The sequence below is a fragment of the Rattus rattus genome, chromosome 2 (assembly GCF_011064425.1).
Source record: "Rattus rattus isolate New Zealand chromosome 2, Rrattus_CSIRO_v1, whole genome shotgun sequence".
In the NCBI taxonomy this organism is placed as follows: domain Eukaryota; kingdom Metazoa; phylum Chordata; class Mammalia; order Rodentia; family Muridae; genus Rattus; species Rattus rattus.
The window spans coordinates 34,536,592-34,608,680 of record NC_046155.1 but is presented as its reverse complement, the minus strand read 5'-3'; the positions used below and the strand labels follow the sequence as shown (position 1 = coordinate 34,608,680).

The following is a 72,089-nucleotide window of genomic DNA, read 5'->3' as shown; positions in this document are numbered from 1 at the left end:
CCAAGAGAAGGAAAGAAAAAAAATAGAGTGGAGGAAGGCAGAGCTAAGTGAAAAGGCATGACAGGAACGGAGATGGGGAAAGAATGAGATTAAAGCTGTACCTCAACCATGACTTTTTATGGTGTCTTCATGGCTATTCACTGTCAAATGACTTCATCAATGGTAACCAATGGACAAGACTTCCAACATAAATCATAAAATGAAGTGACAACCCAGAGTCTTGTTATATAATTTTCATCCTCCTAGTGGGATGCTGGCCTATCTGCCCTATCATTTTACAAGATTAGCAATCACCAATCATATTGCCAAACTGGCACAGAAATTAAATACATGAATTTAAATTCCATGTAGAACTTAATCACACTGAGTCTGCACTATAAAAAATATCATTTATTTTACATAGGTCTATATTTTTAATATACATAGAAGTTATGACCAAAAAATGTAAATGTGCTTTAGAATTAAATTAAATTTAGCCAGATGTAATGGTGCATGCCTTTATCCCAGCATGAAGGGGGCAAAGACAGGTAGATCTCTGTAAATTGGGGGACAGCCTGGTCTACATAGTGAGCAAGGACTATGTAGAGAGACACAACTGTCAAAACAAACAAACAGAGAGAGAGAGAACCAAATAAAAAGACTATAGTTGAAAAGCAATCCATTTACTGATCATACAATTTTATTGTACACACAAAATTTGGCTATTTTAGCTCAGCCATGGGTGGAGATGGATAGGAAAAAAAACAGTCTTTAATACCTATTGCTAAGAAAGGGATATTGGTGGGGATGGTGGAGATAAGGGGACCCCCCCCTTTGTGGGAACCCTAAAACCAGAAACGGTTTTATTAATTGCCCTTAAGTCTTGTAGCAGTCTCCATCACCCTGAGTTCTTCTTTATAGCAAACTCATGGGTATTCCATAGACTACAGAAAGGGCAAATATGGTAAAGCTGGAGTTGTTCTTTTACTGTGTGAGCTCTTGAAGTTTCTCTGTTGATAGAGGCCATTGTTCAACCCAGTTATGTCCTGGTTTAGCTTGTATACTATCTGAAAACCATTCTCTCTCTCTCTCTCTCTCTCTCTCTCTCTCTCTCTCTCTCTCTCTCTCTCTGAATATATACATTCTCATGCTAAATAGATTGGGTTAGCTAAGAGACTACAGTTAGTCTTCAATCTGGTCAGAATTCCCATAGCAACATAAAATTTACCTGAAAATATAGGAAGCACCAATATAGCTTCCAAAACTGAAACAAAATGTAGAGACAGCTGCCTACCTACATAGTCTCCTATTTCTCAGCACATTGGAGCATCAATCTGTGGCCTTCTAGCCCAGGATCATCTGACAGACCTTTTAATGCAGGATTATGAAGGACTGATTACCCTGTTTTGGCAGAGATTATCAGTCAACTATTCCAAATCGTTTGTCCTTTTTCTGGACAGTATTTTTGTCTGTAGAAGAATAGGCAATTTCTGCCCAGTGCCTACATTGTCACAACGTACAACCTCACCTGGAAGTATAGATGCTCAGTTTCTTCTTTAAATCCAAGAACAGGGTGATGTCAGGAGCAGATATGTCTCAACATAAGATTAAACTCAAGATTAAAAAACTTTAAACATTACATTGTGTGGATTTCTGACAGTTTTGAAAACTATCTATGTAATCTGAACTGTTGTCCTTTAACTACTCTCAGCTATTTCTAATTAAAATATCTTGAAAACACCCTTAAAATTAAGTCAGAACCATGATTTTGCCATCTGACCCTTAACTCATATGCTTACTCACCTAAAATCAGTTTGTAATGGCAGTTATAGAAGGACTGGGTCTAAGCTTTGTATACTTAAATTTTTATATCAATAGAAGAAATTCATACCAATGAAAACCTTAAATCTGTTATAAAATAAATTCTGTACCAATGTAAGAAATTATAACTTCAACTTAGTAAAAATTAGGAAGATTTCTACCAAATGAGATTATGGCTACATAACTAATTCTAGCTGTTCCCTCCATGTTTAATGACCATTTCTAAATTCCCTAAAAAGACAACCTAGAAAAACCACCCCCCCAGAACCCCCAAGCCCAGAGAACCAGGACGAAGACACTTCATAACTTCTTCCTGCTGAATATGGGCATTGATATATCTTTTGAGGGGTAGGGAAAATGGGGGAGTTGGTTAGGCCTTAAGAAGGTCATGCCAACAATTGTTTTAAGTCTCTGATGTCTAAGTTCTGACTGGATCTATCTAAAAGGTTGACTAAGGCAAGACGACCTAGAATCCAGGACATCAGGAGTTTGAGCAGTTCACCATGTCTGACGAGCTGTACACTCTGCAATATACAAATCTCAAAACAAAATTTAAGTACCATCAAGATATCTGTATGGATTGTGTTAGTCTGTGTAGGGTGTACAGCCTAGTCAAGATGAAATTCAGCTTTGTTCGAGCATGTGAAAGACGGTCTTTTTTATGAGTCAATTTTAATAATAACCAATCATGTCTTCATTTGTGCCATGTGAAGGATGGAACAAAGAATCTTTGCCTTCTTTGTTTGATTCTCTTGAATCTAGTTCTTCAGGGGGTCTCCCTCTGTCATATCTGATCCATTTAACTCTATAAGGTGTCCAGAGTCTAATCACCTTTTCTAAAACCACAACCACAAAGCCTTTCTCCCAAATTAATATGCCCTTTAGCCAGAACCAGGAAAACATTTAGCTCGACCTCTCTCCCTAAGAATAATAAAATAACCACAGAACTCAGAATCATACCCATGGTGATAATTAAACAATTATCAATTGATAATTGTTGATAATTAAACAATTAAATAATTTAAAACAAGAAAATTAAACAAATACTATTTAAGCCCATCTTAGGCCTTTTCTAACCCATCAAGCCAGGATTTTTAACCCAAAATGCACTCTTTAGAAAGAATATGAGTATCCTGTAAGACTTTATTACAGCTTTTTATCTTCATACCATCTTTCTCTTATCTTTCTTGGAGACCACAGCTTTCCTGACAGCTCTACCTGTCCTTGCAGTACTTCCTAACCTGAGGGCAGAATTCCCCACGTGACTCGGGCAACATCTGTATCTTATACTATCTTCAGATAACAGCCAACGTGGTAGACAAGAATCGTCTAGGAACTTAAGATTCTTGGCCTGAAAGTGGGAGAATTAGTTCTTAGCAAGTGGAGAGGAGTCACATGACTCCAGCGAGCCCTGGGGATTCTAAACAAAGAAACACAGGGATAGACCCAGTTCGGGCTCTGAGTTCACCTGCTATAAATCGAAACAGTATAAAGTAAAGGCTTCCTGCTTCCTATAAGCAGGTATTAATAGAAGTTTGATTTAATTGTTGTTAAAGATAGAATAAGGTCACATGAAGAATTCTGCCTATGGTTCAGAACTAGTGCAGGAAAATAATATAATGGCTTCAGGCAGAGAGCAAAGGTAAAAGCTGCCTGCTTCCTATAAGCAGGTATTAATAGAAGTTTGATTTGTTTTAAAGTTAGAAGGAGAGGATGAAGAGCCAAAACCACATGGTCCTAGGAGCCATAAGTAACTGGGGATTTCACAGATAAATTATTGAGTAATATAGGTAGGGCACATTTGTCCAATCTGGGTATGCAGCTTGTATCTGCATCAGTTGAATTTTGAGTTCTTTGTGAGGGCATTTTGGGGTTTTAGGAATTACTGTTACACATCTGGCTGGTAAATTACAAGCCTCTGGAGTTTTCATTTTACAGGGCTATAGGATTGGAGCCAGCAGTAGCCAGTTTCCATAGGCTAGCCACAGGGGTGGATGGCTTGGGAAGTACAGGCCCTAATCTTGGTTATGACTTAAGAGGTTAGGCAACAGCTAACCTTGGGAACCTGAGCAGACCACTGCTTGGGGATCCCCATGGGGGTGGAGAGACCACTGTAGCTGGTGCCCAGTTGGCCATAGCATGGATTGGTTTTGCTTTTTTGTTTTGTTTTGTTTCATTTTCTTTCTTTCTTCCTTTCTTTCTTTCTTTCTTTCTTTCTTTCTTTTTTATAACTACATGCTACATCTTTGGGTCAGTTTCATGCCTCAAGTTTTGAGTAATGCTAGTAGCCCCATGATCTGGGATTCCTTTAGATAAGATGAAGGGTTTCCCATGATAAGGAAGGTTTGGAAATGCCAAGGTCAGAATGAACCAGGGCCAGTGACACCATGGGATATTCTTCAAAGTCCTAGATTCAAGCCTCCCTGAAAATTCAGAGAAACCAGTGACCACTCTAAGACTTTTAACTGGCCATTGAGTTACTGAATTTTTTTTAAGGAGAGAAAAAGATAGGTGTTATGGCCAACACCTAAGGGGTTTGGGGGCCCAGGCAGAGGCTGAGGTACCCCTTGTACAAAAGCCTAGGAGTCACTGTGGTCAGAAGATGTCAGTTGTCCCTTTACTGTACCCAGTCCCTTGAGATGGGATGAACCTAAACGGAAAAACAGACTGCCAGCCTTTCTCATGGGGAGGCAAAACGTGGGTGGGGATTGATGTCCCTGGGTGGGGGATTGTCCACTTTCCTTCTGTGCATACTGGCAGTCTCTGTGCCCCACATTGTGGCACCAGCTGCTTTTCAGGCTCTGCTTCCCTGCCTGTCATGGCTCAAATGGCCAGAGATCAAGACTAGCAGATCCAGAGGAAGTTAGGTAGGGACAGCCAGGAAAAGAAGAGACCTCAGGTTGCTGAGAGGATGGTAAGAATTTTTATTGGAAATAGATTCTTCTTTCATACAATCCCAACCACAGTCTCCCCCACTCTCCACTCCTCCCACCTAGCCCCCACCTCACTCTCTCCTAGATCCACTCCTCTTCCATTTTCCTTCAGAAAAAAGCAGGCCCCCAAGGGACAACCAAATATGACAAAACAAGATACAAGGCAAACACCCTCATGTCAAGGCTGGAGGAGGCAGCCCAATAGCATGAACAGTCCCAAGAGCAGGCAAAGGAATCAGAGACACATCTGCCCCCACTGTTAGGAATTCCACAAAAGCACCAAGTTAACAGCCATAGCATACACAGAGGACCTGGGACAGACCCTTGCAGACGCCCTGCTTAACGCTCCAGTCTCTGTTAGTCCATGTGAACCCTACTTAGTTGCTTTGGTGGGCCATGCTCTCCTGGTATCCTCCTTCCTTTCTGGTTTCTATAATCTTTCCAATCCTTCTCTTCTGCAGGGTTCCCCTAGCTCCAGGGGAAGGGGCCCAATGGAATGTTTTTAAAATAGCAGCTCTATTTTTTTTCCTACCATTTTATGTGTAATTTTTTTCTCTTGTACTTTAAAACAGTGCTAACTTCCGGGTATGGTAGCCCACCTGTAATCTTAGGAGACTTGCCAAGTTCAAGGTCAGCCTGCCTATATAGCAACTTCTAGGCCAGTCTGGGCTACATGACAAGAGAATCTTAGAAGAAAAAAAGTTTTTGAGAAGTCTTATATTTTGAGGCTAAAATTGTTTACTAATGTTATGTCATAACACACCAGTGTAACTTTCTTTTAAGACTGCCCATAGAATTCCACTACTGTTATTATTTCTTTTTGAGACAGGGTCTCAAGCACTGACTGACTTATAACTCACTGTTGACCAAGTTGGCCTCTGACTCACAGAGCTCCTCTTGCCTCCCAACACTGGAACTAAAGGGTGAGTTTTAACTGGGTATGGCAGAGGCTACTCAGAAGACTGAGGTAGAAACATCATACCATACAAGTCCAGGAACTCAAGACCAATATGGGCAATGTACAAATAATAAACAATTCATGCTCATTATAAAAATAAAGTAGGAAGGAGACTAGAAAGATGGTTCAATTGTTTAGAGCACTGGCTGCTCTTCCAGGACCTCCATGGAGGCTTACGACTGTTAATATTGGTGACAGGAGATAAGATGCCCTTCTGGCCCCCTTGAGCACCAGCAACACATGTGGTGACCAGATATACTTACAGGTAAAACCCACATACACATAAAATAATAAAACAAAAATATAATGAAGCAATTTAAACAAATGCTTCTTCACATTCTGTTGTATTCAGTGTACCTTACAAGAACATTGAAAGATGCTTCCCAAAATGTGTCTTCTGTAAATCGCATCACACACAGCTCCAAGCAGAAAGAAGCAGTTCCTCTGAAACATGAAGAGCCGCATGGAATCACCATTTCCTTTCCAAGTATGGGGTTGAAACGCGCACTCTAAAATCTGTTTTACACGGTTCCCTCACTACTGAGTGTCAGCAGCTTCCAAAGAATAGAAGGGGAAGAGTAGGTGTTACCAGTGACGGTGGAGAAGTGCTGTAAACACTACCATGACCATGGCATAGCTTAGAACACATAATACCGTAATGCAATGGGAAGACAACATTACAATGTTTTCTTTATAGACTATAATCCAAACCACAGGAAAAGCATTGACAAACCCCCCAAAAAAGACGTCTTTTAGACTGCCTTCCTGACACCCACACAAAGTCGTCAACAGCTTGAGAAATAAAAGAAATCTGAGAAACTGTCATAAACTGGAGAAAACCAAAGCAACAGGTGACTAGTTATGACAGGCTGTCCTGTGTAAGATCGTGACTCAGAGAAAGAACACACATGGAAACAGTCATGAAATCCCAGTATGACGACACCTGACTCAGGTGTCTCAGATGGACTTCAGTAGTACAAGATGTTGCAAGAAGGGAAGCAGAGAGCTAAAGAGGCATTGTTTCCAACCTATCTGAAAATTGAAAAGGAACCTTTAAAACTTAAGTTTTCATTTAATTACATTTTAAATGTTAACCAAAAGATACCTCCATTTTTGTTCAGAAAATGTTATAATCGAGTAGGTACACTTAGATGTATAGTAAGAAAAAAATGTGTTAATGGGCACTGTGATAGCTTGTATGTGTTTGGCCCAGGGAGGGGCACTATTAGGAGATGTGGCCTTGTTGGAGTGGATATGGCACTGTGGGCGTGGTCTTTAAGGCCCTCATCCTACCTTCCTGGAAGCCAGTCTTCTCCTGGTAGCCTTCAGATGAAGATTTAGAACTTTCAGCTCCTCCTGTACCATGCCTGTCTGGACATATTTCCTTCCTTGGTGATAATGGACTGAACCTCTGAACCTCTAAGCCAGCCCCTATTAATGTTGTCCTTTTAAGAGTTGCCTTGGGAGGCAAAGTTTAGAACAGAGGCAGAAGGAACGCCCATTCAGAGCCTGCTCCACATGTGGCCCATACATATACAGCCACCCAATTAGATAAGATGGATGAAGCAAAGAAGTGCAGGCCAACAGGAACCGGATGTAGATCTCTCCTGAGAGACACAGCCAGAATACAGCAAATACATAGGCGAATGCCAGCAGCAAACCACTGAACTGAGAACGGGACCCCCGTTGAAGGAATCAGAGAAAGAACTGGAAGAGCTTGAAGGGGCTTGAGACCCCATATGAACAACAATGCCAAGCAATCAGAGCTTCCAGGGACTAAGCCACTACCCAAAGACTATACATGAACTGACCCTGGGCTCTAACCTCATAGGTAGCAATGAATAGCCTAGTAAGAGCACCAGTGGAAGGGGAAGCCCTTGGTCCTGCCAAGACTGAACCCCCAGTGAACGTGATTGTTGGGGGGAGGGTGGTAATGGGGGGAGTATGTAGAGGGGAACACCCATACAGAAGGAGAGGGGGAGGGGTTGGGGTATGTTGGCCCGGAAATCGGGAAGGGGAATAACAATCAAAATGTAAATAAGAAATACTCAAGTTAATACAGATGAAAAAAAAAAAACATTAAAAAAAAAAAAGAGTTGCCTTGGTCATGGTGTCTGTTTACAGCAGTACAACCCTAACTAAGACAGGTGCTATATACTACCATTTTGCCTGGGTTTGTCAGGCTTTGTAGTTTTGGTGTTCTAATCTCATGATCTGCTTGTGTGCGTGTACTTTTTCCAGCCTTCTAAGATAAAAATCATAGAATTGAAGTTGACAATTTCTTTCCAATTGCATACAGAATATACAACAACCAGGATAGGGAACATGGCTTCCTATTTTCTTCATGTCCATTAATCCCATTTTAACCCCCACCCTCTCGCTCTCCAGCATTTTCAACCGACGGTTTGCAACCTGTAGCAAGAACAGCAAGGCTGCCTCTGTGTAAACGCTGGGGGCCATGCAGACACAAAAGCATCTCCTGCAGGAGGACCAAATTGAGGACTGCCTGAGAGACTAAGGATTGCTGGTGCAGACAATGCCAACCAATCAGGAAGTGCCGTTTAGAAGTGAGGCTTTCTTGGGATCAATGGGGTGCAGGTGGAAGGCATTAAAGGAGCTTACAGCAGTGCTCGGATGAGCTCCTGAAGTCTGCTCCTGGAATCTGTGTCATTGACTCCGTGCCATCTCACCTCCAACCCCCAAGGGCAGGTAGGGTCAGGCAAGGAGTAATCCAGGACACAGGCAACAGCAACCCTTTGGGGGTTGTATAGCAGACATCCTGTGTATCCGATATTTACATTACTATTCAGAACAGCAGCAAAATTATAGTTATGAAGCAGCAACAAAAGTAATATTATGGTTCTGGGGGCTCCACAATATGAACTATACTAAAGGGCCTCAGCATTAGGAAGGTTGTGAATCACAGCTCTAGACATTCAGTATTTTCCTTCTGACATTAGTTTTACCCGGTCCTGAAGTGCTTTCCCTGATAATGACCTCGATCATCTTCTCAAACAATCTTACCATTGCCTGTGCACCTCCTGATAAACATTGCGTTCCTCTGAATGGATTCAATTAAAGGACACATCATGACTTACAAGTCCTTTGTCTAATTAATGCATTCTAATTAAGTCCTTCCAGTCAGTAGCTTGTATGCAATGCCTATTTTTTTTTCTCCTGCTGTTAAATGTATCTAAATCCTTTCTCATTTATCTTACCTTTTTCTATTTTCAAATTCACAAGAGGACTGACTTATTCAACCTCAGCTTCAAGCATGGGGTAGCTTTCGGGCCACTCTGCTCCTTTCCGCAAATGACAACTGTGCACTCTTTGTTTGGGATATACAAATAACGCCTTACCAAGTAAGCAGATTTGCAAGCTCTGGGCCTGTGGACAATGCAGAGCAACCATCTTTCTGGAACTCACAATGAACACACTTTAATGCTCATAGCACTTGGGTTCTGAATACAACTGCTTTGCTGGAAATAAACCCTGAAGATAATATTTCTCCCAAGTAAAGCACTGAAAATGTTTTTTCTTACTGGCATGGTTCTAACAATCAATTAAAAACAAAAAAACTTTAAGGTTTTCGATGTTTAAATGTGTTTACATTTTAAAAGCCTCAATGGCAGTGATTTTGAGGTTTCTGTGCATTCATGAGCTATTAGCTGAGTGTACATTAGCTGTGTGTTTGTGTGGCCGTCAGCTCAGTACGAATTACAACTGAAGGAAGCTTGACGGGTTTTGATCTTCACATTTGTAAAAGGAAGAAAATGTTATTTCTAAGGTCCAAGCTTAAAAAAGATTTTTTTAGGAAAGCAACTTGGACTCTCTCTCTCTCTCTCTCTCTCTCTCTCTCTCTCTCTCTCTCTCTCTCTCTCTCTCTCTCTCTCTCCCCCCAAATATTTTCTAGTCAAGAAAAAAGCGAGATCCAATTCTTACGCTTTAAGAAATATAGAGCTATTCTAATTAAAGTCCAAGGATCCTTTCTAAACAGCATGCACACCTGCTTCAGCAAATAAGGCACTGTGCATGCCACTCCCCAAGTCCTAGCTACACGTAAAGCAGACTTTTAAAATTAGTAATACCTCACAACACAGTAAAAACCGAAAAACGCCAGGGCTGGAGAGATAGCTCAGAGGTTGAGAGCACTCGCCTGGGTTCAATTCCTAGCACCTGCATGGTGGCACATATCTTCAACTCCAGTTCCAGAAACTCTGACAACACTCTAAAGGCACCAGCTAAACATGGGTACAGACGTGTGCGGTCACCTGAGTTTTTGACCTTAGCCATTCTGATTGGTGTAAGTTGGACTCTCAGGGCTGTTTTGATGTGCACTTCCCTGATGACTCAGGGCTTTGGACATTTCTTTAAGTGCTTCTGAGCCATTTGAGATTCCTCTGTTGTGAATTCTCGATTTAGTTCTATAGCCCATTTTTTGATTGGGTTGTTTGGTTTCTTGGTGGTTAGCTCCTTGAGTTCTTGATATATTTTGGATCTTAGCCCTCTATCGGATGTGGGGTTAGTGAAGACTTTTTGCCAATCTGTAGGGACCTGGGAGGAAAAAGAGACAGGGAGGGGAAGAGGGGAACATGATCAGATATTGGGTGTTGGAGTGGGGGAACAGGAATGAAGTCCAGAGGGCCAGCAGAAAGAATGGAATAAGACAATCTCAAGATGTAGGAGGTGGGGGACCCTCTAGAATGTACTGGAGACCTGGGAGGTGAGAGACTCTCGGGACTCAAAGGGAGGACCTTAGATGAAATGCCCTACAGTGGGGAGAGGGAACTTGCAGAGTCCACCTCCAGTAGAAAGACAGGGCATCAAGTGAGGGATGGGGTTGCCATTTCACAGTCAAAAAATCTGACCCAGAATTGTTCCTGAGTGAAAGAACTGCAAGGACAAAAAAAAATGGAGAAGAGCCTGAGGAAAAAGGAGGTCCAATGACAGGCTTACATTGGGATCCAGATCAGAGGGAGGCACCAAGGCCTGACACTATTACTGATGCTACAATGTGCCCTGTCCTGCAGGGCAGTCAGTGTTGTGCAGAGGGTACCTGGAAGAGAAGGACACCAAGACAAGAGTCTGATCAAGGCGACAATTTTATTTTTTCCCAAGGCTGAATTTATACCATAACAGGTATAGCAGAGAGAGGGGGGAACTGGGAAACATTTACGCAGGCCAAAGACACAGCTCTCTTGTGGTCAGCTGATGTCAACAGGATGTTGGTTTTTCAGAAAGGTCACAGGTTTGTCATATAATTAGTCAGCAGGATGTTGGTTTCTCAGAAAGGTGACAGGTCATCACATTGGGCACCCTGACGTCAGATGTATTTCTCAGCAAGGTCACAACTTTGTCATATCATTATCCATCCTGACCACCAGATTTGTATTAGGCTTCTGCAGCTGGCTGGGGATTTTCCATGAACCCAGTCATATTTAACTCTAACTATACTATTAACATCAATAAGGGCATCACTCCCAACAATAATGTACTTACAGACCTAGCATGCCTGCCCTCTGAAAGGCCCAACAAGCAGGAAGAGTCAGATGTAGGTATTTACACCAAACCAATGGACAGAAGCTGGTGACCCCTGTGGTTGAATTAGGGAAAGGCTGGAAGAAGCTGAGGAGGAGGGCAACCCCATAGGAAGACCAGCAGTCTCAACTAACCTGGACCCCCTAGGATCTCTCACAAACTGTGCCACCAACCAGACAGCATACACCAACTGATATGAGGACCCCAACACACATACAGCAGAGGACTGCAGGATCTAGACTCAGTCAGAGAAGATACACCTAACCCTCGAGAGACTTGAGGCCCCAGGGAGTGGGGAGGTCTGGTGAGGTGACGGTGGGGTATGTGGGTGCGGAGGAGGTGTGGGGTGTGGAACAATTTGAGGGAGGAGCAGGAGGGAAATATATTCTGGACTAAAAAATAAAATAAAATAGATAAATAAATAAAAATGAACAATTTTTAAAATCATTCATTTTATATCCTAATATTCATACCCCCTCTGCTCGAAGTCCCCATCTTACAGCTCCTCCTCCCAAGCTCCCCTCCCCTTCTCTAAGGGGGAACCCCCTGGGTATCCCCCCTACACACACACACACACACACAGAGACACACACATGCACACACACACACACACACACGCACGCACGCACGCACGCACGCACGCACACACAGAGCACATTAAGTCACTGCAGGACTAGGTGCATCTAGTTCACTGAGACCAGACATGATGGCCCAGTTAGTGGAATGGGATCCACAGGCAGGCAACAGATTCAAGGACAGTCCACCCTCCAGTTGTTGGGGGACCCACTTAGAAGACCAAGCTTCACATGAGTGAGGGACGTAGGTCCAACCCATGCTTGCTCTTTGGCTGCTGGTTTGGTCTCTGGGAGTCCCCAAGGATAGAAGTTAGGACTCTTGGTCTTCCTGTGGAGTCCATATCCTCTCCCAGTCCTTTAGTTCTCCCCCAACTCTTCCACAAGACTCTCTGAGTTCTACCTAATGTTTGACTATGGGTCTCCACATCTGTTTTGGTCAGCTGTAGAGTAGAGCCTGTAAGGAGACAGGTATGCTAAGATACTGTCTGGAAGCATAACAGACTACCATTAATAGTGCCAGGGACTGGATCTTACCCATGGGATGGGTCTCATTGGGTCAGTCATTGGTCATTCCTTCCCTGTCTGTTTTACCTTTGTCCCTGAACATTTTGTAGGCAGAATACACTTTGGGCACCCTCGAGTCTCCCTCACTCCCTGATCCCAGGTGAAAGAAAATTTTTTAAGTCACAATATTAAGTAACCATCTTTCTACCTACCAAATTAAAAAGAAAACCAGTAAGACAAAAAATATCAAAACAAAGTAGGTGCTTACATGGACCAAAAACAAAACAAAAAACAACAACAACAAAAAATGCAATTCAGATTTTTCATAGGGCCTGACATGGAGTGTAAAAATATCCAGTGTCATTGCTTTGGAGATAAACAATTCTCCTATCCCAGCAAGTACCACTTTCAATTATCTTGTAGGTAGCTTCATGGCCCTCTCAGAGGAGTTTCTGTGGTTTGAACCTATGAAGGTCTTATGCATGCTGTCAATCCTATTGAGTCTGAAAGTGACTTAATTTTTTAATTTTATTTTTCTTGGATATTTTATTTATTTACATTTTTCTTTTTTGTTTTTTGGGGGTGGTTATTGGATTTTTTTTATTTACGTTTCAAATATTATTCCCTTTCCCCATTTCCTTTCCATAAGCTCCCTAGTCCATTCTCCCACCCCCTTCTTCTATAAGGATATTCCCATTCCCCAAACATCCACCACTTCTAGCTTCCCCACCCTGACATTCCCCTACACTGGGAGGGGGTCCAGTGTTGGCAGAACCAAGGACTTCTCCCCACATTGGTGCCCAATAAAGCCATCCTCTACTACATATACAGTTGGAGCCAGGGGTCTGTCCATGTGTAGTCTTTGGGTACTGGTTTAGTCCCTGGAACCTCCAGGTGGTTGGTATTATTGTTCTTATTGGGTTACAAATTCTTTCAGCTCCTTCAATCCTTTCTCTAACTCCTCCAATGGGGACCCCGTTCTCAGTTCAATGGTTTGGTGCTAGCATTCGCCTCTGTATTTCTCATGCTCTGGCTGAGCCTCTCAGGACACAACTATATCAGGCTCCTGTCAGCATGTACTTCTTAGCACCAGCAATATTGTTTGGCTTTACTGGCTGTATGTATATGGGCTGGAACCCAGATGGGGCAGGCTCTGAACGGCCATTTCTTCAGTTTCTGTTCCAAACTTTGTCTCCATATCTCCTCCTATGAATATTTTTGTTCCTCCTTTTAAGGACTGAAGCATCTGCACTTTAGTCATCCTTCTTGAGCTTCATGTGGTCTGTGGGTTGAATCTTGGGTAATTCGAGCTTTTGGCTAATGTCCACTTATCAGTGAGTGCATAACATGAGTGTTTTGTTGTGATTGCGTTACCTCACTCAAGATGATATTTTCTAGTTTCATCCATTTGCCTATGAATTTCATGAAGTTATTGTTTTTAATAGCTGAGTAGTATTCCATTGTGTAGATGTACCACATTTTCTGTATCCATTCCTCTGTTGAAGGGCATCTGGCTTCTTCCCAGATTCTGGCTATTATTAATAAGGCTGCTATGAACAGAGTGGAGCATGTGTTCTTGTTATATGTTGGAACATCATTTGGGTATATGCCCAGGAGGGTTATAGCTGGATCCTCAGGTAGTTCAATGTCCAATTTGCTGAGGAACCTCCAGACTGATTTCCACAGTGGTTGTACCAGCCTCCAATTCCACCAACAATGGAGGAACAATTGTTCCTCTTTCCCAGCATCCTTGCCAGCATCTGTTGTCTCCTGAGATTTTGATCTTAGCAATTCTGACTGGTGTAAGGTAGTATCTCAGGGTTGTTTTGATTTGCATTTCCCTGATGACTAATGATGCTAAAAAAAATTTTAGGTGCTTCTCAGCCATTTGATATCCCTCAGCTGATAATTCTTTGTTTAGCTCTGTATCCCATTTTTTAATAGGGCTATTTGACTCTCTGCCGTCTAACTTTTTGAGTTCTTTGTATATTTTGGATATAAGCCCTCTATTGAAAGTAGAATTGGTAAAGATCTTTTCCCAATCTGATGGTTGCCATTTTGTCCTAATGACAGTGTCCTTTGCCTTACAGAAGCTTTGAAATTTTATGAAGTCCCACTTGTTGATTCTTGATCTTGAATCATAAGCCATTGGTGTTCTCTTCAGGAAATTTTACCCAGTGCCCATGTGTTCGAGTCTCTTCCCCACTTTTTTTTTTTTTTTTTTTTTTTTTTTAGCTGGTTACTTAACCCAGCCCACTTTTTTTTCTTTTATTTTGAGTGTATCTAGTTTTTTGGGGCGGTCCTTGATCCACTTGGACTTAAGCATTTTACAGGATGATAAGTGGATTGATTTGCATTCTTCTATATGAGGACCTCCAGTTGAACTAGCACCATTTGATGAAAATGCTACCTTTTTCCCCACTGGATGGTTTTAGCTCCTTTGTCAAAGATCAAGTGACCATAGGTATGTGGGTTCATTCCTGGGTCTTCGATTCTATTCTATTAATCTACCTGCCTGTCCCTGTACCAATACCATAGTTTTTATCATTATTGCTCTGTAATACTGCTTGAGTTCAGGGATGGTGATTCCCCAAGAAGTGCTTTTATTGTTGAGGATCATTTTCACTATCCTGGGTTTTTTGTTATTCCAAATGAATTTGCAAATTGCTCTTTCTAACTCTATGAAGAATTGAGTTGGAATTTTTATGGGGGATTACATTGAACCTGCAGATTGCTTTTGGCAAAATGGCCATTTTTTACAATATTAATCCTGCCAATCCATGAGCATGGGAGATCTTTTCCTCCTGAGATCTGCTTCAATTTCTTCAGAGACTTGAAGTTCTTGTCATACAGATCTTTCACTTGCTTGGTTAGAGTCACATTGAGGAATTTTATGTTATTTGTGACTATTGTGAAAGGTGCCATTTCCATAATTCCTTTCTCAGCCTATTTATCCTTTGAGTAGAGGAAGGCTCCTGATTTCTTTGAGATAATTTTATACCGAAGTTGCTGAAGTTGTTTATCAGGTTTAGTATTTCTCTGGTGAACTTTTTGGGGTCACTAAAGTACACTATCATACCATCTGCAAATAGTGATAGTTTGACTTCTTCCTTTCCAATTTGTATCCCTTTGACTTTTTGTTTTCTAATTGTCTGGCTAGGACTTTGAGTAATATATTGAATAAGTAGGGAGAGAGTGGGAAGCCATGTCTAGTCCTTGATTTTAGTGGGATTGCTTCAAGTTTCATTCACTCCATTTAGTTTGACATTGGCTAATGATTTGCTGTATATTGCTTTTACTATGTTTAGATATGGGCCTTGAATTCTTGATCTTTCCAAGACTTTTAAATATGAAGGGGTGTTAAATTTGTCAAATGCTTTTCTCAGCATCTAATGAGATAATCATGTGGTTATTTTTCTTTCAGTCTGTTTACATAGTGGATTGCATTGATGGATTTCCACATATTGAACCATCCCTGCATCCTAGGATGAAGCCTACTTGATCATGATGAATGATCTTCTGGCTTTCAGTCTCTAGTGAGAAGTCTGGTATAATTCTGATAGGTCTGCCTTTATGTTACTTGAACTTTTTCCCTTACTGCTTTCAATATTCTTTCTTTGTGCCTTTGGTGTTTTGACTATTATGTGACTGATGGAATTTCCTTTCTGGTCCAATTTATTTGGAGTCCTGTAGGCTTCTTGTATGTTTATGGGCATCTCTTTCTTTAGGTTAGGGAAGTCTTTTTTTCTATAATTTTGTTGAAGATATTTACTGGCCCTTTAAGTTGGGAGTCTCTCTTTTATACCTATAATCCTTAGGTTTGATCTTTTCATTGTGTCCTGGATTTCTTGGATGTTTTGGGTTAGGAGCTTTTTGCATTTTACATTTTGACTGTTGTGTCAACGTTTTCTATGGTATCTTCTGCCCCTGAGATTCTCTCTTCTATCTCTTGTATTATATCGGTGATACTTGCGTCTATGACTCCTGATCTCCTTAGGTTTTCTATCTCCAGGGTTGTTTCCCTTTGTGCTTTCTTTATTGTTTCTATTTCCATTTTTTAAATCCTGGTTTTGTTCAATTCCTTCACCTGTTTGGTTGTGTTTTCCTGTAATTCTTTAAAAGATTTTTGTTTCCTCTTTAAGGGCTTCTACTTGCTTGCCTGTGTTCTCCTGTATTTCTTTGAGTTTATATCCTTCTTAAAGTCCTCTATCATCATCATGAAATGCGATTTTAAATCCAAATCTTGCATTTCTGGTGTTTTGGATATCCAGTATTTGCTTTGGTAAGAGAACTGGGCTCCAATGATGCCAAGTAGTCATGGTTTCTGTTGCTTAGGTTCCTGTGCTTGCCTCTCAGCTTGTCTGTGGTGTTAGCTTGTCTTACTATCTCTGACAGTGGCTTGACCCTCCTGTAAGCCTGTGTGTTAGGACTCCTGTAGACCTGTTTTCTTTCAGCCGGATCTGAGTTCAGTGAGTTGTGGGACCAAGTCAGCTCTGGGCGCAAGCAGAAACCAGAAGGGTCCTGACTGCTCCTAGTTTCCTATGCCCAGAGGGCACTAGACAGGTTCCTCTTGGGCCAGGAATGTGAAGAAAACTAGTGAGTTTTCTCCCCTGAGTTCTCAGGACTGTCTGAACTTGGATTTGGGTACAGATAACTGTCTGTGGGACCAGTCAGCTCTGGGCACAGGCAGACTGGAAGGCTCCTGCCCCTGACTGCTCCTAGGGTTCCTCTTGGGCCAGGAATGTATTTACATTTCAAATGTTATTCCCTCCCCCCCTCCCACATTCCTTCCTGCTTCTGTGAAGATGCTCCCGCTCCCACCTCAACGCCCTGGCATTCCCTTACATTGGGCAAACAAGCTTTCACAGGACCAAGGGCTTTTCCTTCTATTGATGCTGGACAACGCCATCCTCTGCTACATATGTGGAACCAACAGATTGGGAAAAGATCTTTTCAATCAATCCTATATCAGATAGAGGGTCAATATCCAATATATACAAAGAACTCAAAAAGTTAAGACTCCAGAGAATCAAATAATCCTATTAAAAACTGGGGTACAAAGATAAACAAAGAATTCTCAACTGAGGAAACCGAATGGTTGAGAAGCACCCAAAGAAAATGATGGTTTCTTTGGAGTCATCCACCTCCTCTTACCTGTGGATCCCTGAGCCTTGAGGGAGAGGTTTCATAGAGACATGCCATGAAGATGGAGTCTGGGTGTTCCAAAGTTTCTCATTGTGGACCTCTACTGATGCCCATCTTCAAGAAAAGACTTCTCTGCCTAATTATGACTTTCCTCGTGTGAACTACATGTAACTTTTAAGTTTAGTTCACTTGGAATGACATTTTTAATCACTTTGGTCTTGAATCTAACAATATCCTTTCTTGGGATTTTTGTTGTTGTTGTTGTTGTTCTGTGTATGTTTTCAGTATTCTAAATTTCTTTATGTTAGTCTACAACTTTATGTCAAATGGCATCCACAATGTGCTCCCACCCTCGGCTCCAGCTCTCTGTATTCTGCTTGTGGGTCAGGATGTAAATTCTCAGCTACTGCTCCAGTGCCATGCGTGCCTGCCTGCTGTCACACTCCCCACTGTGGTGGTCATGGACTCAACCTCTGAAACTGAAAGCCAGCCCCCACGTAAATGCTTTCATTTATAAGTTTCCGTCGCCACACCTCTTCCAACAATAGAAAAGTAACTAAGACATGTAAAAATGACTTACTCTCTTCCCATTTCAAATTTGCAGTCAGCTGGGACTAGCCTCAGCTCTGATTCCATTTCTGTACCCCAGTTCATTGTCCCTCCACTCTTTTCTCTATTGGGTCCTCTACTGCTAACAGACAGCAAGTCTTTGCAAACTGCTAAGCTTGAATTTAAAGGGCAAAGCTACTTCTGTTTGCTTCAGAATGTTATTTTCTTGAATCAAAAAGTATAATCTTCTGGGGAGTGATGGTGCATGCCTTTTATCTTAGGACTTAGGAGGCAAAGGCAGGTAGATCTCTGAGTTTGAGGTCAGCCTGTTCTATAGATTGAGTACCAGGACAGCCAAGGCTACACAGAGAAGCCTGTCTTAAAAAAAAAAAAAAGTCAACAAAACAAACAAAGTGTAATCTAGTTTCCTCCCAATACCAAGTGGTTGCTATGCTTCTTACTGGGCCCCTCCAGGTCCCACTTCCGCTGCCATGCCTGGAATCTAATCACAGGTATAACAGAGGGGTCAGTTGTGATTGCTGCCTTCAGTGGAAGAAGTTCAGAGCCTGCCTGGCCTGTTGTCGGCCCTACCTCACAACCCTGACAGATGGGGCCCTACTCATATGAGATCAAACAGTTCGTGAACGATTCTACCACCCAGAGTAACCTATTCTGGTACAAGGATTTCAATGAGGCCCAGGGCAGGCCTTCTGGCCCTGAAGACAGGCCCTAGGACATGCCATTGCTCTTTCCCCATTCCCTTACTAATTGGACATGATCAGAGTTCCTGCAACAGAAAGTAAGAGGAAGACTTCTCACCCCACCTCACAAACTAACAAGACATAAAGTCCAATGAAAAGGCCTACTTTAGACCAATATGTATATTCCAGTGCCACCAAGTGTGACTACCTGAGTTCAATCTCCAGGACTAAAGTGGCAGAAGGAGAATATCGATTTCTATCTAGATTCCTACCAGTTCCCCTCTGATCTCTACATGTGCTGTGGCACACAAGCAAGCAAACACACATACAATAAAGAAAAAATTTAAGAGCTGTATAAAGTACACAGGTTTATTATTGATATATTTATTGAATTAAAATTATATATATGACACCAATCTATACAGAGGCATTTAATACATCATAATATATATAAGTAAACTTTAGAACGTACAATTTACAATGACTGTGGATATAAACTTTACAGTGAAACAGTCTACCAAAGCAATTTATTTGGCTGTTCGTGTTCGAAGCCGTCGTTTGAGAATCTGATGATCAGTTTCTTTTGCTTTCTGTTCCATTAAAATCTGAAATAAACAATTTCAGTTTTTCAAATATAGGTAAAAATATTTGCTTATGAGTGATGTACTTATGTGCTTAATCACTCACTATAATTAATATATTAGATTTCATTTTTTCTAAACAAATACGTGTAAAAGAAAACAGACTTTGTAAAAGAATCACTCAACCTAATACAAGAATTAAAAAAACCTATAGTCTGTACTAAATCCAAGGCAGAGCTAAGATTGAAATATGTACTAAAATATTTAGACACATATACCTCAGACCAGTTTTAGGTGATCACCTTTCACAGCAATAAAGGTCGTCTCATGTTAAGAGGAGAGCACACTATACTCTAACATAGCAAAACCACTCTGTAGACATAGGAATCTTCCTTTAATTAAGGGGAGAAATTGTGCACTGCTCAGATGGGAAATATGACTAGTAGAACAGTACATGAAATAGCAAATGGTAACTGACACTAAATTTTTTCTAGGTGTCTTTTGGTGCCAGCCCACTATAGCAAAATCAATACTTCCTAGTTTTTCCTGGTCACTACCTGTTGAAACCCCTTAATTATTTTTCTTTCACTTTTATTCACTAAGCAAATGAGAATTTTTCCTGTTACAGTTCTCATGGGAACAATGAATCAGAGGGACTACAACCTTCTTTTCTTAAAAAGGCCTACAGGAAGCCGGGCATGTGGGAACACAACAAGGATCCCAGCAACAGGGAGGTTGAAGCAGAAGGAACCTTACAAGCTTCAGGCCATCCTGGACTACATAGTGAAACCCTATCTCAAAAACACAAACAAGACTAGAGAGCTGGCTCAGTGGTGGTTCCATTTCTACCACCCACATGGCAGCCCAATACCCTCCATAACTCCTTTTCAACACTCCCTTCTGGCCTCAAAAGGTACTGCTCATATGGTGTACATCATATGTGCATATATGCAAAATACTCATACACATAAAATACAAGTATAATTTAAACAAGAAAAAAAACCAAACCAAAAACATAAAAGGCTTAAAGATGATGAGAGAAAATGATGAAATATCAATTTAGTGTTTCTAATAGATATATGAACTCAGACTTACACAACTCTTGTAATAATGATAGCACAAGGAAGAATAGACTTTAGAAGTAAATAAATTATTAGTTGGAATATAGATGGAAATATTACTCTGGTAAAATTTCAAATGTCAGTGCATGATGCATGTTTGTGTGTGTATGTATGCATACATGTTTGTATGTGTACATACTATACATTATTGTGGTATTTATATTTAAGTACTATAAGCTAATATACCTGAGACCAAAAGTATGACACCTGTCTTAAGAGCGCTAAGGAAAACATTTGGGAAGATGACTCAGAGGTTAGACGCACTGGGGCTCTTTCACAAGAGCATTCACATGGCAGCTCACAAATGTCTGTGATGCCATTTTCACAAGATCCAACACACTCTTATGACTTCTACAGGCACCAGGCACGTATATGGTCTGTATATATACAGCATCCCAAACGCCCATACATATTAAAAATGATTTTTAAAAAGAAATTAAAAAATCCTAAAATTCAAATTGTTACAAATACTTTGGAATTAAAAAGAAAATGTATAGTTTTATACTGTTGAAAAATAAAATAGTAGCTTACCACTTGGCCAGATATGTTGATGGGAGATGATATTTCATTTCTGTACAATTTCCGTTTGGCTTTTTTAGGCTGGGACACATTTTCTTTACTTACTTCTACAGTTGATAACTTTGGGGAACTCATTGTTTCAATTATCTTTTTTGCTATAAGTAAAAAAGTTAATTCTTGTGTTAATTTTCTAACTGCAAAGGTCTGAAATTCTTAATGAAAAATACATAGAAATCAAGAAGAAAATGGTGACAAGAAATGACTAGAACATTGATGAAGAAACACATCCAATAATTGTGGGGCGGGGCGTGCACAACAAAGTATCACTGAGGCTCTAGCACCTTCACTCACCGGGAGGTGTGTCCACCATGTAAATTAAGATGAGGCAGAAGAGTTTGAGTTTTAGGCTAGCCTGTGCTATATACAGAAGACCTTGTCTCAAAAACTCAAACACTAAATAAACCAAATAAATGAATAAAGAAATAATATGGTAGATGTGCTTTGATACCCATATTTCAAGATGCCCATAATGACAATATAATCACCAACTCTTTACATGCATGCACGCCCACCCCATACCCACTTCACAGTAGATAGATTCTAGGAAATAGACTAAAAAGTTTTTAATTTTCTGAAGCGCTAAAGGCACTGAATCAAGAAAGTTTAGCACCCTCATTAGTTTTCACAAAGTACTTTCTGTCTTGTTTCAACTGTGGTTCCAGTCTTTCCTTCCCCATCTTCCCTACTTTTGGTCGCCAATTTATCTTAATGCTCTCACTCAGGCAATTACACAAAACCCTGTACACACTCTCCCTACCTGGAATTTCATGTACACGTTATACTGTTCTGCAGAGGAATTTCCCTGATAAAGAGGACACATAGCCAACCACTAGGTGAAAATGAGGAGGCAGGTTTTCCAGGCAAGACAGGAAGGGGGAGTGGTGGTGGGAGGAGGAGGAAGAGGAGGGGGAAGATAGGGGGAGAGAAGTAGGAAGGAAGTTGGAGCAGAAGTGCAGAGCCTAGAGAAACTGCAAGTAACAGCGACTTCATAGCTGAGGAAGAAAGTGGTGTAGAGCCAATGTAGGTGTGCATTTTTCAAACATACGCCTGAGTTACATTCTCCTTGCTTGGGCTTATTGAGGTTGGAGATTTACTGCAAGGTTGTTCAAATATTCTATATTCTACCATCATTAAAACTATTCCCTATAATAAATATGCACTATGTATATAAATATACATAGTACATATTTTAACAAAGACATACTATATAGCATTGTTCCTTCATGGTCTCTGTATCAGTGTCACAGTTCAATAATGGACTATGGTATGAAATTCTAAGCCAATATATCTTTCCTGCCCCAAGCTGGTATGGTATGTATATGTATATGAATAGTTAATCTTTACATATATGGAAGATCAAAACAAAACCACTGTAAAGGTACATAATACTAACAGGCATTCCCTCCAAAAGGTGGAAGGGTACACAGCCCTACATTTCTCTACCCACATTCCATTCCCTTCCTAAAAAAGCTTTTTCAAAGTTCCCTCATCATTCTGATTGGCTTTCTCTCTCTTTCAATACTGTCTAACCATTTTATTTTACCTCTGCTATATATTATAATATATAATAAATATATTACCTCTGTTCTATCTAGATCTACTTAAATGTTAGCCTTTCTAATCCAATACATAGTGAACATGGAGGAACATCTTGTTTTAATCCAGTTCTTTCCACAGTATCCAGAATAAGACAATGCCTGCCTGCTTTAAGCATTAGACTTAACTACACTGTTAAGTGTATGTACAACTGGACATTTGAAAGCACTCTGCATACATTAAAAATGGTCATCTAACTATTCCACCAACCTTTTGATTGAAGGATTGTTGGAGAATGTTGTAAGAAGTCTCCAAATTTCTGTAGTGTTCCCTCTTTTTTTTTAGAGGCTACGTTCGCACCAACCGTAGATGCTTGGCTCCGTAAGGAGTACGTCTTCTTAGATGATGGACATAAGAAAACCTAAAAAACAAACACTCTGTCACTGATAATGAAAAGAGTTACATGGAAACACTTATGGCCATTCTTAAAGGAATTTGGAATTAAATTCGTATATTAAGATCAAAGGTCTAAACAATGGCAGAACCAGTCTGACAGCTCGTGTGAGTGAAGGGAACACCTGAAGAAATGACTGCTAATGGGTAAATGCTAAAGTTACATCCTAGTGTAAATTACATGTGTAAAAACTTTCAACTGAGCTGTAATTGCACACTACTGTAATTAGACATAAGAAAGTTACTGCTCAGTATTTGACATCATAAATCTAAGCTCCTGCTTTATCATATAAACCACAGAAATGGTCAACTGAAGGGAGGGCAAACCTTTTGTTCCTTTTTGAAAGAGGAATTTCTATGCTCTGAAACGGGAAACTTCACATTACTTCTGGGTGTGGAATTCTTCTTATTTTCACATTTCACCAAGTCCTACGAGTAATGAGTGTAGTAAGAGTGCTGGTTACTTTAGACTCGAGAACAATGTCTGTAAGTGCTACATTACTAATTAGGATAGTTTTTCTTAAATAGGGGCAGCTACTGTTCAAAAACCAGCAGCAATGCTGGAAGATATCTGGTTGTTTTTGCTAGAGAGAAAGAACATATTATTGGCAATTAGTGGTAAAAGTCCAAAATAAAAATCACAAAGCCCTACAAAAAAAAAGAGAGGCCTCTAGCTTAGAACCCTGAGTTGTGCTGAGGCTGAGAAACCATGGGTCAAAGTGTGAGCTTAGCAATGGGACTGCCTGAAGTCAACGGGAACCTCCAAGAACATGTTTCTGTTTCACCTGAACTTTACATGCAGCTCTATATAATCATGTCCTATCTCCAAAAACATACACACCTAAGATTTCTCAGTGAAATCTGACAGGATCAAAAGGCAAATAAATCAAAATACAAGTACACATGAAGTAAGGAAAGCACAAGCAGAGAAGCAGAGGGATCTCAACCAAACATCAGAATCCAAGTTCCAAAATAGAAGGCACAAGGCCATGGGCAGACTACATGAAGGATTCAACAGTATTCATGGGAAGTGAACAAGGAAAGACACAGTCCCAAAATGGGACAGTCCCATTTGGAGTGCTCAATAAAGAGCTTCTGGGAACATTTAATGGAATAAAATGCAGGACAGTTGAACAGATTTTCACAGGGGCCCAAGAGCTGATTTTATTACAACAGTGAGGATGTAACAAAGTCAGATAAAATGTTCATATTTCAGCATAATTAAACTTGCAACATCCAGAAAATCTTTTCTGAGATACAGATGAAACATATACAGGGGAGGGGGGGTGTTACTGCATTTTAACTTCTTAATAGTAGAGAGAAAAGATGTACCAGTGAAACAATGGAGTATAAATGATAAAATTTAAATATTTTAATCATATTTAAAATGTGCTTGCCATTGGGGGGAAAACATTAAATTCTAAGTACTCAAGGCACTCTATGTACCGCAGGAAAGTTCTCTCTGCTCAACAATGTCCACTTGGGAATGGATTGCCTGACAGGCAGCCTCAGGAGTATGACAACTACTAGTTTTGTTCTTCCACCAGCTTGAAAATATACTACTATTTAAAGAAGTAAAAGAAAATTGGGGAAAGGTTTTTTTCCCCAGGCATGTTAAGCTTAAAACAAATAACTTTAGAAGTAAATATAATCATTTATTATATACCTCCCACAGAAAGTGAGAAAAAGAAGCATTTTTAAAAATATTAATCCACTGCTTCAGAGAACTAAGGATCATGTGACTCTCCACATTAATGGCTACGATGCAATACCAAGTCCAGCAGCCCCACCACGACACTGCACCAACAAGCTGTACAAGCTTTTACCCACCACAGAAAGGTCCCTATCCTAATACCGTCTGATGGAAAAGGATTCATTTTCCAAATGACCACAAAGACTTAAGATTTTTGTTAAATGACAAAATACTGATCAAGCAAGCTCATCCTCTTAGTCTACTTTCTGCATCAGACATTTCCCACCACAGTGGAAACGACATAACTGGTTTGGAACACGCTATATACTGACACAATAGCACCATGTGACTACTGCAGATGAAGTGTGTGAGGAACAAGCAGATGCACACAGCTTTCTCAGGACCATGAAGCTCCGGATCTAGAGTAAGAGCAGAACTGGGCAGCAGGTATAACTAACTACCCAGATGACTACTGACCTCCTCCACCTCGCCACTCTTCCTCTTCCGTGCCTTGGGGATCTTAATTGTGACTGGTGTGGCACAACCAGGGTGCTTCACTGCCACTTTGTTTGGCTGCAGAGGTGTAAACTGAATCTCCAATTCAGGCTTTGGAAATCGAGTACTTTGTACATTTTCTGTTGACACTTCACAAGAGTCAAGAACTACAGATCCGTCCTACGACAATATAAAAATGGGAGAAGGTGTCATTTACTTTTGTTATGTGAATCAATACATCACAAAAAATCAATTTTCTCAAATGCTATTCAAGACAATGACTTGAGAAAGATAAAGAATTATACAGGACAACAGCAGGGACAGAAGACTGACATATATCTACACTCTCTGGGTTACACATGGCATATTAAAATAGGAGAAAATAGGGTCAGTGTTCCTGCCTAATACCAACAAGTAAGTTGGAAGCAACTTAAGAGACTGGCATTACTCAAATTCTTATGAACCTAAGAGAGATATAGGTAAAAGTTTACTGGACCTCACTACGAAGCCCACTAAGAGAGAAAGATCTAGGAAAAAAAGTGGTATTTTAAACATGCACCCCAATTATAATATACGTAACTCCAGAAACAAATTCTTTGTGACTTTTTTCATTTGGAAGAGTCTTTCACTCTCCTTCCTTTAAGTGCTTTCTGTGGCCACTGGAGATTACAGGAGAGCATGGCTCTAAAGAGCACAATTGCAGGAGCACTCCCACGTCCATCCTGCCCCTTGTTCCCCTGGCAAGCTTTCAAGGACACCTCACCCATTTCATTCCTGAAATGCTTGAAACCTAAATCCAGCCACTAGCCTGTGAGCGAGTGGCTAAGGTCACAGCAGAAGGCATAGACACAGACAGCTTTTCAGCGTCAACTATGCAAAAACAAGTCACTTGGCCTTTCAGCCTCATTGATCAGACCAATCTCACAAAGACAGTAAAGAGACACAGAAGAGAATGCCAAACTTGATTCTTCCAAAACCACAAAATAGACAATAACAGCTGGAATTCTTTTCTTTTTTTTTTTTTCAGAGCTGAGGACCGAACCCAGGGCCTTCCACTGAGCTAAATCCCCAATCCCAACAGCTGGAATTCTTAATAGGAAACTGGAACCAAGGGATTTTAGGGCAAAGTATATAAGTGTATAAATTTATGGGGAAAGTAATGTTCCATCATATATAATCAGCAACAGAGCAAGAGTGTAATCATGATACCATGTTCTCTAATCCAGCCCACAACATCCCAAGCGAGGGGTTCCTTCTATCCTTCTAATAGTAACACTACTCTACAAAAGGAGCTTCTCGCCAATATTCCTGACTCCATGCAAATGACAATCATGTCTCATTTATGTCTGTGTCCTTAAGTATTTTTCAAAATCCCCAATGCTGGATAAGCTCAATACATTTGTAAAATTGAAATATTTTAGATAATATAGAATATTATTTATGTATTTCATAATCCAAAGTGAGGAATTCTGCTTAAACACAAAACCCTAAACCCAATCGGTTCATTACCAGAGCTTGGTGGTAGTTATTACAACGAGTACAATTTTAAAACAAAGTATAATGAGAACAAATATTGACCTTTATTTTACCTTTCATGGAATCTATTTCTGACTATCAAGTTTATTTTTATCAACAGTTCAAGGAAGAGGAAGCAAAAGTCCAAAAGATGACCTGGGCTTCATCACTCCAGGCTACATAAAGGTGGAAAACAGAATCAACTCCCAAGTTGCTCTCCGGCCTCCACATATGCCATGTGGCATACACTCTACCTACCCGAAAAACAACGAAGAAGCCAAAATAAAAATAAGTAAATAAAAGACGTGTGTAATTCTACAATACTCGATGACATTATACTTGTAGTTTTACTTGTCAATGATTTACAGCAGGTAAAGAGAGCAAAGAACCAGTTGTATTATTGAGTACCAACCTCTGCTGTATTCCTAGAAATTTCAAAACTTGTTGACTGAAGTTCAGTTTCAACTCCACCAAGATCAACTGAATCATTACATTCAGACTTGAGATTCATGGTCTGGTTTTCCTAAAACAAGAAAGCAGTAAGTAAGAAGATCATTTTTAATCTGAAAAAAACAGTATCATATAGAATTTTAAAAATGAAGCCATGCACAGACTGAATATTAGAAGTGCAGACTCCCATAAACTTTTCATTCCCTCAGCATCCTCATCTTTAGACTCAGGAAAGGCTGGCTGGGCAACTTTCCAGCCTCTTGTCAGTCAGTCGGAGACAAAATCTGAGACAGTGAACCCACCTGCCATTTTACTTTTGTTAACTGTCTAGTTAAGACTCACTGTGGGCTGGGCATGGTGGTGAATTGTTGCAATCAGCATTCAGGAGGATGCACAAGAGAATCATGAGTTCTCGAGGTCACAGTAAGACCCTGCCTCTAAAAGCAAACAGCATAGTACAGGACAGTGGTTCAGCAGGTAGAAGATACTGAATTTCGGGTATCACAACCTGAATTCAAACTGTGGAACCCATAGTGGAAAGAAAGAACTGAGTCCTAAATGTTTTTTGAAAAACCAGAGGTGGGTTAGAAGGATAGCTTAGCAAGTGAAGACGCATGCCGCCAAGCAAGGCATGTCAGAATGACCCTAAGTTGGATCCTACACAGTAGAGGACAAAACCCAATTCCCTATAATTCTGCTGACTTCCAGAAGCATTCTGCAGTCTATATGTGCACACACACATACAAAATAAATATATGTAAAAAAATCAAACTAAAGTAAGAAACCTAGATAGAGGCTGCTTAGTAAAGCAACCACAACATTATGAATAGAAAAAGAGAAAATAGTAAATCTTTTCTTACAAGCCAGTCTTCATGCCATTTTATGATAGGGTCTATTCCAAAACTACTTATGTGACTCATTAAAGAAACCTGACATGTTTTAACTTAGTAAACTCCAATATTCATCACAGCACAGCCACCCAAAGGGACCCATGTCGCCTTAACATTGGCCAGCAGCAGAGCTGCTACCGTGTTCATCTGGAGAGAGCAGCTCCCACGCACGGGCTTCCCTTGTAACACAACTGCAAATTACTAACTTTACGATTAGACAGTGTTCCCTATTTTATTGGTTGGTTTTATTTATTTTTGCGACAATCTCATTATGCAGCCCTGCCAGGCCTGAAACTTGCTATGTAGACCAGGCTAGCCTCAAATTCAGAGATCTACTTGTGTCTCCCAAGCTTCAAATGTGCCTTGACTGTTTAAGGATGTGCTACCTGTACAAGACAAGCTCCCCACTTAGGATTTCCAACCCCGATTTAAAAAGCAGCTGCTTTGACAACTCATGATGCCTCTCCATCACTACACTTACTTTAGAAATGCTTTGTGTCGTCAGAAAGTAAAACTGAGGCTGGGCTAGAATGGGTGATTGGTGGTAATGCCTTTAATCCTAGCAGAGGCGGGAACATCTACCTCTACAAGTTCCCTCACAGCTAGAGCTACCGAAGACAGAACACCTCGATTTTTAAATTAAATAAATAAATACATAAATAAATAAATTTAATTAAGGGTGGGCCTAATTATAATTATATAAGACTCACCAAAACTTCATGCTGAACCACCTTTCTACATTTTCAAAAAGATTAATAAACTCTAAAAATTCAAAAACCATGAAAAATATCCAAAATGCTAAAGTGTTTGGTTCCTTTCTGATGCATATACAGCTGAGAAGCAATTTTGAGGATGACTTATGTTCAACCAGAAGGTACATACAAGTACGCGTCCACTCACTGTCCCCGTGCTCTCTGCCACGGCCTTTCTCAGTTGCTGGATCTCTTCGTCCTTCTGCTTGCTGCTGGAGAGCAGAGCCTGCATCTGTGTCTCCACAGCTGTGACCAGCTGGTCCCGCTCTTCTCTCCACCTCTGAAGCTCACCAGTTTTCTCTGCCAGCTGTGCTGTCAGTGTTTCCTAGCCAACAAGCACAAAGATACTGAAGTGCAGTGACATAGGTATGAAAATGTCAAAATGGAACCCAGCACCTTGTTCCCCAACTTAAAAATCTAGCTGAAAAATTACACAAATCTTTATAATCTAAGAATGTATTAAGATTTTATTAAATATAACACATGACTAAAATATATATTATGCATTCATGTGTGAATGAAATGCTTATAAAATACAAACCATCACTTTATCTTTTAAGTATATATCACAGGAGCAGTGGCCTATACCTTTACTCCTAACACATGGTAGTCAGGCAAGTCGATCTCTGGGTTCCAGGCTAACCTAGTCTACGTGAATTCTAGGTTTGCTAATTAGTGAGAGCCTGACTCAAAATAAATACATTCTATAAATCATATTTGTCCTTATACCATCTACAAAAAAATCAGTTTACTGGAAATTTTTCAATAAATAATTATATCATTTTACAATATTATTTCCAATATTTGAACCAAAAATAAAACTACAGTAAAACAAATGGCACACCTTATAGTAACTAACAATAGGAAAATGAAATAAGGAACTGAAGAGACAGTTCAGCAGTTACGCACACTGGCTGCTTTTCTAGGCCCGGGTTCGATCCCCAGCACCCACAGCAGCTCGGGACCTGTTACTGTAGTTCCAGGGGGTCCGACACCCTCTGGCCTCTGAAGGCACCGCACACACTACACAGTCGCACGTGTAGAACACCCATATCCATAAAAGAAAAGTAACAAAACAAGTAATTCAAAGAAAAATGAACATTAAAAAAATTATCTGTACCGGGTTCAAACAAATGTGAAATACTGTGTCAGAGTAAAGGAAGCATATAGAAAATCTGTGGAAACTGCCAGCATCTCCTGGGGAGGACCTGGAAAGAGCTGGTGCAGCTATTATTACGAGGTGAGTTAACACTCAGAGTTTTTAGTTTCAATCACAGAGTAAAGTAGGCATCTCTGCAGACAGAAAGACAAAGTCCAGAGCCCAGTACAAGGTCTTTCCTTCCAGTGAGAGGAAAGGTAGGCAAAGGATCAGAGCCACAGCTTAAAATAACCTCAGAAATCCTTGCACTGTACTTTCTGTAAGCGGCACTTTAAAGAAGAGAAAAGGGAGTCAAAAGTCCTGTCAAGTGCACTGACAGCCATCAGCAGAGCAGCAGAGGAAGGAAGCAGTAGTCTCCCTTTTCCTCTTGACACACCACCAGAACAGTAACAAACAAAGCCCTGTGTAGTCCACAGCTTGGCCATTCTAGGCCCCCTATGAACCACACTGTGGGACACCAGAGCAAGTGTTACAAGCTACTCACTGAAACAGGGCCTACAGGACACCTTTAGCCAGAGGGAAGGAACTGAATCAGAAACACAAGATTCAACGAGGCAGAAATGTAGTCTGAGCCATCATCTGCAGTGAATACAGATGGGGTCAGGGACTTCATCGGTCAGCGAATGCCCAAGGGTGGGACCACTATCAACCCAAGCTACCAGAGAAGGACTTATCCAGAGGTGTGAGGAGATTAAACTTGGCCAGTAAATCATTAGGAGGCCAACAAAAGAACACCTAAAGGCATGAACAGATCTACCACACAGCTTGGGAAAGGGAGCTCAGCAATAAAGCTGTCATCTCCAAGCTGGGGAAGGAAAACACCTAGAGTTCAGACTAAAATCTGTTATCAGGCACGATCATGGCACTTGAGGAAATACAAACTAAAACTACTTTGAGATTTCATATTACCCTAGGTCAGAATGGCATGTGTAAGGCCCAGCACAGAAATGAATGAATGAATGAATGAATGAACGAATGAATGAGAGAAATCTCAAAACTCAATGACACCCCTTGAGGCCTTAGAAAAACTAAGGCCATGAGATGCTCAGCGGGTCTGGCAAGCCTGCAGCCTGAGTTCAAACCCCAGTGTCCACACACTGGAGGTAGAGCTGATGCCCTCAAGATGTCCTCTGACCTCCAGCGTGAGCTGCAGCATGTCACGCAAACACATATGCAAGAGCACATAGACACTAAATAGAATGTAATTAAAAAAATGGGTCATTTGCTAGTTGGAAAAAGAGGTAGAGGCAGGGAGGAAGGGAAAGGAGAGGTGAAGAAGGGAGAAAGGGAGAAGGGGTGCCAAATGCAACCTGAGTAGATAACACAAACAAGATTTGACAAACCCTTAGCTAACTAAAAAAAGTAGAGGGGAAAAACACAAATTTAAGAGAAATTTTTAAAATAAAAAGGTAGATAATACAACAAACATCAATGAAATAGGATTATTAAGGCATACCTCAAAAAACTATATTCTAAATTAGAAAATACATAATCAGAGACAATTCTAGGCATATAGGAAGAGATATACACAATTTAAATAAAATAAACATAAGAAATATATAGTAAGTAATTGAAGTTAGGCAATAATAAAATGTTTCCCAACTAAAAATTCCTGAGCCCAGATAAATTCAAACTTGAATTCCACCAGGTCTTTAAATTAGAACTTGCACTAGGGGGCTGTGCTGCGGTTAAGACACTCACTGATCTTACTGAGGCCCCAGATTCCAATTCCCAGACTGACAGTGGCTCACTACTGTCTCTAAGTGTAGTTACAGGGGATCTGATGCCCTCTTCTGACTTCACAGCCACCTGACACAAATGGTACACATACAGACACACAAGCAATATACATACACATAAAACAAAAACATATATACCGTTTGCTGTATTTATGTATGTGTTCATGAGCACAAGTACCTGTGGTGCCCTGTCTATAAGTCAGAGCATCTGATACCCCTGGACTAGAGTGAGGGAAGAAGCTCTGAGATGCCATGAGGATGCTGGGACTTGACTCACATCCTCTGCAAGAACAGTGTGTGCTCTAAACACTAAGCCATCTCTCCAACCCTCATAAATCTAGAAAAAAGCCAGAGAGAGAGAGAGAGAGACAAGCAGACAGAAAGGAAGGCAGGCAGGCAGAACGCATGTGTATACCAATGTTCATTAAATTATCATTAAACCAGAAAGAGGAAAAAGGTTGTCAAATTCATTTTACAAAGCCAGTATCACACTTATACCAAAGCCAAACAAGAACATGAAAAAATATATTATGCAATCTCATAGTGAATATAGATACAGAATTTCTAAGTAAAATATTTATAAAAACAATGGCGCCCGTTTTCTCCACTCTTATTCTGTAAGACTAGAGGTCTTAGTTCAATAATCCTAGAGAATTAAGATATGAAGCAGAAAAGAAATAAGTCAAACTATCCCTACAAGCAAACGGTATGATTCTGTACAGAGACTATACAGAAAAGTCATAGAACTCATCAACATCTTGAACAAAGTAAGAGCAGCGCACCAGTGAGCAAAACCCAGTAGCTTTTGCTCATATCAATGATAAACACAGTGAAAAGGGAAACTGGAAAAACAATCCTATTTGAATGGCTTTAAAGGAAAATAAAAACTAAAAATAAACCTAGCCAAGGAAGTGAAAGCCCTCTTCAATGAAAATGTTCAAACACAAAGAAAGAAACGAAGACACTAGAACACAGAAAGACCCCCATATTCAAGTATCAGCAGAATAAATATTGTAAGATACCATGCATGTCACCAAACATACTCTACAGTTTTAATCCAAAAATTCCAATGACACTCTTTACGAATGGAAAAAAAGAAAAAAAAAAAATCAATCCTAAAATTCACATAGAACTACAAAAGGCAGCAGAAAACCAAAGCAATCCTGAGACAAAGGAACAACACTGGAAACATCACACAAAGCCGTGACTAAAACAGCACCATCCTTGCACAGCAACACATGGACATGGGTTCCACAGGGAATAGAAAAGCAGGTGCAGACTTAAACTCACATAGCTATAAACACCTATGGAGATACTCGGCCACTTTAGCACTAGGAAATGTGGACAACCAAGTGCAGAATAAAAATGATTAAGACTATTTCTTTCATCCTGCACAAAATTAATTCAAAGTGAATCAAAAGGCCTGAAGCTCTGAAACACTATAAAATATAGCCATAGACTTTCTCCATTAGCACATGAAATAACCTCAAGAGCTGACTAATAATGTTACAAAAAAAGTAAAAAAGCCTCTGTATAGTAAAGCGAAAAATCAAGTAGAGAGAGAGTATACAGAATCTTAGCCAGCTACTCGTCCCACAAAATCATTACTATCTAGACATAAAGAACTCAAAATGTTAAAGACATATGCAAAAAAATTAAAAATCAAACAAACCCCATTTGGGCTCATGAGAAAGAAGAGTTTCCCAATGATGGACAGCCAGCCAGTAAACATGGAGACAGCAAGCATCCTAACAGTCAGAGGAATACAGTCAGGCATTTTCCAAGCAGCTAAATGAAGTGAAAAGGGTAGGAAAGTACAAGAACAAAGGTCAGATCAAATCAGGGAGAGGGTAACTCACAAAAATAGAGTAATTTTAGCAAACCAAGGGGAAAAGATGAACTACACCCAGGAGTCATTGTACCAACCACTTCATTCTGCAGCTTCAGACAACGCTCCCTGTCCTCAGCATATTTTTTCATCTCCCTGTTTCGTAGAGTCTCTGCTTCTTTCGCTTGAGTCGTAAGAACCGCTTTTTCTTCTAACCACTTCTTTCTATCAGCTTTATGTTTCTCTTCAGATTCCTAGGTAAAGATAATAAAAGCTATTTCCACATGGCAAAGGAGTAGAGTTTTAATAATACCTGCACGTAACCCATTCAGTTCACCTTTTTAAAAACCATCAAGCAAGTGGATTTTTTGTTAATGACGATGTGACAATGACAATATGAATTTACTTCAGATTTTAAAAAGAAACATTAACTGACTTGCTTTCACTTATAAACAGTATTTTCCTATGTAGTCCCTTCACCAAAGAGCTTAAGACAAACTTGAACAATTAACATTTCTGTAATAGTTTAGTGACTCAAATATTCCTAAACCCCCTCCTCCCCCGCCCCCTGTGGGTTTTGGTCTGTGATGGTCACTTCCATCGCATAGCTCCAAAAAGAAAACATGAAATGACCTATAACTTGTATAATTTTTTAAAGGAACATTCAGAGCAGATGCTCAGAGATTTTCAAACTGAATTCAATAGATCTAAGAATGTTCTCATGTCACTCTAATTTCAGCCAATGAAAACCCAAAGAAAACTCTAAAAGCATAGGAGATTACATTATCTCAGGAAGATGCAAATGCAGCAATGCATGACAACCTTAATATGGCTGATGTACTCCTGCTTGTCACAGTAAATGGGTAATTTGTTCCAGTTGCTTTTGGATTTTCACAATAGGAAGGATATACTCTAAAGTATATAATTAATCATTACAAAGAAAAGGTAATTTTTCCTGTTATATTTAGTAACTCAGGGCATACTCCTTTAATTACAGCACTTGGGAGGCAGAAGCAGAGGCAGAGGCAGAGGCAGGTGGATCTCTGTGAGTTCCAAGAATGCCAGAGCTCCACAGAGAGACCCTATTTCAAAAGGAAAAAAAAAGAAAAGAAAAAGCAAAAAAAACTCAGATGCAGAACTAAGCATGAGGCCACACTCTCATAATTCCAGCATTTTGGGTGCAAAGACAGGAGGATCAAAGTCTAAGGTCATCTGTCAGGAGCCATAATTGGGACAAGTTAGTAACTAGGGGGTGATCTTCCTAATATGACCTGCTTCGGATTATTATATAATCTAACACAGATTCGCTCTTATTAGGCAAGGCCTTAGGAGAATTCATTTTAGGGAAGATTTCTGCTATTAAAATGCGTTTCCTGTTATCACTAAACATATATAACAATCATTAAGTAATAGCACACCATTGTGAGCAGATCTCTGCATATTTATGTCTTGCAGTGATGTTGTATAGATAAATAGATGACTTAAGTTTTAATGATGATCCTATAAAAATTCCTAAATTATATCAGTGATTATTAAGCTCTTTTATAGTGGGACTGCTATTAGGTCCCTTTCTGATAGTCAAAACTGCAATTTGAGAACTCTGCCAGTCTCCCAAGTGTCACCAGCTAATTGCTCTTAGATAGTAACTAGCCTTTCTCCTACTCTGAGCACATTCCAAGAGGTTGTAAAACAATTAACCAAAGGTCATAAAAGGGAGCTAACGATTTATTACAGGTGCTAGGACAGAGGATAAAATATTGGCTGGGTTTATCTATACAAAGCTTCACTAATAACTTAGCTATGGCTTTAAACCTGTGAACCTGTGGAGCTGAGACAGGTGATGGATGTTTATCCAGATTATTACTCCTAGTGGATAAGCATGTAAACAAAAGTTCATCACAAGTTCACACACACACAAAAAAAATCAAATCATAAATTGAAATAGAAGTTTACAACAGAATAAGTTTACATACATATCCATTAGGAGTAATTATCTAGCTATCTTCTCCAGAGCTATATTGCCTAAGTAAAAAGTGGAGTAGAAAAATATATTCAAAGATAGGAAAAGCAGTAACTTAAACATTATACATAGAGTCAGGGAGTGAGCTTAGCAGATAACAATGCTAGCTGCAAAAGCCTTTTAACTCAAAGATGATGACCCCAGCACACATGCTTTAAAATATATATGGTGGCGTACATCTGCAATCCCAGCACTCCTACGACAAAACAGGAGGCAGAGATGGAATTACCCTAAACTTATGAAGGTGCTGCTTAGCGGCATAAGCCAGATTCTGTCTAACAACTGCAAACTGCCTTCTGATCTCTACATGCTGTGGCATGTAAGCTATGTACACACACATGTGTGTGTATGTGTACACACACACGCACGCCACACTGCCTTTTACGCACGCCTTGCACGCACACACACACACACACACACACACACACACACACACACACACACACACACACACACACACACACACACACACACACACACACACACACACACACCCCAAGTCAATTACACTTGGTAACTTTCCCCAGGATATTTTTTCAAAGTGCACTGGAAGTTTTTCTCTCTATATTACTAACCCCATTATTATTTTACCCAAAACTGGTTATAAAATACAAATGCTGAATTCTCTTACCAAAATACAATGGACCAAAAGATATGGAAAGCTGCTAGGAGGGAGAGGGAGGGAGATGATACCTGCAGCTCGTCCTGAAGCTTCCTGAACTTCTTACTAAGCACGTCCGTGTCCTCCATGGGCTCTGTATTTACCTTTTGATTACTTCTAGTCTCCAGATCTTTGAATTTGTCTTTCCATGTATCCAATTCTGATGTAAAGTACAGACAAATGTTATGATATGTAGCAATATGACCAACCAAAATGAAAGAAAAATCACAAGAGCCCAAAATACAGACCAGGATGGGACTAAAATTATTCCAACAGCTGAACTTTAAGCAGTCTCACAAAATTCTTTACAAAATCTTGTTTGTATGTGTGTATGTGCATCATATGTATGTGCACCACATGTATAAACCATGTATGTATATCACACACGTACGTACATATCTATCTATCTGTCTGTCTGTCTATCTATCTATTTATCTATCTATCTATTTATCGATCTATCAATCACACATGAGCCTGGTATACAGGGAAATCAGAAGATATCAGATCCCTGGACCTGCAGTTACTATGGCTGTAAGCTACAATGTGAGTGCTGGGAACCAAACCCGGGTCCTCTTTAAAGGCAAAAATGCTCTTAATCTCTGAACTGTTTCTCTCTAGCTGCTGTTACCAAATCCCCAGTGAACAGAAGCTACAGGGATTTCTTATGTACTCAAAGGTTATTTTTCCAAGTACGGAGTATAAATTTATTTCAATGTGAAATTAAGTATAACAATTCTTGTGGTTCTCAAAAAAATAAAAATGAAAAATATTTAAAGCATGAAAATGGCTAAGAAAGTGTGAAATACTTCATGCACCAGCACAGTTCAAAGGCTTAGAGTACTCTCATGCTGACAGAGCACGAATGTGCAATCACAAACATGCCAGTCACCATCAGCCATGCTTCCCAGACATAGATAATGAGGCTAACTCAGCAAATGTACACAATTATATGTAAAAAGTGTCATGAATTAAGTATATACATTCCTTCCCTTTAGTACCAGACTATAACCAACTTAGTTATTGGTGTTATAATTTTTCTAAACAATAGAAAAATGGATGATGTTGATAGAAATGAATCAGTATGTACTGAGATAAACAAATTAATGTTAAAGGAACAAAAACCAATCAAAGCTTGTTTTTTCTTTACAGATTTTTTTTTTAAACTTTCTGTGGATGAGTGTCTTGTCTGCATGTATGTATGTGTTCCATGTACAGGCCTGGGGTCCACTAAGATCAAGAGGTACTGATCTCTGGAAGTGACGTTACAGAAAGTTGGTTGAAAGTCACCATGCAGGTATTGGGCCGTGGACAGAGATCCCCTGACAGAGAGCTACACAGGCTTTTAATCACTAAGTCTTCTCTTCAGCTCATCATACAGCGTTCTTATTTCTTCATGATATACAATTTCACTCAGAAAAAAAATAATTTTCATCTGGGTGAGAAAGCCAAGTGTGAAAGCACTCGAAACTTATAAATTATTATAAACTACACTACTTTAGAGAAAGCAGAAATTGGGAAAATGAAGTTTTGAGACGTAGTTGCTCTGACCTCCGGCTAGCCAGTCAGCTTCCTGTGACTTAGCCTCAAGCACCCTGTCCTGCTCTGCCTGAGTTTGCTCCTGCTCCACTAGTGTCAGTCGCATATCTTCAATCAGCTTCTCCTTAACGCTGAGATCTAAAGGTTTGAAAAAAACATCACAACATCACAAACAACTCAAAATAGTTTTAAAATCCTGAAAATGTGTTCACTGAGAATAAAAAAATAACCACTGAAACTCAAGACTTAAACGCAAAGCTATATCCACCATCAATGAAAGATTTTGTTAAATAGCAATCTTCCCAATTAAAACAACAGATTTAACACAATCACGACTAAAATTACATATGTTTTTATGCAGTAGTGAGCAGGTTAATCCTAAAATCCATGTGGCAACGCCCAGCACCCAACAGCGCCAAAACAACTGCAGATGAGACGCATAAGCGGGAGGACTCATATCTCAATCTCAAATGCATCCCATCGCTTCTGTGATAGTGACATGATACCATGTGGACAAGTACAACAAAAATCAGAAACTGAAGGCCAGAAAATAAATTTATCACATTCTAGTTTATATTTTCCAGCAAAAGTTCAAAGATAATGAGGTAAGGGGAAAAAACTGGAAAGCAACCCCTCCGCCTCCTCCTCTCCCCCACCCTGGGATAAGTGTAGAAGGGACAAGAAGGTCTTTCACAGGACACTATGCTTAAGACCTCTGTAAAACCAAAGCAAACCAAATTCCAGCACTGGGCATAAAGTCCACTCCTAGTTGAGAAGCTATTGGCAACTATTGCCTGCTGGGAATAACAAGGAACGGAAAGGTCAGTTTTCTCTGAGAGGATAGCACCTGCTAAGTCAGCCTTGCTCCAGTGTAAGCCCACACATCTGAACATAAAAAGGTAGTAAAACTGGCCTTGGTGTGAGAGAGAGAGAGAGAGAGAGAGAGAGAGAGAGAGAGAGAGAGAGAGAGAGAGAAGAACTAAGAGAAGAAAGGGGGAGGGGAGGAGAAAAGGGAGAGGGACAGAAAGCAGGGGGAGAGGAGACACAAAGTTGGGAGGGACAGGAAAGGCAGGGTGAATACGATCAAAACACATGGCATGAGATTCTCAAAGAACTAATAAAAATGTTTTTAAAAAGTACTGAACCTTACCAAGGAGTCAATATTATACTGAATGAGTACTACTTAATGTTTGTCTAATAATCATAATTTTAGGTTTATAAGTTATTCAGGAGAATTAATCATTTCAGCATTTTCAAAAAAAAATGTTAACTGTTACTGTAACTATTAAGTCAATTTAATTCTAGAACAAGAACTTGGTTCTGACCTTTGCACACTTTCTCATACTGTTGTACAACGTCTTCCATTTTCTGATTACTTAACTGCTCCTAAAAAATTAAGGAATACAATTAAAGGCACATATAAATCAATACTTACCTATTGCTGATAGTGTGTGTTGGAACATGGTCCAGGACGGAGTTGCATAAGAATTCTGAGTGCTTGTAAGACCACTCAAAAATGAATGAACAAATGAATGAATGAATGAATGAATGAATGAATGAATGAATGAATAAGACAAGAATCTTGAGACTCCGGTCCTTCAAACTACAGAACTGTTTCTGCACTATGTTGCTTTTGTGCTCCCCTAAGGTGTAGTGAATAGGAGTGACTTTACTTAAGATTATTCATTATTACTCCCTGTTATTATTCAACGAAATATTTAAACTATACTCTATATACTTCTTTTGCCATGTGTGGCTTGTCCTTGTATACGACTTGTAATTGCATATAGCTTGACCTCATGACAACTTTACCTATGTGACCTTTCTTAACCCTGAGAATATAAACTGTCTGAGGCTCTGAATAAAGTGGGCGGTTGCATGAGATTTTAGTCTCATTCACTGGGGCCATTCTCCCGGATTCCACAGCCTTTAGAATAGTGAATAAGTAGGTCTTAATACGTCCTACGTGTGGTGGCACGCACATTTCATCTTCCTGAGCTCAAGGACAGCCAGCGAAGGCTATAGAGACACAGTGAGAACTTGTCTGCATTGGAAAAAAAATCAGAAAACAGGGCGAGCAAGATGGAAGCCTGACAAACCGAAGTTCTGTTCCTGGAACACAGAATGGAGAAGAAAATTCTCACAGGTTGTTGGTCCTCTGACCTCCACACATGAAGTGAGGCATACATGTGCCGTGGCATGTGCAGACACACCTTTACTCAAATAAACACATGCAGACATAAATAAACGCAAAAGGTTTTGACTAAAAATACAGACAACAATCAAAATACTTACACTTTTAATATCAGTTCTGCATTACACCTATTCATAAATGTGTTCCACATATCATAAAATGTAAAATCAAGGAAAATGGAAATATTATATTCAGAGCTTTTTTAAAATCCCCATTATGAAATAAAAAAATATAGAAAACATCAGAGCCCTCTATCAAAAAACCTGCTGTAAAGTTTGAGAGAAGAATCAGGAGTCTCAAGGGGAGGTTAAGCAGGGACAGCGAGGCCTGCAACAGTAGTCATAACAGTCAGGTCACCAGGACTGCACACTCCATTTCTGTCTGTCTCATCACCAGATGTAGAGCAATGGGTCTCAACCTTCCTAATGCTGGATCCCTTTAATACAGTCCACCTGTTACGGTGACCCCCTACCATGAAGTCATCCCTGTTGCTACTTCACAACTGTAATTTTGCTACTGTTGTAAATCACAATGTAAATATCTGTGTTTTCCAATGGTGTTAGGGGACCCCTATGAATCAGTCATTGAACCCTAAGGGGTTGTGCCCCACAGGTCTCTGAAAACTCATGCTCTACAATCTGTTTTAGGATGGATTGTTACAAACCAATCTGGACTACAGAGCACTCTATCTGGATTTAACAAACAAATGATCGATCTTGTGGTAGTGGGTCTGGTGGCTTGTGCCTACAATCCTCACACCTGAGACGTGACAGAAGATTTGCCATGAGGTCAACTCCAGACCAGACTACAAGGTAACACCGTAGCTATCACAAAGCAACAAAACAACATTTAATACAGAAAATAAATAATAATGTACTTTATCGGGTAATAGAATATTGCAGCAGAATGGAATATAAATGTCATTAACAACATAACCACTACCTTAAGTTGCTGAATGGTTCGTTGTTTCATATCTATTTCCTGAGAATATTGGTTTTTCTTTTTCTCCAGTTCATTAATTTTAGTCCTCAACGACTTCTCTTCATCACGCATTACAGATACCTACAAAAGCATAATTTATAGCACAAACTGAACATCTTCAGCATTTTTACTGTCGTTTATAGTATGTGGCCATGTTTTCAGGAAACATTCCCTTTAATATGACCAGAAAAGAATGAATACTACTAAGTCTCAGTTTAGCTTTCTTTCTCTTTCTGGTCTAAGCACACTTGCTTTCCCTAACTCCTTTCTCCATCCTTTCTCCATCTTTACAGCCCCGTGGCCAGCAAGTGGCTTCCTGTATCACATGACCAGTCATACCGCCTTGTTCATTAACTCAAGCACCATTACTTCGATGGCCCCCCTCTCCTCTAAACGGTATCTGCCAAGATATACAGGGGTGGGGTAGGGGTGGGGAGGACACTGAGCACAGGAAAACTAGAGGACAAGAAAATAATTGGTCACATGTATTACCTCCAAGGAAAATGACTTGAAGAAATGGAATGGATTCTTTTCCTTCCCTAAAGATTTCTTTGTGTGTTTGAAACTTTAGAATTGTGTAATTTCCTTTTTTGAAATTATGTTAGTATATAACTATACCACCCCAAAGGTGGCAAACATCTAAATTAAATTACAATAAATATCTTATAAGTCACTCTGCCTATCCTAAATATTAACTTCAAATAAAGCTACTTTTGTCTTTTAGAGAAACATGAATTTTATACTTTTAAAAGAAAGGCTCTAGTACTATATGTAAAGCATGCAATATGAATTTTATTCTTTTTTTCTAACTCTAGTCCTATAAGCACACACACCTTTGGCCTGCAGAGGTCATTTCCGAAGCTATTACAGTCAACCTGTTTTGCTTCATGCTCTCTTCATTTTATTTAAATTAGCTGCATTTTCTTTGGTAAAATATTAGCACTCATCATTTTAGAGAAAAATTCAAGTTCACAGATGTCCTGTTTAATCCTACAGTCTATCCCTAAACCTAAAGAACACCTGTAGCACAGCAAATGGCCACACAGCTTTTCACACAGCTTACCTCCCTCTGTACCTGCTCGATCTGCTTTTTGGCATCAGTGAACTTCTCCTTTAGCTCAGCACAATCTTCCTCCTTCCGCTGAAGGTCTGCTTGGAGATTCTGGGTAAGAACAGAGTTTGCAGCAAGCTCCTCTTTCAACCTAAAACAAACAGAATCCCAAACTACTTATCTATGGTGAGGCACCATTGGCTGCCTAGGATCACTGTGCGAAAGAGCAACGTGTGTCCCAGAACATAAAACATAAAACATGTGAACTAGCAATGAGTGCTTCAGGGGCTATCATAGGGAGTCAGAGGAGTAAAATGTTTGTATACAATTGTTGTTTCTAAATTTTCTAAAGGTTTATATGAAGAAAGTTCAAGTGTTTCTCTCATTATATACACTATATTCTACCAAATTAATTGATGTCCATATAATTGTACAAAAGTTATGTAGAAAAATGAAAGCTTACTTGGTGAACAGAGGAGTTTGCTACCAAACCTCATAACCTGAGTCCAATTCCTGGGGCCCACATGTTACAGGAAATGGAGTCTCCCACAGGTTGTTCTTTAACCCCCACACACATGCGGGTCTGCACAAACACACAACATAAAATGGTTAAATAAGACTTAGCTCACTTTTTTGTCTCTTGTCTGCTAATTTCATTTTCTTCTTCCTTTGACTGAAGTAACTGTTTTGTATCATGCAAATTATTCGCCAACTGTGTAATTTCTTCTCTGAACTTGACTTCCTCTGCATTTAAATGTGTGGTACTTCTGATGTGATCCTGGTGCTTTGCTTCCAATTCCTTTAGGCTCGCTTCCAGCTTTAGGATGGCAGATTCCTTCTCTAAAATGCTCTGCTCTAACTCAGCTAAGCGCTTACATTCCTCTTTCTGGGTCTCTACCATCACTTCAAGGTCCTTTACTTTTGCCTTATAGCAGGTAACATCCCGGGAAAGCTCTGAAAGAGCTTGCTCTCTTTCCGCTACAAGCTGTACTTGGACACGGAGACTGACAGTGGTTTCCTGAAGTTCTTCTCTAAGCTGCTGGATTAGACTTTCTTTCTCCTTCAGCTGCTGGTCTCGATTCTTATCCTCACTCTCCTTTGCTCGGAGCTCACTGTTCTCATCCCTGCAGTTTTTTACTTCCACCTGTAATTTTTCAATTTGTTCTTCTAGTCCCTGAATCTGATGAGACTTTTTGGAGGAAGCCTTCACAATCTCTTTACATTCTTCCCAGATGGCTTCAATGCTAGAGTGGAAGGAACTTTCCCTGCTGAGCTCCTGAGTATGAAACTCTTTAACCCATGTGCTCGGTAGGTCACTACCTGGAAGCTGTTGTGATGTGTTCAGCAAATTAGCACCACTTGATAGATCCTGGAGATTGAGTAAATCTATTTTTGAAATATGAGAAGGTGAATCAAGAGATCGCAGTTCATCTATTTTTGTTTGCATTTGTTTTATCTGTGAAACATTGCTTTCAATACGTCTTGCCGCAGTTTCCATCTTCCCTGACAACTTCAGGATCTTGTCCTTCTGCTCCTGGTTCACAGCTCTCTGAGTATGCAGCTCAGCAGCTGCAAGGTCATAACTGGCCTGGATTTGCTCTACCTCTGCCCTCAGGGATGAGTTCTTTTCTTCAAAGAAACAAAGTTGCTGCTGCAAACTCACAACCTGTTTATTTAATTCTGCCTTTTCCTCCTTTGCATTTCTGAGTTCATTCTCACCAATAGTTAAAAGTCTTTTTAGCTCTTCATTCTTTTCCTGCAAAACTCTATTGCCTTCTTCTGCACCTTCTGAAACAGACTGTTGCATTTCTTCCCTTTTGTCTTGATCTTCAGTGATGGGTGGACTACTAAGTATAAGCCCTTTAAGAGAACATTGGTACTACTGTTATTACAAAGTAAAACTTGTATATAACCAACACACCAGAAGCATGACACTGCTGATGAAAAACTGAAATGAACTTTAACAAGAAAAAGAATATAGAACTTTTATATAAAGAGTATAGTTCTGGATCAAAGTTGACAAAAAGGTCTAACAAAGTGATGGTTGCTACTTTTGATATGATCAATTCCAATATTTATTATTTAACTTTAATTCCAACCTTTATCAAACAATATAAGAAAGGGAATCACAACAGTGAAATTCTAGCAACCAAGTACATCCTGAAGAACAGTTTCAAAGTAAAGTTACTGTTAGTGATTTACAGACTGAAAACCTTATTTTTTCATAGATAAATATAAAGAAGGGATTGAAATTCTCAGAAGTTATACGGTATCAAAGGCAGGACATGCAGTCCCAGCTTTCATTAATCTGGTAAATTCTAATTGTTTCCTCAGATGGAGAAAGGAACCAGTGCTAGTGGTTCCTGTGTTATACGTATAAAGATGAAGCTAGGCTTGCTTTAGAGACAAGACAGCTATCAGAATCTGGAAAAATGCAGGGCTCAACTAACCAAACATGAATGCAAGGCATGTTTGTAGGCTTACTGTCTACGCTTCCAGGATAAAGATTGCTCTACTGGCCCTTATTCAAAGACTCGTGCTAACAGGGTCAAATGAGAGACTCCATTGGTGAAGTGCTTGCCATGTAAGCAGGAAGGCCCAAGATTGGTCCCAAGAACCCACAGGAAAAAAGCTGGGTGTGAAGGAACACTTCTGAAATCCCAGAACTGGGAACGCTTTGAAAAGTGGATGTCTGGGGCTTGCTGACTCATGAGTCTAGCCTAATCAATGAGCCCCAGGTCTCAGTGAGAGATTCTGTATCAAGGCTAGAAAGGTAACTCTGTCTGTAAAGTGTATGTCAGGCAAGCATGAGGACCTGAGTTTGATCCATAGCACTCACATAAAAAGGCCTGGCAGCATGTGCTTATAATCTGGCCAATGGAACAGGCAAAGGCAAGACATGCATTTCAGGTGTGATGCTAAGATTTCTGTGCAAGGTGGAGCGATAAGGATTTGCCCTCAATCTTCTACAAGAATACAGCCAATTTTCCAAACACCATTTATTAAATAGGCTGTTTGTCCTCCAATGGATATTATCATTTTGTCAAAACTCTAGTGGCTGTGAGGGGAGATTCTAGAGTAAGATCCCTGAGGTGGAAATACACCTACATGTGGGTAACCACTCTATGGATATGGAGGACAAAGCAGGCTGAACAGTAATATTCATCTCTGCTTGCTGATGGCAGGTGCAGTGTAACCGGCTGACTCGAGGCCCTGCGCTCAGGCCTTCTTCCTCATGATGAACTAGACCTTCCAACTGTGAACCAAAATAAACCCATCTTTTCTTAACTCGCTCTGTTCAGAATTTGTCAGAGCAGTAAGACAGACCAGGATTACCTATTTCATTTCCTATGGGATAACTTAAAAGCTCACTAGATAAGTTTTAATTACTTATATAACTTTAAATTTGGAATATCTTGGGCTGGGTAGATGGCTCAGCGATAAGAGTACTTCTTCAAGAAGTTCCATTTCCAGTACCCAGATCGTGGCTCACAAGCATCGCTAACTGCAGCTTCAGCGGATCTGTAGCCTTCTTCTGACCACGAAGGGCACTAGGCACACACATGGAACGCACGAATATATGCAGGGATGCTCACAGACATAAAAAGAAATGCATCTTTAAAAAAACTTATTTTTAAAAACATATAATTTATGTTGCCTTTCTAAAAAAGAGGTAAAACATTTGGTAGCGCCTCATTTGGCCTTGGTACAGCCTCTCCATTTATCTTTTTATTTGGATTTTACCGTTCTGTTGATAGTTTGATATGGAGCCCAGGAAGGCCTCAAACCCACACACATGCAGGCCTGAACATAGGGTCATGGGCACATACAACATCCAGCTGCTAATCCCTCCTTCCTAAAAGCTGCTGGGCAGATTTTCAAAGTTTTCCTATATTTGCAATTGACACTTTGTTAATGATTTCTTAGTTTACTCTAAACAGGCTAGCAACTCTACAATCTTAAAGATCTGCCCTTATCTTTTAACAAATTTGATCATTTTTAAGTACTTCAAAAGCGTTTTCATCTTACAGTATTTTTCAAGAGACTTTCTTCTGGCATTTTAATACAGCTCAAGTACAGGTTTGTTAGTAATATTTTGCCCAATCTATCAACTATTCTCTATTTGTCCAAATGCATAAAAAATGAAGAGTGAAAAAAAATGAATACAGACTTTGGCAAAACACAACCCTTTTGTGAAAGTGACTTCTACCTATTAAAAGCACAGAATGAAATATGAAGCAGGGAATGACAAAAGCTCAGCACCTAAACCTCGCTGACTGCACATAAGATGATTCTACAGACACAGATCCCTGACAGGTGAGTGCATGCTAACAAACCCTTGTGGTGCTTAGGCCTTCCTAAAGCCTGCTCTTGGTCAGGTCACTTCCTGCTTACGAGACACCCTGCAGGTAGCTGAACAGCCAGTACCTTTCTTTGCTGGTGGCTCACCAAGCTGAAGTCCATCTTCATTTAATCTTTTCCTTTCTGAATGTGTCTGGGTTCTACTCTTCTTGGGCATTTCAGTTGTTTCATTACCAGTTGACTTATTGCTGATTAAAGATGTATCAACCTAAAACAAAACAATTCATGAGGAGAGCTACACACACAGGAACTACCCACATTACTTCTCAATCAGTTTGCTCTCAAATTCTGAAATACTTTGCGCACTGTTTACATCGCACCCTAAAATATCTGGAGTCTCTGGCAGCAGAAAGCAGTTACATAGACATCACTAAAATCACCCCCTAAGGCAGAATGTGCTTCAGCTGTGATGAGAACGCTTATGTTGCAACTACTCGGGAGAATTCTGTGGAAGATGCTCCAGCAGACAAGCTCAAGACCAGCTGACCAACACAGTGATAGCCTGTCTTTAGAAAATCAAAAGCTTAAACTAAATAGTAAAGCGTGCTTTGAAATAAAATACGAAGTATCACATATATACATTTTTATTAATCTAGTTCCAATAACTTATCATAGTAATTAGTAGACAGTAGATGGTGGGTTTGGCCTGAAAGAAATCACTTTTGGTTTCTCATGCTGATGCCCTTACCTTATTAAAAGGAGCTATTTCCCTCAGAACAGATTCATAAGTCAGAACAACATGTAAAATATTTAAAGAATATTTATGAAGTGTAATACAGAGAGCTACCTCTGGCCATATGTCAAAAATTAAGGCCCATCCAGCATGGAGTATGCCTCAGTAACAGGATGTTTGCCATTATATGTGTGAGGTTCAGAGTTGTAGAATTTAAAATATAGTAACGTATCATGTTCAGATAATTCAGAGAGTGATGGTTGGTACTGAATACCTTTCTGTCAAAAAACAAAGAGTCTGATCAGTAACCATGAGATGTCACTCTTGCATGTTACGATCACTAAAAACATGTATGTATGAGTGTTTCGACTCCATGTGCGTTTGTGCACCACATGACTGACTGGTGCTGGCAAAGGTCAGAAGGTATCAAGATCTCCTGGAAGTTGAGTTATTCATGGCTGTGAGCTGCCATGTGGGTACTGGGGAGCAAGCTGGGACCTTCTGCAAGAACAAGTTGTCTTTACCACTGAGCCAACATTCCAGGACCCTAAAAAAGCATTTTAAAGAAAAGAGGAACACTTGGCTAATAGTTTACTTTACATGTGACAGTATTTTCCTGCTTTATATCCCTGTAATAGAAAATAATTCAAAGATGTTCTAATTTAGAAAAAGGATTCATGCTAACAAGAGAGCTAAGCAAACTCTTGTCACAAGCCTGAAAGCCTAAGTTGGATCTCTGAGGCCCATGGGTAGAGGAGCAGAACTGACTCCTCCTGCATGCTGTCCTCTGATCTCTGCATTTATATCTTTGAAGACAACAAGCACGTACCATGTTGTTAAGAATTAAAGGACAGATGTATAATCTTCACCTAGACCATCTGAATAGGAAATTTGATGCTAAAAATCACCAGAGACTCTCAAGGCCATAGTATATAACTTTCTAAAGAAAACATCCTTGTAATAAACACATGAAAAACAGCGATTTTATTCTATTTAATTTCATGTTTTGGTCCCATGAACTCAGTACCAACCACCATTATCTGAATGTATCCAAATTCCTATATCCTTAGAATCCCTTCCAACTAGCCCAGGTTAAAACGTACAGTGTGCTGGCTAGATTTTAATATCAACTTAATATGAAATTGAACTAATGTCCCCGCAGACTGTCCACTGGGCAAACCTGTGAGGCATTTCCTTGCTTAATGATTGATGTAATAGGCCCTATCTCAAAGAGGCCGTTGCCACTACCCTTTGGCAGGTGATCCTGGGTTGTATAAGAAATCAGGCTGAGGAAGCTACTGAGGAGCCAATGAGCAACTCTCCTCCACAGAGTCTGCATCAGTTCCTGCCCTCCCTTCCTTGGTCCTTTGGTGATAAACTATAATATGAAAATGAAAGCTGAAATAAATTCTTTCCTCCCCATGTTGCTGTTGGTCATGGTGTTTTATCACACCAGCAGAAACCCTAAGACATCCAGTGTTTATGTGCTATTAGTTTTCTATTAGTTTCCTTCTCACATATAGCACATACTTAAGACATCATGTTTTAAAGATGAGAGTCGAATGCCCTCTTTTATACATTTTCAAGAATTTAGATCTGTACAACTAAATAAACTGAACTCAGTGGCAGGCTAAAGTAAGTCTCCTTTCTTATGTAAACTACTTTTGGATGATGCATATGCAATTTTAAAATATCAGTCTGAACCAAAATTTAAACATCACTAATTAAAAAACACTTTATAAAGTTAAATTTTAAAATACCTTAAAATGTGTTTTTCATACATTAGATGACAATTTATTGACAGTGCCACTGAAATTTATCGACAGTGCCACTCCTTTAATTCTACCGCAGAACTCTTAAATTCTCCAGTCTATAAACTTTATGCTTTCAGAGGCAGCAACTCACTATGTAGTTTGGTTGCCCTGGAACTCATGTAGACTCAAGAGACCAGCCTTTGCCTTCTCAGTGCTAGAACTAAAGGAATGTATCTTAAAGACCAGCATACAAGGGTTGGGGATTTGGCTCAGTGGTAGAGCACTTGCCTAGCAAGCGCAAGGCCCTGGATTCGTTCCCCAGCTCCGAAAAGAAAGAAAGAAAGAAAAAAAAAAAAAAAGACCAGCATACAGAACTATTTCCTTTAAAAAGAAAATGGCAATGATTGGAAAATATATTTGGAGAAAACTAGAATGTAAACATGATGTAGCATTGGAATATTTTTCAATTCTGAAACAAATAACCAATAGCAACACATTACCTAGTATGATCATATATTTTTACTATTGCTACTTTTATAGGCAGGGTCTCAGATAGCCTAGGCTAACTGAATATTATTGATTCTCCCGCCTTCACCTCCCACCTCCAAGTACTGAAACTATAAGCATGTACCACCATACCTCACACAATATTACATCTGCTTTAAACAAAATGTTAGTGAGGCATGAGAGTTTGTGTTTTTAACCCTACCATGAGAAAGGCTAAGCCAAGACAGCTGCCATAAATCTGAGTTCAATCTAGGCCACCACTCTGAGGTCCTGACTTTAAAAACTAGATAGGTAGACAAAATTTTAGAGAGTGGTAACCAGTACAATAGATTAGTTAAGAAACCAGAACACCCAGACCAGTCTTCCTAAGTTTAAATCTTTGCTCCTGACCTTCAACTATGTCATCCTACACAAGTCATTTAGTTCTAGGAAAAAAAAGTGGCACAATGGTACAAGTCTATTTCAATAATTGAAGATGAAGACATAATGTCCAAGTCCTAGGCTACATGGCAAATTAGAGAGCATTTTGAGCTACAGAAGACCCAATATTAAAAGGATAAGGAATAAACTACATTGTATCATGAAATTGTTATTTAAATGAGTTAATATAAAAAACAGCTAAAAGAGTGCCTGGGAAAGTATATATACATATATACATGTATATACGTGTGTGTATATGTACATGCATATGTATATACATATATACATAAGAATGTATGTATACACACACATATATATGTTATCTTCTGTTCTTTCCTTTTTCCTCTTGAATTAGAAGAAACATTGTATGAGGGCTTTATTTTCAATTTTAGATCATTTAATATCCTTTTAAACTAGAACTACTTTCTAGTTTAGAAAGTAATTGTGTAAATTTGCTATAATGTACACTGTTTTGACTATTTCTTCAAATATTAGCCACATCTGATCATAACTTAAAATGTTTTGCTATTTAAAAGCATAACTAAGTTAAAATCAGAAGACAGACATAACTAAGTTAAAATCAGAAGAGACAGGAAAACTGAGGAGTTCTGAGCATTAAACTCACTCCGTCCACACATATTTACAATCTCGTCTTTGAACCTTTAAGCATCAAATCCACCTGGACCCAGCTTGGTAACTATCTGACCTGAAGTTAACAAGCTCTGCCCATCCAGCAGAATCAGCCTCTGGTCAAACTCTACAGTGCTTGGTCCACCCCACATATAAAACCACTAGGCAATTTATAAACACTGGTTAATGCAGCAAATCAACATAACACACTACTAAGAGAATATAATCTAGTATGTAGTGACAGAATTAATTCAAGATTATTCAATAAGACCAAAGATATAATCCCATTTTTAGAACTTTTAAAGAATGGAAGTTCTACATATGCATAAATCAAAAAGTTTGAAGGAAGTCTCATGACCGTCACTGAGAAGCAGTATACAGGTGACGACAGTGCTGAGTGGCTTTTAGACATTTACCTTTACTTGCAATTGACTGTGCATGTGTATAGGTATGTCAGTGAGAAAGATCTGTGGATGTGTATGAAAGTGAGGACGAGGTGTGTGCACTCGCATGTGTGTATACACGAGCACATAAGGGCAGGTGCCCTCTGAGGCCAGATGCTCTGAGTCCTGTAGACCTTGAGTCATGTGCAGTCTATGAGCCACCTGACGGAGGTGCTGCCAACTGGATGTGGCTCGCTGTGAACTAGTGGACCCATCTGTCCAGCCCCAGCCTCTGCATTCTTCACAGTACCTTCATTTATAGCACTTTTCAAAATATTTTAAAATAAGCATATAATTCATTCCACTTTATTTGTCTTATCAAGACAAAGTAAAGTTTAAATTACCTTACTTGATGTCTTGAGTGCCTGAACCAGAGAGTCTGTAAAGATAAAGAACATGTATAAGAAAAAAGCTAAGCGTCTAACAACAAAAAGAACCCCACGTGAAACACAGGCTATTAAATAACATGAAATTCAGAAAAAGACCTTTGTCCATGCTTATATTAAACTACAAAATGATGTTTCAGAAAGTCACTTTCAAAATTTGGAGCAAACTGACAGGCACAGGCTAAAAAGTAGAAACACGGTAGACACACAGAACAAATAGGTAGCGCTTGACTGGTCCACTTCACAAGACACCTTGCTATCTTCTATCTCTCTTCTTTCTCACATAAAGGATGGAAGGCCTCACCTCTCTTAAAACCCAAACGCCACTATGCATGCATGCATGCATTCGTGCATGTGTGCCTGTGTGATTTCCTCCTTAAAGGTCAAATGAAGTATCAATTCAAAAGGCTATTTTAAACCATTCCACAGACATGACCCTCTCCTCAATTATTCTATGAAAAGTTTTCACAAAAAATATAAATAAACAAATTTAACTGCTTTACAACTCTATGCTTTCTTATAAAGACTCTTGTTTTATCTCTGGGTTGCTTCTGTTTATTTGCTCTCATTTTAAGAAGTTTTTCCTAATAACAAACACTCCTTTAGCTATTGTATTTGTGTATGTGCACACCTATCTAAACATGGGGGTCGTGTACTCATGTGTACTTGTAGAGGACAGAGGTCAACCTCAAAATGTCCTTCCTTAAGCACTGCCCTCCTTTCTCCTGTGAGCCACAGTGTCTATCTGAGCTTGTGCTTAATTAAGCAAGGTTGGCTAGTCATCAAGTTCCAAGACTTGTCTCTGTCCATGTCCCTAGCACTGGGATTACAAACACATGCCATCATGTCTAGCTTGTTCTGTACAGTCTGGGGACTCAAACTCAGGTCTTACTACATGGCACCAACTTTATTGAGCCATCTGCCCAGTTTTAAAAATAATGAATTTACAGTAGTAAACCACAAAACAAATGGTAAATATAATGAGCTTTGCTATGTAGCTGAAAGCATTTTCTGGTCACTACGCGTGATGGTTTGCATATGCTCGGCCCAGGGAGTGGCAGGATTAGAAGGTGTGGCCTTGTTGGAGTAGCTGTGTCACTGTGGCTTTGGGCTTTAAGACTCTCATCCTAGCTGCCTGGAAGTCAGTCTTCTGCTAGCAGCCTTCAGATGAATGGAGAACTCTCAGCTCTGCCTGCACCATGCCCGCCTGGATGCTGCCATGTTTGGACCTTGATAAGAAGGGACTGAGCCTCGGAACCTGTAAGCCAGCCCCAACTAAATGACACCAGGAAGTGAGGTGGAGCTGAATCCCATTGAATTAAGACAGTAATGACCTCATAGCAAGACTCCTCTCAGCTAAATTTAGATCCAGCCATGGTGGTACACGCCTTTAATCCCACGAGATAAAGCCAAGCAGATCTCTGAGTTGAAGTCCAGCCTGGGACAGAGCAAGGTCTAGGTGAAGAAAGCTTAAATCCAGGCATGATGGTACACACCTTTAATCCCAGAAGACAGGCATGCAGATCTGAGTTCAAGGTCAATCTACAGAGCAAGATCCAGGACAGCGGAGCTGAGGTAGTGAGGGAGTAGGAAAAGAGGAAGCTGGTGATAAGATAATAGAACAAGGGGGTCATGTTACAGCTCCAGCAAGCATCAGAACTGGCATCTTTGGACATGTGTCTCTGGATTTACAGTGAAGAGGGAGACTAGTGGGACAATTAAGCATCACTGAATTGAAATGTTCTAGGAAGTCTTTACTGAGAGCACAAAAAAGCTGTGTCCCAGAGATAGCCAAGGTTGTACCTCGTGCTGCAGCTGAACTTGGTAATGTGTAAGGATCACCCACGTGGTACTGGTTTTGAAGGGATGAAGGGGTCATGAAGAGCAACTGAGGCTTGGCCCTGTGAAAAGCCATAGAAGGCCAGTGGTAAAAGTGCAGCCTGCATTACAATTGATGGCCCAGGACTGAAGGGGTCATTTGAGGCATGACACCATGAAGAAAAGCCTATGAGAGGCTATTGGTGAAACCTAGTTGCAGTAGAAGACCCCAGCGTATTGGAGATGCCAGTACCATGGGATGATCACCAAGAACAGCAGCAGCAGTGGAGTGGATCAACCTGAGCTTTGAGTGCTACAGAGGGCAGAGCTGGAGAAGTGATGCAAGTCCTTTGGAGGATCCCACACATAGAAACAAGAAGCTGTAATACTGAAGTTGCCTTGGTGACCCCAAGATTTTCGAGATGCCAGAGCCACAGGATATTTGCCGAGGAAAGCTGCCAACAGGGAGTGGAACCAGCCCAGGAGAAAGAAGTCTGTTGCAGTGAACAAAGATGAAAACAGAGTTGGAAATTTGAAGACCACTTTGTCATCAGACATGGAGATGTAGAGTTTGGAGCTGGTTTCCTGTCTTGATTTGGGGACTACAGTTAAGTGACTGGATGGACATCATTAGAAACTTTAAACTTTGGACGTTTTAACATTGTTGAAACTGCTATAGACTATGGGAACATTTGAAGTTGGACTAGATGTATTTTCCTTTATGCTATGTTTATACCCACAGACTCATGTGTTTGAACAAGCCTATGGGCCAGGGAGTGGAATGGGATGGTTTGTATATGCTCAGCCCAGGGAGTGGCAGGATTAGAAGGTGTGGTCTTGTGGGAGAAGATGTGTCACTGTGGGTATGGGCTTTAATACTCTCATCCTAGCTGCCTGGAACTCAGTCTTCTGCTAGCAGCCTTCAGATGAAGATGTAGAACTCTCAGCGTCTCCTGCACCATGCCTGCCTGGATGCTGCCATGCTCCCACCTTGATGATACTGGACTGAACCTCTGAACCCGTAAGCCAGCCCCAATTAAATGTTGTCTTTTAGAAGACTTGCCTTAGTCATGGTGTCTGTTCACAGCAGTAAAACTCTAAAATACTACAGTTAAAAAGTGGCCCAAATCTCAATACTCACCAACAGCTTTTTATGTATTCATAAAACCCAAATAAGTGTAAAATACATGCACTTACCACTCTCTCTATTTTTTAGCTCTTCTTGGGCTTTAATTAATTCTTCTTTAGTTTCAGCTAATTCTGCTTTAACTTGATTATACTTTAGCTGCAAACAAGCAATAGCCTCCTGGGGATCAACAAGAGATGTAATATACAAATGAGCAAGTTCGGCCTGTTTCTTAATATCAGTGACATCATCTTCAAGAGAATCAAAAATATCTTCAACTCCTACATAATTATGAGATTCCTAGAAATAACAAAAATCACATGTCTAACATTAACAGTGGACTTCACTACATGAGGACATAACCTTAAGGATTCTTTAAATTACATGACACCACCCCCCCATCGCAATTATACAAACTTTTGTGTCTTAATTTTCATTTTCTAAAAAACATAGAATACAAATATATATATCATAAATCTTATACTCTCTTCACAGAGCAATCTGATCACCTAATTCACATATGGAGGCTTATGTGGCATTCCTCCATTTCATACCTACGTCCACATTCCAAACCCTGTCACATCACACCAGGATGAAGTGGCAGAGAGCCCAGAGCTGTGGCCAGGGCATCCCATGGTTGAGAGACAAAGCACAGCACACACTCAGAGAGAACTCAAGCGATCCCTTGGAAAAGCTCATCAGCTTCCCTGGGAGCAGCAATGCTACCAACTTCCCCTGAGTTACTTTCTAACAAAGGCAGGCCTTTTCATAAGTAAGTGTTTCTGTTTTCATTGATCAATTAAGTAAGGACCCTTTAAAGGCTCCTTTACATCTTTAATTTTCCATCATAAATTTTAAGACATTTCTGAAAGGAGTATTCTTTAAGCCAACAAAAATGACTGTTACTGCCTACAAGCAATACAACGACTTAAAAAACCCTGAAATGGAAACAAATGCCACAAAAATGTGGTTCTAAAAACATTCATTCCGTTTAAACTATCTGTATATCTAACAAAGTGACACACTACTGTCATCTCAGTACTCAGGAAGCCAGGGCAGGAAAAATGGAGTTCCAGACAGCATGGGCTATATATGAGCACTGTCTCAGAAATACAATCCAAAAATTCCTATTTACTAATTCTCAATAATGCGTGCCTCATCACAATAAAGACAAAAAGTATCGTTTTAATTTTAAACAGTAATATATTCTAACTTTAGCATTTTTCATCATTGATGTTGGGTATTAAATTCTAGTACCAAAATCCTCATTATTTTTAATATTTTCAATGACATACTTCAGTTTCAAGTTCCATGGTACAAATTCTGCTTGCTGGTTCATCTTGACTCTCACCATGTTTTCCAACCAAATCTTTGAAAATTGCTAAGCGACGTTCAGCATTTTCTTCTAATATCTCCCGTTCATGAAGAAGTGTTTCCCTTTAAAACAAAGTAATTCCATTAAGAGAGAAGTTTAATCATATGTAACATCTTTTGTATAGTCACTGCTTTCAAAAATCACATAATATAAATTAAGAAATAGCTATTAAATAAATAAATCTCAATTCTTGCCGCATCATGAAGAAATAACTTACTTAAAATCAGCTTCCCTTTGGCTCCAATACTGAGTGAATTCCTGTGTCACTTCTTCTCGGATTTTAAATTCCAATGTTAACTTTTCTTTTTTTTCATTTATTAGTCTTTTTTTCAAGTTTTCTATTAAATCCAACAGTTTCTAAAATAAGCACAAATACTTCATAGAAAAAAGGAAATCCCAAGAGAAATATTATCAGACTGCTCAAAGATAGCTATTATAATTTAGTCAATTATATTATCCTTTTTAATGCTACTGATAGTTTAGCAAAAAAGAGTCCTTAACCTGAAAATCCAAGTGGGACTCTCCACATTTTAGAACAGACCTACCCAAGAAGAGTCTTTATCTTAAGGACAGACCTACAAAGGATGTTTCACTGTCTGGCAAACAAACTACTGTAAAAACACAGACACTTATCTTCCACTAAGAACTGCTTAGTAGTCATTTTTTTTTTTTATTTCCTTGAGATTGATAGCACCACATTTCATACCCAGAGAACATAAATGGTAGAGGTTGGATTGAAATGTACTATTCACTGGGCATGGTAACCCAAGGCTGTAATCTCAACACTCAGAAGAAAAGGGCAGGTGATCTGTGAATTCCAGGCCTGTTAGGGAAAGGAATATGACCCAGAAGATAACATTCTTGCTATACAAGCCTGAGGACAGGAGTTCAAGAGTTCAGACACGTGCATGAGGTCCCTTGAAGCCATATCTACTACTTACTGTTACCTCCTTGTATGAGAAATGGATTAAACTTCTATGCCCATGGTAAAAAAAAAAAAAAAAAAAGAGTTTGAATACCACCCCCACCCAACAATCTCTCTCTCTCTCACACACACACACACACACACACACACACACTGACACTGACCTGTGACTTCTACATGCACATACTCACATGATCACTTACACACACACACACACACACACACACTCTCTCTCTCTCTCTCTCTCTCTCTCTCTCTCTCTCTCTCTCTCTCTCTCAAAGAGAGGGCATCAGGAATGATATCTAACTTCAAAACAAATGAGCCAAGCAGGGTCCTTAATGCTACCTTGTTCTTCTCGTGACCTGTGCAGACTCCGCCTTCTTCTAACGGCTTATCAATATCTTCATCTATAAGTTCAGTTTCCATGTTTTGTGTTTCTTCATTTTCTTCTAAGTCCTCGACCAAATCTTCATTTTCAACCACATCTTCCAGACTATTTTCCCATGAAACAGTTTTTCTTTTTACATTTAGTATTTTATTATCCAAATTACTGCCTAGTGATACATCTTGTAAAGATTTGGTAGACCCAAACGATTTCTCTTGAGAAGAACTTAAAGTATCTGGAACATAGACCTGTTAAAATATCCAACATGGCTTTTACAAGAGAAAAGGAAGAAAACTTTTTATTTTGAGAGTTTCTCACCAGATAGCATCAGCCTACCTGGAACTTATCTGCCTCTGCCTGCCGGTGCTAGGGTTAACGGTGTGAGCCTAACTTTCTAAAGTAAGTCAGATGACAATTTCAATACTAAAGCCAGGCAAAGATTTAAAAAAGGAATTAGCATCACTAAATGAACCTTATGGTAAGAAATGTCTACTTTGCATGCAATCTGTAGGCAGACACACCTTTCTATGCTCTCTGTATTGTCTGGCAGAAACAGCCATCACTCATAAGCAGATGAGCAGCAGAGTGAACAATTCATCCCATAATTACCATGAATCCATAGTCTATCACTAATACTAATAGCAAAGGTCATTTTACTCCTTTCAGGGACAAAGCTCAAATTTTCATGTTTTTATAGTTAGTTCAACAATTACAATTTCATTTTCAAGTATTTCCTAGTCTTAGAGTAACAGACACAAACTATTATTTCACAGAACCATTACCCAGGCATGGTGGCACACACCTGCAGTTCCACACTGAACAAGCAAAGGCATGGGGGATTTCTGTAGGGGGATTGCTAGGTCAGGCTAGGCTACAGGGAAAAAAAAGCAAACAAATCCCAAAACACTAGCTCTTCCAAGACAAGCATGAGGGCTCTATGAGATGTTCATACATTTAGCACAGATCTAAATACACTCACCTTTTGTGCAACAGTTGAGAACTTCAGTACATTGAGTGTCTCATCATAGGCAGAACAACACTGACTAATATTGATGATCATACATATTTTCCCCTTTCCAGTAAAAAAGCTTTGGAAATAGTGGGTCAGTTTACTTTCTCGAAAAGGCACATGTTGTTGAATCCTACAGGAAATTTTGAAAACACAGCAAGTTAAAATACATTTCATGTAGGGTTATGAATATGGCTCAGTATGAGAGCTCTTGCCTAAGATGGGCCAGGTCCCAGAGCTGACTTTCAATACTACAGAAATAAATACACTCCCTTGAAGTTGTGTTGCTAATAAAATTTGGTTAACTCAACTGTATTCCCCAAAATAGAGTAATTTTACAGCCCATACTATAAAATTGCTTGACTAACATTGTGAAGCTAATTAATCTATTATTTAATCAGCCTAAAAAGATAATTAATGCAGAAGCAAGCCTATCACATCTACAAGAATGCACAAAATATATTACTTAAGAATATCATAGTTTCAAGGCTGGTATGAAGTTCAGCTGACAGAGTGGTTACCTAGCACACATAAGGTCCTGAGTTCAATCTCAAGCACCCCATGAAGAGGCATGATGGTGGTGCACATCTGTAATCCCACTTGAAAGGTGGAAGAAGAAGGACTACAAGCTTGGGGTCATCCTTAGTACATACTGAGCTCAAGGCCACCCTGGGCTACATGAGACCCTGACTTAAACACACACACACACACACACACACACACACACACACACACACACACACACATGTTTGAGATGCAAAAACAACATCACAGAGATCTTCTTGAGAGAGAGAGAGAATGCATGCATGCATGCATTTTTAGAAAGTACTTTCTAAAGAAAGCAAAGTTAAAGATTTTGATATTTATACTAACAACACTTACTTTGACTTTTCACTGTTCTTCAAAACATTGATGCACTTTCCCAGAGTCAGTAAAGAAGTGTTGATATTCCCAGCCTCTCTTAACCTTTCACCCTCGTTTTGTGTCTTCATGCTTCGTTCTGAACCAGCGAGATCACATAAAGACAATCTAAATCAACCCCCCCAAAAAAGGTTACTGTAAAACTTCTCAAAATGTTTCAAAATAACTACAATTTAAAAAATGTTCAACTTACTCACTAACTCGTGTTACACGAGGTATTTCCGAGTCTTCTATCTGTAATATTCTAATAGTGAATATGCTGTGACTAAAGAGGAACACAAAGACCAAGTATTAGCATCCCACTCTACCAGAGACAAGATCTAAAACTGCACCTCTTCACACCAGTTTCTCTATCATCCGCCTCAGATACGCTGCTGCATCTCCCTGCCAGCCACGTCAACCCCACACACCACTCCCACCTACACCCACCATCTCGCATCAAGTCAGCACTTGCCCAACTCCAAATCCCCCAAACCGTCCCCTCTTGACACTTCAATTTCTATAAATTATTAATAAAATCATGTGTAATAAGATTCAATATGCAGCTACTCCTGGGGATAAATCAAACAGATCTAAAGTTCAAGGCAGCCTGGGCTACTGAATGGGGCCCTGTTTCAAAATAAAAAGTAAACTGATGGCTGGAGACGGATGTAGGTCAGAAGAATGCGTGCCCAGTGCGTGTAAGAACTGGACTCAGCCTCCAGCACTACAGGAACAAACAGGACTGTCCTGGCAGAGGTCATACTATTAGTGAAATTGCTGGCATATATAGATAGCTACATTCTTTGAAAACATACCTAAAGCAAAGCATAAATCTGCCCCATACACACTACTGTACATGACATTATCACATCATGTCCATATCAGTGTAGAGACAGGGCATTTCCTTAAGAGAAAGAATTTATGCATTTCACTGATAAACTTTACTGTGTCTCCTACCTCCAAACCCCACTCATCAAACATTCTTCCTTAATTAACCCCTGAGAGTACGGCCCGAATCATTTCCAAACAGTACATATTAGGATACGGCATAAAGAAAAGGCCACCACGATAAGCAACTGGGAAAATGATCCAGGGCACCGACATTTACAGAAACATCCTGCATTTTGGAAAACCTAATTAATATCCCCACACAAGTCAACTGGTACTTTTATCTACAGGTAGTTTTCATGCCTACAAATTCACAGTACATTTCAGAGACCCTACTGGTCACATCCACCTAAAATTAGCTCTTACATTTGCACAGACGACTGTGCCGTCTCAGGAGTGTACACAAGGGTTCAAGACTTACCTTCTGCTAGAAGCATTGTTCAGTTTTGTGAAGGCAACACTCTGATGCTTCACTCCTAGTTTTAAGAGTCTATATGCTTCTTTAGAATCAGATACCTGGATCCACTGCAGATCTTGACAAATAAATAAGATACGCACTAGTTTAGAAAATATAACATTGTGTTCCAGTATAATCCTCACAAAGTATTTTCCTAGTAGCACATAAAGTCTTCCTTCTGGTCACACATCCTAGAGCACCAACTGAAACTATTCCTTATTCCACAGGACATGTAACCTGGGCTACAAAGATACTTAGTACTTAAGTTCCCCAAGCACACATGAAGGACTAGCAACGATGAACAGTTCCAAATACAAAGTAAAATACAAATACAAGGTAAATAGTGTAAACATTCTATCTCCAAGAATATAATTTACATTCAAGCAAATCAATCAGGCTAGACCCTGATTCAATTCAATTATAATAAACATAACAAAAATACTTCCAAAGCACAAACTCATTTTCTTTCGGTTAATAATGGATAAAAAAATTAATTAAAAAATTTTCCCTTTTTATTGCCCATAACTATCACAAAAACTAACAGGCAACTTTGGAACACTAAAATTAAAATGGTCGCTAACATACCTTTTATAAAAGAATAGCCCTTTACATCTTGGGAAAGGCGTAGCATTTTTCTCTTTTGCAACTTAGAGGACACAGGAACAAACAAATCATAAATACTTTCATTGTAAATCTCAAAGAAAGAAACCCACACTGAATATTTTATATTATCCACATTGAGGCTAGATTGGTCACAATTGTTCATGGATTCTTCAAATTCTGGGATAGTCAAAGAGTTTGTTAAGCGTCCTATAACAATAAAAGGCATAAAATTAAGACCTTGGCTAAGTATGAAACAGAAATATATAGATCACAACTCCTAAAATCTTTAATCTCTTTACCATCTATCTCCATTGAAACATTTTAGGGATCAAACAAATGTCTGTGGCAATCAAAGCTTCGTTTCTTTTAATCATACTTTTGAAGAAAGAATCAAATACAAATTAATGCAACTTACCAAGAAAAATAAGAATTCTCTAATTCTAATTCTCAATATTAAAGTCAGAGTCAGAGAAAAGACATGATACTAAATGTAAATGAAACCTTACAGCTACTCACAGTTCACACAGCTTTGAAACATTTTGTAGGTACTACATGATCAAAAAAATCAACACTGTGATTCTGAAATTTCAAGACAAGCAAATGAACGTAAGTGAGAAAAGAATCCTTACCACAAAGAATGTCATAACTGTCATTATGTATGGTAACCTAAAAAGAAAGAGCAAAGTTTAAAAACACTTTTTGTTAAAAGCTAAATAACTAAGAGTTTAATCTCCAATCCAATTAAGCTACAAACTCATAACCTTTCAAATACTTAATTCATTGATTTCTACTTATACCTTTTTACCTAGCTAAACAATAATAAGAAATTTGGCAAAGTATCAAATAAGAATACCTTGTTTTATATCTGCCAACCAGAAATAACTGCAAATATATAAATATGCCCATTTAATTATTTTCCCTACATTTAATTTATATTGTAATATGCTTTTATCTATAATTAAAAATTACATATACAAGTTTGATAGATGTTTAATATAGTTGATATACAATGACTTGGTTTGGTTTGGTCTGGTTTTTTGAGGCAGGTTTTTATGAAGCCCGGGATGGCTTCAAAGTTGCTAATGTTATATACCACAGGATGCCCTTAAAATTCTGATCTGCCTGCCTCTACCTCTTAGTTGCTAGGACTACAGGTATATGAACCACGCCTAGTTTTATGCAGTGCTAGGGCATGAACATAGAGCTATGTGAATAGTAAACAAATACTAACAAAGAGCCACATCCCTACCCCTTAAACTTATTTTTATTTCTTTCGATTCCAATTTGTGCTATACATATACCTTTGGGTGTGGGGCTATCCACTTAAGCATGATTGACTGTTTATGGAACCCACTCTTAATGAATACTGGTTTTCCTTCCCCCAAAAAGACATTAATTGTCCACAACTCCTCTGGTGGGGGCTCATGAACCCCCTTTCCCAATTGTGCTAATGTCTTGACTAGCTTAATCTTATTCAGGTATCCATACTGATGTGAACCGATGAGTACAGAGGTCCTGTCCACCATGATGTGAACTGGTGAGTACAGAGGTCCTGCCACACTAATGTGAACTGGTGAGTACAGAGGTCCTGTCCACCATGATGTGAACTGGTGAGTACAGAGGTCCTGTCCACACTGATGTGAACTGGTGAGTACAGAGGTCCTGTCCACACTGATGTGAACTGGTGAGTACAGAGGTCCTGTCATATCCAGAAGATATTACTTCTGGTCCTCTCCAAACTTTGGTGCTTATCATTTTTCTGTTCTCTCTTCCAAAATCGGTCCTGCTCTTTGGAGAGGAAGGTGTACTAGAGGTTTTTATTGTAGCTAAGCATTACACTGACACTTCTTCTCTGTTCTGACCAGCTGTAAGTATGAAATAGGATCTAGGATGGAGTTAAAACTGAACAGACAGCTCACTTGTTAAAGGCATTGGCTTCTGTTGCAGAGGACCCAGATTTGGTTCCCAGCACTATTGTGGCTCATAACTACCTCTAATTCCACTTCTAAGAGATCCAAAGCTGCCTTCTAGCCTCTGTAGGCACCAGGCATGTACATGTTATACATACATACATACATACATACATACATACATACATACATACAAACAAATGCTCATACATAAAATAAAATAGAAGTCTTTAAAAGTATAGAGGTAAAGGAGGATCCTCACTGTGTTCTCTAGGCTGCCACTAAATACCTGGACTCAAGAAATCCACCTGCCTTAGGATCTGGAATAACTTATAACTACAGGCACATGTTACCAGACCAAACTGATGATTACTCCTAAAGTCTTAAAGAGGAAAATCATTACTATTTTGAAAGTTCTAATTAAAACAAATTAATAGCTTTTTATCTTTTTTTTTGTAATTTTCATAAAATAGAGCTTTTTATTAATTCTATGCCATTATTTCTATTTTTACAAATATCTTTTTTTTTTTTTATTAACTTGAGTATTTCTTATATACATTTCGAGTGTTATTCCTTTCCTGGTTTCCGGCAAACATCCCCTCCCGCTTTTAATCTTTAACAGTGAAAATATCTGAAAACTTAAAATCTAGAAAGACAGAAGATAAACTCATTTGAAGATTCTTTGAAACAAAGTATGATCTTCCATAAAACAGTCCCCTCCATAGCATACTATGTATTCATCTTTCTATTTACCAGTCTGTATTATGGTTTGAATATTCCCACTGAGGTTTATATCAAAAAGTAATCCCCATTGTGAATTAAGAGGTGATAGACTAGGCACAGTGGTTCCCTCCTTTAATTTCAACATTGGCAGTTAGAAGCACGTCTTTGTGAGTTCAAAGCAAGCCTGGTCTACATAGCAAGCTCCAAGCCATAGCTGCAGTGAGAACCCGGTTTCAATTTTGAGGGGGAAAAAAAAGTGATTAAATCACAAGGGCTCTGGCCTCGTGGATTAATCCATTATTAAGCAGTGGATTAATGGTTTATCTCAGAATCAGTGAGCTATAAAAATCTGTTTGGCTCTGTACCTGCCATGTGAGCACTAGATCACTTTGGGACTCTGTACTAAGTCCCCACCAACAAAAAGGCCCTCACTAGCTGAAAATATTGATAACTTCCTGTGAAATGGTTAAGAGGGTATAGGTACTTGTTGCCAAGTCTGAAGCCCTAAGTGAGATAGATCCCCATGGCCCAAACAGTTGAGAAAAGAGACTTATCTAAGTTTTCCTACAACCTTGACAGAACCAGATACTGTGTTGTATACATATTTAATAAAAAGCAAAATATACAAAAGAGAAGCCAATGACAGTCTAGAAAAGTTATAAGCCATTACTAGTGCATTTAACTCTTTTGTGTGTTTTGCTCGATTGGCCTGAGTGTCTCATACATGCTAGGCTAGCCTTCTACCACCACACAAAATCTCCAGCCCTTATGACTTATTTTAACAAATGAGTTCTTTAAAACGAATAAATCAAATGGCAACAAACACCTGAAATTTCACAGGAAAAATTCTAAGGTGCGCAATTACCTCGTTCGTAAAGAAACATAAACAAAGGCTGAACTGAGACCATCGTTTAGGCGTCTACCTACAGACTAGTAAATCAGTCTCAGGGCCAAGTGTTGGGCATACGCTTGTAATCCCAACACCAGGGAGTAGGACAGGCAGACTGAGTCAAGGGCAAGCAAGGCTGTATAGTGAGATTGTGTCCATAAAAGGAAGAGAAACTGCTCACTCTTGAACTCAATTTAGAGAAAGTAACAGGAAATATATTTGAAATGGAACATCCACTCACTGAAGCACTGACTATAGTAAGTTCACCAATATGAAATTAGTTTTTAACCTAATTTTTTTTAGAGGAAATAAGTTGACCACACAAACTTAACTGTTAATAGACACAATGATAGAGTACTAAGAGATTTAAGTCAGGCTAAATGAGAAACTAGGTTATTTTTTAAAGAATAGTATTTCACTTCTGTATAAAAGAAAACTGTATTCTGTATGTAAAATAGGGGAAGCAAGAATATAGTTCAAATAACCAGTATCAGAAAAGTAAAATCTGAAGGTTCTACATATGTGTGTATCATTCAGAGACAAAGCTCTCTCGTCAGGCAGGTGTGTGGTGCACCCAGTTAGTGTAGCACCCAGGACACGGAGGCAGGAACATTGCAAATTGAGGTCAGCTAAGCTAAGTAGGGAGCCTGTTATAAAATCGCTTTTCATTTCTTAGCCTTTTCTTTAAATTCTTTTCTTTGTATTATTTTCAAATTACTTCATACTTTTTCATAGCATTTCATATTTTCAGAGTACAATACTAATTCTATAACAAAAGACCAGTATCATTTACTAGTATTGCTTAGTATTGCTATTTGCTGCCTTACATATTTTTTCAAAAACAAAAACTAGTATGAACAAAACTAGATTATAATACAAGCTAAAATTATCCTGAAAGGTTAAAAACATTTCATGAGTTTTATATTTTATGTACTAAAATACTGGTGTACCTCTTTAATTTGTCGCAGCAATGTATTTTTGTTAGCAGTTTCCTCTTTCTCTTGATCAGATGACAACTGTAGGTATTCTCTACATCTATGTGGTTTGAAGCTCATCTTCGTATAGAGTTTTTCCTGAAGACTATCAAACAATACATTCAGTGTTCTAGGCAGAATGCCAATGTTTTCTTCTGTGCCTATAAAAGAATAGGACAAAGGCAACTGTTTTGGATTAAAAAAGCTCCTTTTACACTATTTAATAAGCAACAGAAAAAAGGAAAAGTGCAAGAAGTAAAGGAATTATTCAGGTTTCTATCATTTTAGTCTTTACTGTATTGTCAACATACTCTGATTCAATACCCAAAAATTTTATTCAGATCTAGCCCTAACATAGTTTCCTATCATCCTTAATTACACAAAATAAAAGTAGTTTCTCATTTATTCCGTGCTTAATTCTCTAAAGCATATCTTATTTTTCAACATCATTTTACTTTCTATTATATGTATAAAAAAGTTTATACATATATTTGAATAAAATATCATCAGCAATATATATGGGACGTGTTTTAAAAAATTGAGGGCATCCATGTAGGATGATGTCATCACGCAGGTGTAAGCAGGTACAAGATAGAACGAGGTCTGTCATTGGACAAGAAGGAAGGATGGGCAGGAGGAGTTTTAGAGAGAGGAGGAGACTGGAAAGGAGGCAGAGGAAGCCACAGAGAAAACATGGAGGCAGATGTTAAGACTCCTCTCTGCACATTTACGGATTGTTATGAATGTTCTTTAGGGATGGATGTGTGCAGGGCTTTGTATGTTTAGGTGGGCAATTATATCTTATCAATTGGATCAGAGGTTATTTGTTGTGTGTTCTTTCATGTGGTGATTTAAGTTCAAGAGATGTGGCGGCTGGAGACACTGGGCCACCACGGATTCTGGCATGGTGGCAGCCTGCCTTGGGAACTGGATGGGTAGAGACTGCTGCCAGGCTCAGACAGAAGTCATGGGCAGTGTGATATGGGATGGAGCAGAGCGGGTGAGAGGCTCTGCTGACTGAGATGAAGATGTCTAACAGATACCTTGGGGCACTGAGGTACCAGATCTAGTGTAGGCTAAAAGAAAGCATTTCTTTTTTTTAATAATTTCACAGCAACACATCCAGATAAGATGGCTATCTAGAAGCTGTCTCTGTGTAACCAGGCTGAGAGGGAGAGTTAGGACAAGAAAATGATAGAAAACAGCTGGGAGGTGGTATAATTGTAAAGTGCTTGTCCAGCAAAAGAAGGACATCAGTGTTCAGGAAAATGAGCCAAAGGTAGAAATTAAGTGTATGTGTTTCCTCTCCTATGCAGATCTAGATTTAAATCCAGAAAGAGAGTTCCCTAAAGTAGGAAAAGAACTGTGAGAGTGAAGAAGAGAAATGAAGGAAGAGAAAGCAAAAGCGGGGCTAGAATATATTTAACTATGAAGATATGTATCATATATCTATGATATATACATGCAAGCAGAAAGACTACTGAGAGGAGGAAGGAGACGAGAAAAGGAAGGCATGGGGCGTGAATAAAGTAGGGGACGAGAAAACAAATATAGTGACATATATACACAAAAATGGCAAAATGAAACCAATACTTTCATTTTGTTTTCTGAGATAAGGCCCCATTATTTAGCTCTGGCTAGTCTGGAACACATTACATAGGTGAGGCTGTCCTGGAACTCAAAGAGCAGCCTGCCTCTGCCTCCTAAGTGCTAGGAATTAAGGAGTGCACCAATACCTCCAGCTCCAATACTCTCTACATTAACTTGTTTTTAGGTCTTAAAAACATACACATATAAACAATATTTAACACTCGGTAGGCTATGTTTGTATATTTATTCATATATTGTGGTCATTTGAATAGGAATGGCCTGGAATGACCCTACAGGCTCATGTGTTTGAATGCTTGGACCATAGGGAGTAGCATCATTAAGAGATGTGACCTTACTGAAGGAAGTGTGTCACTGTAAAGGTGGGCTCTGAGGTCTTAGAAGCTCAAGACAGTTCTCTTCTTTCTGCCTGCTAAACTGAATGTGGAAACTCCAAGCTCCTTATCCAGCACCATGTCTGCTTGCACACTGTCATGTTTCCCACCATGAAGATAATGGATTAAACCTCTGAACTGTAAGCCAACCCCAATTAAATACTTTCCTTCATAAGAGTGTTGTGGTTATGGTTTCTCTTTACAATAATAGAGGCTCTAAGACACAAACACACACAAACACACACACACACACACACACACATATATATATATAATTAAAGAAAATGAGGTCATGAATTGGAGAACAGAGCAGATATAGGATCTAGGGAAGAAGAAATGTGATTATATATAGTAAAATTAAAAAACATGGACTATATGATGGAAATACTACTGTATAATTGGGAAAATACTAAATTAACGGTTCTTTTTCTTTACTAGTCAAAATAAATATTTACCTTGAAATGTATATGTTTTTCCAGAATTGGTCAGCCCATATGTGAAGATCAGTCGACTGTGTCCTTTTAAGAGGTCTTTTACTGGCTGCATAATGCAACCCTGAAAGAACTCTTTCTGTGAAGTTTCGGGTCCAAAAACCTATGAGACCGTTTTAGGATATAGCTTGTAAGAAAATTCATGTTCCAAAACTATTAAACATTACTTTTGAAATATTTATTTAAAATAGGTATCATATCTCTACTGTAAAAGTACACTGACAGGTATTTAACTGCTATCAGACAAATGTTTAGGAGAGAAACTTCAAGGCTGGCAGCAGGCCTAATAACCTGAATTAAATCTCTGATAACCACACAGGAGAAGGAGGAGAACAAAGAATCCTGCAAGGTCCTCACATGCAAGTCACACACATCATGGCATGCATACACAGGTAAGAAAAGTTAACTAAAAAATAACTCTAAGATAGAAATCTCACATACCCGGTTGGTCAATTATTTGAAGTTTGAAAAAATATTTTTAATTAGAATAAAACAGGCAACAAAATAATTTATGATCAATACAGTGATTTACTCACTTCACATTATATAAATGTACAGACCTCAGTCTTAGTTTTAGGGGACAAAAAAAAAAATCATCACAAAAGACTGAAGTTCTACAACCCCAAAGCATAAATTTCATTGCACACAATTATACAACTGAACAAACCTAAGCCAAGTCTCACTCTAGCAAAAAAACAAAAACAAAACAAAACAAAAAAGCCATGAATTTGAAACAAAGCAAGGAGACGGTGCTGGGTGTACTTTATAGATAGAGTATGTGCTTTACATGTGCAAGGCACTCCTTAGTCTACTACATAGCTCCCTCACACACACAAACTTCCTGCTTCCCAGGGCACTTCCTTACCCTAGAAAAGCTGAATTTCTGTGCCGTCTGCCCGGAGCTCTTCTCACTTAGGTGGCCAAGGATGCTTTGAGGGTCTTTCAGCAGAACAGTCTGTGAATCCAGAACTTGCACACAGCCCTAGAAAACATGCCCACGATAAGAACTGCATTCGTGAATGAAAGCGAAATATTAAACTCTAACAAAATTCAACACAAACCTCAGCCTCGTGTCCTTTTTCTGACTGTGTAAATGGTCTTATTCGAAGACAAACCTGGAGGTAATTTTTAGATTCCAAACTGTTTGCCTACAAAACAAAACAAAACCAAAAAGCCATTTAAAATAGAAAAGTACAAAACATAGCTTTTCAGAGATTAACCATCTTCCTACAGCTGACTGTATAATAATCTACGGAATTTTTATCCAGTCACTAACCTGTGTTGGCTCTGTTTCTAAGTGTTTCTATAACCAAGGTCTTGCTATGTAGCTAAGGCTAGCCAAAGAATCACAATTTTTGTTGGTGGTAGTGTTTTTGCTTTGTTGGGAAGGGGTGCCTTGGCTAGCATGTGGACTTTAGAGGACAACTTTTAAGAGTTGTTCCTCTCCTTCTCCTGTATGGGTCCTTAAGGATCAAACACAGATGGTTAGGAATAGCAACATCAGCTATTCCCATGAATACATGCCCCACTACTAAATTGTGATTCTTGTATGGGATTATAGGCCTGCATCATTATATCTGGCCACCACCACATGTTAAACTACTTTATATGTTTAAAAAAAGGAAACTGGGCTTAGCAGTGATGGTGAGAACCTTTAATCCCAGCACATGGGAAGCAGAGGCAGGCAGATCTCTGAGTTCAAGGCCAACCTGGTCGAAATAGTGAGTTCCGGGTTAGTTAAGGTTGCATAGTGAGATCCTGCCTCAAAAACAGGAAGGAAGAAAGAAAGAAAGAAAGAAAGAAAGAGAAAAGAAAGAAAAAAAGGAAGGAAGGAAGGAAGGAAGAGAAGAGAAGAGAAGAGAAGAGAAGAGAAGAGAAGAGAAGAGAAGAGAAGAGAGGAGAAAGAAAAATGGGAAAGGGTTGGAGAGATGGTTTAAGGATTAAGAATGTATAGTGTTCATGTAGAGGACCTGAGATCAATTTCTAGCATCGACACCATCTGTAACTAATTCCAGGATCTGACTGACACCTTCTTCTGACACCCTAAATCACCAAACAAGCATGACACATACAGGCAAACACTGATATACATGTAATAAAATAAATTTTACAAAACAAAATCAAAACCAAATCTGAATGTTCCGGGTATGCTATCACACACCTATAATCACACACCTTTACTCTGAAGTAAAGCAGGAAGATCAAAAATGGAAACCTGCAAGATACACACAAGTTCAAGGCCAGTCTGGGTAACTCAAAAGATCTTAGAGATACAGTGCAGTGGTAAAGTGATTGCCTAACATATACAGGCCATGGCTTTTATCAAGATAATTAAATAAATAAAAACCTAAAAACAGGTAACTATGAGACGTTTTTAACCTCCATAGGTGAGGGGAAGGGAGAAGGAACCCAACTGTGAGAACTCGGTACGTAAGTTTAGCAGAAGGTTCAGAAATCAAGGTCATTCTCAGCCACATACAAGTTCCAGACTAGATTAAGTGACACACACACACACCCTTCTCAAAACAACAAATCCCAGGATGCCGGGGGTGGAGAGACTAGAGGGTGGCATGAGGGAGGGTTACAAAGAAAGACCCTGCCTTAAACTTAATTCACATTTAATTTATTGACTTGATAAAAGTTATTTACAAAAATAATCATGAAAAAAAAAATGAAATAAAAATTTTAACAACTCTATTCAACACTGCACTAGAAATAGTCCTACCCAGTGCAATCTGAAAAGACAGAAAAAGAAAACACACCCAATTATGAATGAAGATGTCTTCTCATAGACACGAACATCTACCTACAAAATCTGAGTTACTAAACTATTAAAGTAGTTCAACAATGTAGCAGGATACAAATTAATAAGCAAATTCGATTATTATTTTATCTACATGGGAACAAATAGAGATTTATTTTAAAAAACAACACCATTCACAGGAATATAAAAAAAAAAAATTGCAAAACAGAAACAGATGAGAGAAAAGACCTATCCACTGAAAGCCACAGAGTACTGCCAAGAGAAATTAAAGAGCCAACCCTAATAAAGACACAGCTTGTTCGGTGTTTGAACACTCAACCCTGTTATGATGAATGTTTTTCAAACTGATACATAGATTCAATGTACTCTCAATTAAACATTTTCTTCCAGAAGGCTTATATGGAAAAAACTGACATTGATTTTAAGCCTCATTTAGTAAGGTAAAGATGAATTACATAGAAAACTACTGAGCACCTCTGAAAAAGAACCTTGAAGTACATATGGTCACTACCTGATTTCAATATTTATTTTTCATGCTTCGGGAACTGAAAGTTTCCTACTATCAGAAACATATATTGGTGGCACAGGTCAAGAATCTTCAGCTGAAAATCTCTGTAACCCTGCTATGCTATGATCCTATCAGCTATTTACTGGATTAAAGGGCCTTTTTTTTTTTTTTTAGAAAATTTGCATGACAATGGAGACACTGCCAATTCAGTTCCAGAACTTTGTAATATTCAATTCCAGAACTGTATAATAAAGTAATTATTACAACCAATTAAGCCACATGAATATTCTACTTTTAGCTTAACCAGCAGAAAGTATTTTATTATTTAAGTGTTTTCAAATGGCTACCAGGTAAGAATACATACATGCTAAGTTGTTTAGAGCCACTGTTTTGAAAATGAACTGTTCCTTATTACTTTTGCCCCAAGGCTCCATTGAAAAGCTAAAATACAGATGAACAGTTGGTGGCATATGCCCTTGATTCCAACACTTGGGAGACAGAGGCAGGCAGACCTCTGAGCTCAAGGCTAGCCTTGTCTATAGATCAAATTCTAGGACAGCCAGGCCTACATTGAGAAACCCTGTCTCAGAAGAAAAAAGAAAAAAAAACGAGGAAGAGGAGGAAGAGGAGGAAGAGGAGGAAGAGGAAGAGGAGGAAGAGGAGAAACAGCAGCAGCACCACCACCACCTCAATACAAATCTGCTTTAAATCTAGGAAGTTTATGGAAACTGTGAAATAAACACATGTACCCTGGAGCACAATAACCAAGTGTTTTTCTTACATTGTACTTACCCCAGGGTTTGCAGCAACTAAGGAAAACTCATGAGAGAGATCAAGCTTAACACCATCAAAATTGATTTCCGAAGGCCTTGCAATTGGGTCAGCACTAAAAACATAAGATGGTCTAGGCACTCCGTCTTGATTCAAATGAGATTCCATTCTGCAAGAACAGCAAGCAACCTCTTTAGGCAGCCTTAATAAATCAGTACGTGAGCCACCCACAATTTGAAATCTACACTCCTGGGAACTTAGATGTAACTGAGTTAACAGACAAAACTCTGGGTTCCATCCCAAGCATAAACAGGGTATGATGGCATGGGCCTATACTCCCAGCACTAGGGAGGTGGACCAGGAAAATCATAAGTTCCAAGTCATCTTAGCTACATAGGGTAGCCAAGGACAATCTAGGCCAAAGACCTTGTCTGAAAAAAAAAAATTAAAAATAGTCTGGACAGGACAGCATGAGG

The 72,089-nt window shown here is 39.2% G+C and overlaps 1 protein-coding gene across 2 annotated transcripts; it reads right to left on the bottom strand.

Moving 5' to 3' along the window:
* Positions 1-19,058: 19,058 nt before the first annotated feature.
* Kif20b (kinesin family member 20B) lies at positions 19,059-71,781 on the bottom strand. 2 transcript variants are annotated; one of them, XM_032891828.1, is made up of 31 exons: positions 71,635-71,781; positions 68,632-68,718; positions 68,436-68,552; positions 67,535-67,673; positions 65,074-65,258; positions 61,231-61,267; positions 60,584-60,808; positions 59,963-60,074; positions 58,865-58,936; positions 58,633-58,779; positions 57,721-57,883; positions 56,702-56,989; positions 55,649-55,788; positions 55,352-55,493; positions 54,128-54,356; positions 51,071-51,105; positions 46,366-46,507; positions 42,567-43,797; positions 41,950-42,088; positions 40,848-40,967; positions 39,037-39,097; positions 37,724-37,849; positions 36,208-36,335; positions 33,593-33,748; positions 28,917-29,093; positions 27,089-27,199; positions 25,144-25,341; positions 23,301-23,402; positions 22,791-22,941; positions 20,937-21,079; positions 19,059-19,308 (listed from the first exon to the last, which is right to left on the bottom strand). In XM_032891828.1, exons 1-31 carry the CDS (start codon positions 71,779-71,781, stop codon positions 19,231-19,233), a joined length of 5,328 nt encoding a protein of 1,775 aa, XP_032747719.1. In that variant the 3' UTR covers positions 19,059-19,230. The 2 variants fall into 2 exon arrangements, with proteins under 2 accessions (XP_032747719.1, XP_032747720.1); XM_032891829.1 differs by having other exon boundaries at positions 54,128-54,236.
* Positions 71,782-72,089: the final 308 nt, after the last annotated feature.

Coding starts and splice junctions, on each gene's coding strand:
- Kif20b (XM_032891828.1), bottom strand. CDS start 71,781: ATGGAATCTCATTTGAATCAAGACGGAGTGCCTAGACCATCTTATGTT. Junction 60,809..61,230: donor CAGTTATGACATTCTTTGTG/GTAAGGATTCTT, acceptor TTATTGTTATAG/GACGCTTAACAAACTCTTTG. Junction 58,780..58,864: donor CGTGTAACACGAGTTAGTGA/GTAAGTTGAACA, acceptor GGGTTGATTTAG/ATTGTCTTTATGTGATCTCG.